This window comes from Sitophilus oryzae, unplaced genomic scaffold (assembly GCF_002938485.1).
Source record: "Sitophilus oryzae breed Bouriz unplaced genomic scaffold, Soryzae_2.0 scaffold_1903_pilon_pilon, whole genome shotgun sequence".
Lineage (NCBI taxonomy): Eukaryota > Metazoa > Arthropoda > Insecta > Coleoptera > Curculionidae > Sitophilus > Sitophilus oryzae.
In genome coordinates, this window is record NW_022146617.1 from 142,241 (window position 1) to 214,329 (window position 72,089).

The 72,089-nt window shown below is 32.5% G+C and overlaps 1 protein-coding gene across 1 annotated transcript; it reads right to left on the reverse strand.

The window, feature by feature from the left end:
• Window positions 1-35,800: 35,800 nt before the first annotated feature.
• On the reverse strand, window positions 35,801-59,501 carry LOC115883462 (homeobox protein zampogna-like). The gene is made up of 3 exons (XM_030901825.1): window positions 59,247-59,501; window positions 41,045-41,307; window positions 35,801-36,199 (listed from the first exon to the last, which is right to left on the reverse strand). The coding sequence occupies exons 1-3, from the start codon at window positions 59,422-59,424 to the stop codon at window positions 35,801-35,803; spliced, it is 840 nt and encodes a 279-aa protein (XP_030757685.1). The 5' UTR covers window positions 59,425-59,501.
• Window positions 59,502-72,089: the final 12,588 nt, after the last annotated feature.

Genomic DNA, 72,089 nt, shown 5'->3' on the forward strand with positions numbered 1-72,089 from the left:
ACATATTTTAAGATTTTTAAAAATGTATACAAGGTATTTCGAAAAATCTGGTAATTGATTAATCACGATCCTGCTTAAAGCGCTTGACGTAAAAAGCTGATTTTTGGAAAACAGATTGACTTTAGGGTGTAGAGGTTCGATAGGAAGGGATTTCTCGAAACTCTCGAAATTCTAAGGATAGTTTCACCCTATCCATCAAATATTAAAATATTTTTTATTTAAAAACCGGTGAGTTTTTCGGAAAAACTCTTAAACACGTGTATTTTATTTTGTTGTTTTACATATTTTAAGATCTTTTATAAATTTATACAGGGTGTTTCATAAAATATGACCATTGAGTAATCACGATTCTGCTTAAACTGCTTGACGTTTAAAGCTGATTTTTGGCAAACGGATTGACTGTGGGGTGTAAAGGTTCGATAAGGAGGGGTTTCTCGAATCTCAATTTCCAAGAGGGCAAAAACGCCTCTCAAATATTACAATATTTGTTATTTAAAAAACGGTTAGTCTTTCGGGAAAACGCTTGGATAAGCATAATTTATTTGTTTTTTTTTTACATATTTTGAAATCTTTTAAAAAATCATACAGGGTGTTCCAAAATGTTGGGTAAATTCTTAACCACGATTCTGCTTAAACTGCTTGACGTAAAAAGCTTATTTTTGGCAAACGGATTTTTCGAAAGTCAAATTCCAACGAGATGATACTACCCCTCAAATATTACCAAGTTATATAATAATATCACCATATCGTTTTTTCTCATGCTGACATAAATGTGAGAAAATTGTAACCAGTTTGTATGTTAATGGAAATTCTTGCTTTGCTTTATCATCGCCATTACAAATGATTAATTCGACGCGAACGAAGTCGCTGGTACACGCTAGTAAACCTATAATTGTGTGACAAAAATTAGCTAGATGAAATCAAATGCTCAAAATGCTTCCTTTCCTGTTAACTGCATAAAATGATTCTCTTTTCAAAAGGATCTTTTTATTTTGAAAGGCATATGTGGTGTTCTGACTCGAAAAGCAACTACAATAATTTTTCTCATGTTGTCGACAATAGTTGGTCGAATTTTGTAAACACTGTCTTTAACATATCCCCATAAAAAAACCAGACTAGATAAAATCAGGAGCATTTAAGTATTATATTAATTGTGAATGCACACTGCATTCACCAACTAATAGAATCATATCAATTCTCTCTGATGTAGGATAAGTTTGCATTTTCGGCAAATTTCTGAGAATTTCTTTTGTTTTAACTGACGCAAAATGATAACTAGTTGTTAAAGTTGGACTAATTAGACAGTTATGTTGAAGTAACGTCAGACATATCACAGCCACCTAGATTATATTAAATAATAAAGATCTACTCAGATCAAATCATGTAAATGAAAATATCTAGGGAAATCTTTGTTTGAGGGGTAGGCACCTTAATAGTATTTTGAAGATACATTAATTCTGCATTGAATATCGGAATAATATACTAAATGTTCCTTTTAAAATAAAAGAGTCACTTGCTTTTAAAGGTGACCAATGTTCAATATTAATTTTGTCTCACCCTGTATAACTTTTTGGATCAAGTTTTAATTTGATTTAAAGTACAATAGTTAATTTAACTACATATTAGGCTATACCGGGTAAATTCCAATTCAGGTAGATTTTCTTGTAATTTAAAAATTGTTCTTTATTTCTAGAAAATGTTAAATATGTCAAAAACCTTACATTTTAGTCATATACTCCTCTTATAAAACTCACATTTATTTTACTTCCCGAATCCGAAAATCAATTAATATATAGGGTGTTTCATTACAAAAAACACAACTTTGATATGTAACTTTTATTGGGGACAGGGGACACCCTGTAGAACTCTCTATATTTTTAAAAAGTGCTCTGAATTAACCTACATATGCTCACAAAATTTCATTTCTATACAAAATGTCGTTCTCCTTGAAGCCTCCGCGGCGTATGAGAGGCGCCACCCTGTACAATACAATATGTTTTGTTATACTTATAAAACAAATTTATATTAATCAAAAGTGTGATAGGAGTAATTAAAGAAACTCTTTATAAAAGCAAAATCACACAAAGTTTTACTCTTAATTAAAGATATAATAAAAAATTGAGATTAGATGAAGAAGAGTAACTAAATCTAATTCCATGTTTAAATTATTGAATTATTTTTGTCAATCTTGATCAAAATTAAAAGATAATATAATAATATTAAATAGATACCAAACTGTCATTTCAATTTAATATGAAATTTATTTTTAGAATTAATTAGAGAATACGATTTTATAAGAAATATAAATTGCCACATTATATAAACAACAAGAAAATTGCCCATATGTATTTCACTTTCAATTTTTGGAAGAACACTTTGCATAGATCTTTTTAAAAAAAAATAATATAAATGAACCAGTAAATTTAAATTTACAATTTTTAAGTATCCTGTAGTTTTGGGAGTCTCTTTTATGCCTACCCAGGAAGGTTTGTCAAATTGCCTTTGTTGACCTCTGACTTTTAGTAGGTATTGAGTGACCCTATGTAATTCGATTCTCGCATCCTTTTTATGCAATTTTACATTGTCCGATATCCACTGACACGTGTCTAGACACATAAATTTTCGGAGCAGATAATACGGTATTGTTTCTGGAATCGTGTATGGAGACAGGATGTAGTGGACACCATAAATTTCTGGAAATAGAAAATTAAAATAGATGCACTGTATCTGAGATGTTGAGTAGGGTAATGGTGTTGTATTTCTTTAATAATTGTAATATTTTTTTTTAAAGAAATTTTTCCTGCACAATATTTAGGATACTAAAGTTGTAAAAAAAGATACTAAACATTGTGCAGCAGTGTGATAGAGTTTGATGTTATTTTTGTGGAGTTTGAGCTTAATAGTAAACTAATCGAATTTAGAGAGACATAAGTCAAATCATTCAATTGATCTTCTTTTTTTTCTAGCCATTTCTTTAACCTAAATGCTTAGCAAGTTCACACAAGTTGATAACGGCAAAATAACGGTCACTGATACTTCTGATCGAAACGTTATGTAAGCAAAATAAATAAAGGCAATGGAAGTACGAAGTTCTTTTAGTTTCAATACTGAATCATTGCCTACCATATTCAAAGTAACTTTATACTGATCATAGTGATCATACCGGGTCATTTTCAAAAATATTAGGTACCTACTCTAGGATTTCCATAATGTAACTGGTATTACATATTTCGAAAGTTAAATTATTTTGGTGCGATATTTATCGATGCTATTTGTTGAAGCAACATTAAGAAAAAAAACTGTATGGTTGTTCATGATAAGAAACTTACCTCCATATTTGTTTCCAGAGCAACAAGTGACTAGCTCCAGGACAGAGTTGCGGAAATCCGGTAGGCAGCGGTCTAAGAGAAAACCGCGAGTTTTGTTTTCCCAAGCCCAAGTATACGAGTTGGAGCAGAAGTTTAAGCAACAGAAATACCTGTCCGCCCCCGAGAGGGAGCATTTGGCGCAAGGGTTAAAGCTGACACCGACGCAAGTGAAAATCTGGTTCCAGAACAGACGGTAAGAGAAAATACATTTTCTGTAATTTTGATTTTGATACGTTCATATGATTTTTTCACTTTCTCTATATTATTCTGACACATGCTCTCTTATTCTTATAAAATCTTAGGACTGCTCACAAAGACAATAGAGTATACTTAAGGGCTCAAACGCACTGACGACCAGGTCGCAACGACCAGCATTTGATTCAGTGTTATTAGGAAACGCAGTTGCGACTGCGACCAGTAATAACAATGAATCAAATGCTGGTCGCTGCGACCTGGTCGTCAGTGCGTTTGAGCCCTAAGACTTTTTCACTGCCTTTAATTTCCCCTTTAAACTTCTGTCGGTTTGTCCAACGAAACAGGGATGAATATACGACGATATCCAACAAATGATAGAAAATACAATTTTCCTGTGAATTAAAATGACAGACAACAAGTTTTACTCTCAGATATTCTCCTATTTATCTAGACTTTACATAACCAAATTCATAATTTATTTTTCTGTCGGATATTGTCCGGATCTCAAAGCTCACTTGACCTTAATTTCCACAAACTTGTATAAAAACCTATAAAAACCTATAAAAACCAGATATCAGGCCTGGACTATCCAACCTGAACTACTATATTTACTTTTTAGTCATTGTTAAGTATGATAAAAGTTTCATAATCAAACTTGCTTGCTGATGACAGAAACAGTTCGTATAGTACAAAAAGTACATTAAAATTTCTTTAACTCTCAAAATCTAGCACCTCTTTATCATAAGAGAGAGTTTAATCGTGAAGTATGTTAATTTTATTTAAATAAACTAATATTTTTTAGATACAAAAACAAACGCCAAAAGTCCGATAAATTGGAACCAGAAAAAAAGTGCCCGGAGCCATCCACATCAGTTTATGGTATGTCACAAACGCAAACTTCGTATACATATCACAGCACATCACCTGTATATGGGACAGACTATTTTTGCCAAGATGGAATTAAATACTCCGATTTCAATAGCTATCCTTCCACGTTGTGATGCAAAAAAACTAGGTAATTATGAAAATTTTTGAATTCAAACAGTACTACATATATGTGGATTATTAGTGTAATTTCTTAGAGAAAACAACTAGGGAACTATTAATAACTTATAGTTAGGGAAGGGAGATACCTCAATTTTTTTTCTATAATTTAATATTTTAGATAGTTGAGTTAAAAATTTTATATTTTTTTTATTCCCATGAGAATTATGCATTTATTCAAGGAAAACTGTAGTCTAAAAACCTAGTGGCTAACCTAATTAACTAAGGAGGTTTAACCAGGTTAGAAATTTGTAAACCGATGTTTAAATTAGTATATTATTCAAAGAGCATATAATGGTTTGGTTTGGTTTCGCCTGCGGCTCGGGTCATAAACTTCATCCGCGTGAATAACAGTCATTATATGCGAGTAGAATACTATACTTTATCCAGGACTATCAAAAATATTTAGATATTAATATAAGTTTTTATTTTTAAAAAACAACTATTGAAACCCCCCATAGATGAATGCAAAAAATAACATGGAAAACTTAAAATTTTTAAATCGAATTTTAGAGTAGAAAATGAGGGAATTTTATTAATTTTAACATTGTTTCTTCGTAATGGTGTTTAATAATTTGTTCACATGACGAGACATAACGTCAGAGACTTATTAAAAAGGAAAAAATATTTTTAAAATCTTATGACAAGAAAATATAAAAAAAACAACTTTTGGAACACCCCATAGATGAATGCAAAATGTGACATTAAAAACTTCAAATTTTTAAATCGGATTTTAGAGTAGAGGGAATTTTAACATTGTTTCTTCATAATGGTGTTTAATAATTTGTTTACATGGCGAGATATAATATAAGAAAATGTTTAAGGAGCAAAAAATATTTTAAAAATCTCGTGACAAGAAAAAACAACTTTTGAAACACCCCATAGATGAATGCAAAAAGTGACATTGAAAACTTCAAATAGTTCTTGTTTGGTGTTTGGATATCCGTGGAAGCGGTGAAACCATTATTCACAAGTGAATAATGAATATTATTATTATTTCATAAACTCATGTATAATAATGAAATTTAGAGCCGTGGATAATAGTAGTTAAGCCCATGTCTTGTTACGCCAATGATAAATTATTTTTTTTTTAAATAAAAGAAACTGTATGTCATACTCAACATTATACTTCAAAGAATATGTTCAATTGTAAGGAACTATGTAAAAGGACAGGTGATTCTGTTCAGCAAAATTCTACAGTTGTTAACAATATTACGAATGCACGTGATTTACCATTAATTTCTCCAATACTGAAAAAACTACTGGTATATTTATATTTATTGGCAAGTTCTTATAGAAATATTGGAGGCAGTATTGGTAAACTAAGTTTATCTTAAAGTGTTTACTTGGCTACTTTATAGACGCTGGATAGTTTACAGACGTGTAGTTATTTTGATAGAAAACAAATTTTTAATTTTGCCTCACTGACAGTTACTTGCATATAGCAAATTTGCAAAGAAGCCTTGGTTGTGACTTCTATGAGAATAGTTTTTGTTTGATAAGTTTTAGATAATTCTTTTCAGGCTAATCTGCCTCCAGCTCGATTGATATTTGAGTATAGGGGTAGGGGGTAGGGGTAGCCGTTGTTTGGTATCGACCTCTATATTCTTTTTCCTTGGACATCACCAGTTATGATAATTTTTTCCATGTTGTCGGCAGGCCTTCGAGTAATGTGTCCAAAGTACTCGAGGATGCGTTTTAGGCAGATAGCTGGCAGTAGGATACTTATGTTAAGCTCATTTATTATAGACATATTGGTTCTTCTAGCTGCCCAAGGTATTCTCAACATACGTCTGTAGCAGTTTTTCCAATGGTTTGATCGTTCAAGATACCACTCCACAAAGAAATATTGAGAAGGCAATTGTATGCAGCAAATTTTTTTTTGTGTGGGTTGTTATTACTCTGCTCTGTTATATTCTTGTAAGATGCGTTGTGGCAGTTTTTGCTAACTGTATTCTGCGTCTAATTTCTATTTTACTTACTTTATTTTTCTTAATTGCTTTCTTCGTTTATGTTTAGGTTTTATCTCTGTCCTCCAATATTAATTTGTTTTTTTGGCTGTTGATAGTTAGTCCCATCTCAGCACTTTCATTTTCTACACACAACAGTAGACTAGTTTGGTTTGGTTTGTTCTTTACAGGTCGCAATTAATGTTGTGTCGTCTGCAAATCCCAAGTTGTTTATTTTAGCTCCTCCTACACTAATGCCTCCATCACAGTCTTCTAGAGCTCCTTGCATAATATATTCCCCATATATGTCAAAGAGTATGGGTGAGAGTATACAACCCTGTCAGCCTTTATGTGTTTGAAAGTGTTCAGAGATCTGTTCATCCACATTTAGCATTGCTGTGTTGGTAGTATATGTATAAGCCTCGATCAATGCTACAAGATGTAAGATGTTCAGGTACCCTCATTTCTCTTAAAATCATCCAGAGTTTGATCCATGTAACGCAATCAAATTCCTTTTTGTAGTCAATAAAGCAAATGATAGCCGGTACGTTAAATTCCCTGCTATCAGTTGTTGAACATTGCTTATTTGTTCACGGGTACCTCTATACATTTGACAAATCCTGATTTTTCTTTTCGATAATCCCTTAATTTAATCGACATATATGAATGTCATATGCTTTTAAGACAAGAGTATACTCTTAATTCAAGACATTATTTTTATTAGTGTATCCTAAACTTTGTACAATTAACGAAATGACCACTAACTTTTCTACTACTGGTTTCGTACATAATTATATTGATATTTATCAACAGAATGTGGAAATCTTTATGGTGTCCCTTTTTATCTTATGAATATTATAGGTCCAGTATAATTATTAATGTAATGTTATCTATGTCTAAGAATTAATTTTATCCCAATATTTTTTAATCATATTTGTTTGCAGGTTCTAGAGGAAATTATCACCGCTTCATGTTATGAAAGATAAAGGAAGTTACCAGTTGATGGATTTTTGAAGAAACAATACAATTAGGAGGAGTTAGGGTGTACCACGTATAACCTGAGAATATTTTCAATAGTTTGAAAGACTTAAAATATAAAACAGGCGTTTATGAAATTTAGCTGTAATCTTCCAAAGTAATCTTCATATTATTATGTCAATGTATATTTTTCACGTCGCCAACAAAAGTTATTTTTCACTTAAAAAGAACTGATATTATTAAGCTTTAACTTCGATGTTTTGTAAAATTATTTTGTAAATGTATTATAATATAATTCTAGTATTAAGCATTTGTAAATAGTATTCTCATAAAAATTAAGTAAAATAAGAGTTAATTGACGTTTATTTCTGCCTGTAAATAGTATTCGTATATAAAGAAAAGTTATTAAAATTAATGTGTTTTTTTTAAACTCTTTGCAATTCCTTATTTCGAACGACTGAAACGTCTCATTGTGTTTTTATTACAGCTTGTATGGAATTGGTGCATTCTCCGCCGGTGCTGCTACCATCGGAGAATATCGTAAACAACTAGTACCCAAATACATAACTGATAATTTTTTATTTCTGCCGTTGAAGCGCTGCAGTCGGAATTTGTTGAAATCAACTGAAATACACCAAGCCTATAGATAGGTATATTAATAACTTTGTTTTCATAACAAATATTTAAAGCAGTAATAAAGTTGCTATACCTCAAATATTATAAAATAAATATAATAATAATATTAAATATATTTATAATAGTCGTGTTTTCTTCTAGGAATATTTGGATTATTCAATTTATTTATTTTGTAATTAACACGAAATGAACTTTGCTTTATTTAACAAAAGTTTTAAATCACTGGTATCCATATACCTACTTAATACCACTGTCCTCTTCGTCACTGATCAATCTGATCATATATTTATAAAAACGATATAAATACCAAATAAAACTTGAGGAATCAACAAATTAAAACAGAAAATAGCCAAAGAAATTAAAAAAGAACAATAATAATCAGCTCACACAGTTGAAATACGCAGCTCAGTTCTTTGATTATTGCTTTTAGGCTGGTATCGAAACTACCGTTCCGAATAAGGTTTAGTAACGAAATTACAAATCTAGTTGGAACGCAGTTGGCAAATGTTATCGGTCACTAAACCATTATCTCTTTGATGGAAGGCTTTTTCTGTACTGCGCTTCTCTACTATGCTGGAACAAACCTATAGTTACCATATTTAAAACCCCATCTTTAAAAAGATTTTGAAAATTAATGCTTGGAGCTGCTAATTTTTCCTATCAATTTTTTTATAAACTTAACTAAATAAATATATACATGTATTTATGGATAAATCAGTTTTAATTTGCAACAAAGCTTACTAAATTATTATACTGCAGTAAGTAAATATTTCAGAGTATTTTTGTTTTTTCTTTTCGGGTGTGTTTTTGTAGTGTGTGTTTTTCTGGCATTTGAAAAATATTAAGATACTTACAGGGGTGCATATAGGGTTAGGGGTACCGTATATGCGCCCCTGCAAATATCTTATCTTAATATTATATAAATAAGATAAAATGTGATATAAATTAAAATTGTCACAAAAAAAGTTCATAATGCCAAAAAAAAAGGGAAATTCAAACCAATCCTAGTATATTTTTTCCACAGTCATAATACCTTTCAGCAAAAATTTAATGTAAATGTAGTACTTTATTTAAATATCGTCACTACCCCTTCCAGATTTAATCTCGAGATGCGCCACTGAATATTTACAATCCCTAGACAATATATATAAGCAAAATCTATTTACTAAATATGACAACCTTCCTCGGATTATTTCTAATAAAAAAGGAGTTACACTATCTTCCAGAATTTCCTTAATTCTTTCTTATCGTGCCCGACGTTGAAAAGCTTTTAAGCTAAAAGGTGATCTGGTGCTAACTACTTGAACTTTTTCTCCCGAAATGCGGGACATAAAGCAGAACCTGCGATAATACTGCTATTAATGTTTCACTAGGCAAATTTTAAAACGGGCGAAAACCACGATGTGAACCTCAAACCAAAATTAACATAGATTTTAACTTACCTAGGTACAGCAAAAATCCGAACCCTAATTCAGATATTTAGGAAAGGTTAAATCAGTATCAATAATTAGTAAATGAAGTAATTATTCAGTTATAAAAAATTAAATATGTTATTAAAAATAAATTAACTCATTTTATCTAAGTGTCTTATTAAATTATATAATGTTTACACTAAAATTGTAAATATTCAAACGGAATGATTTTTTAGCACAGTTAGCTTGCCATGTAGAATGTAGAATGAGTGAAATAAGGATTAATCACGGCGACCTTAAAGATCTATTGCATCCCCCTTTCTTGAATTATAATTCATCATACAGGATATTTCCCATCTTCCCCTAACAACAGCTGGTCATCCTACGAGTAGTGGACATCTACCTCCAACGAAGGTATAACCCTTCCACGGGTGGCCTTTAGACCTCCGGGCCTTTCAGAGTCGAGAAGCTTGTCTCCGGCTGAGGTGCCGTTGAGGTGGAGGCTGGAGTATAAGTCTCCATTCCTTCACCCCTTTTACTTGATCTCTCCTTAGACCTTGTACCGGTATTTGTCCCGGATCTATAATAGAAGATATATCTCTCTTTCTCTATTGCCTTCTTGTCAGGTCAATGCCAATTCCTATTGTGAGGACCTGATGATGACTCTCTTCCCACGAGTTGATGGCTCGCCAACTCGATGTCCCTACATTGGTGTTCTGGCAAAGCTAGTGATTGCAAGGGTTTAGTCGGTCCACTTCCACAGAAACCTGCATTCAGAAGTAAGGGAGACGATAATAAATTGGGGTGACCCCTGGTGCCCAAGGTTGAGACCAGTAGAGTCTAATATGCTATCTAGCCAAGTATTCCTTTGACCTGGTCCTGTTATCGTAGGATTTAGGTTTTTGGTGAGGTTGTCTCATCTTGCTCCGGGAGGGTAAGCCAAGACAGTAGAGGGTGCCTGGTATGACGGACAGGGTAGTCCCATCCGGTATCGTTATACGTCTTGGTGTAATTCTCTGGCTACGACACTACAGCCAGGGACAAGACAGTGAGATGCTTCTTAGACCCAGCTAAAGTGCAAGAGGGGATTCCCCCTAGTCTCGCATCTCCTAGAGGAACAGGCTTGCCATGAAATTGCTGTTCCAAAAATACTATTATGTTGTAATCTATAGAGATGTTCTTGAATTTCGACCATTATTCTAAGTTAAAAAATGGCCAATTTTGAAATAATTTAAAAAAAGAAAAAATTCTCAAGCCATGGCTCCATTCTTGCTTTTTTATCATATTTTTACCACTTTTCGATAATAATGATATTTTTATGGACATGTATTTGAAGAGATAAAAAGACATATTATAGCTGTAAAGAATAATAGAATAATATCCAAAAAAGTATCTACCTTTATTTGGTGCTTCACTACCATTTATACCTTGAGGTTTCTCTCGTGTCAAAAACTTCCTCCTGTCAAAAACTCTCTCGTCTCAAAAACCAGCAGTACTTGGCTCTAAAGAGTAATATATAAAAAAAAATTTGTAACTGAAAATTTGAAACTGAAAATTTGAAATACGCTTGATAAAAGATTAAAGTAAACATTTTAAATTAGAAATATCATTTTTTTATTAATTTATTATTTATTATTATTTTGAGCCTTTTCGGAACACTGAGTCCCGTTGTACTCTGTTTCTGATATTCAACTATCTAAAAATCTGACTAAAAACATGCGGGTTTTTTTTTCTTTGTAAGGTAGGAATTTTTATTTTTTACAATTTTTTTGGTTTTTTTAATTTTCCAATTTTTTTACTTTTATCATAAACTTCTGATATTTTTTGTCATAGCTAGTTTTGATTTTTGATATTTAAATTTTATTTTTTTTCATATTTAATTTATAGTTTATAGGTTTATTAATAAATAAATAAAATTTCTTAAAAATATTCAACTTTTTCTTTTGCTTGCCATCTGTTGGGAGTTGGTCAAACTGAGTCAAAGCCAGGAAATTTTTAACATGGGATACTCTCAATGGCGTTGTTGTAACTTACGCTGACGCTCAAGAGGTGGCGCAGCCTGTGTACGGATAATATAAATATACCCTACGACAAAAAAGCGGGGGCAAGTTAGGGTTCCCAACTTGAGTATCGGCGATTCCGGGACAATTGTTTTTAAGCTTTTAAATAATTCAAATAAATCATTAAATATCAGAAATTACAATGTATTATGTGTAAATGTGATTTTTTAGGTCCCGACCAAGGCAAAACTTTCGCCGGGACAAACTTTCTGATTCCTGGTTAATCCCGGCCAAACCGGGACGGTTGGGAACCCTAGGGCAAGTTAGCTTGGAAATGATGATCCATGACATTCACCATATAATTTCCCATATAAAATGACATCGATCATTTCCAAGTCAACACCGACGCCGTTTTTTTTTATCATATGGTAGTTACCTTGTGTTTAAAAATTAATTAGTTAGAATTATGGACTTATGAGATAAGAGACTATTATTTCTCAGAAATTTATGTTCTCGATAGCTCGAAGCCCAAAAAAGATGAGTGAACTGCTCAAAAAAATAAGGGATTTTTTTCTTGCAACCTTTCAATTTGATTACCTCCTACTAACACTGTGTGTTTAAAATTTATTAATTGTAGAGGTATGGAGATGAGATAAAATGTAATATGTAATGGGGTATTAAAATACCCCACGCGATTAGTGGAGTTTGAGGGTTAAAAACTCCATATGATTGACTAAGGTGATGCTAGTGTTTAAAGTATAGATATACAGGGATTATATTTAAAAAAAAACCTGCTCAGTATTAAAATTGTCTTTCAATCGATAAAGGCAATGTTAACAAATAATAAAAGTCATCGTCCAAATCAATTCCGTATTTATACTGCTCTTTAGCCGATGAGGATCGGATTTCATGTCTCTTAACCCCGTGGATGTTTGAACAGGATAAAAGGCTGTCAGGGTCTCGATAAGGGCCGATAAACCATATCTCTAGCCGAGTTCATTTAATAATTGAGTTGAAAATACATAAAGTGGTTTTGAGGATTTTGTGTTTGCTATTCTGTCACGAAATTACAAGGGTGATTTAGTTTATAAATCATTTCAGTAAAGGAGATTTGGTATAAAAAAATACTGTAGATAAATAATACTGGTTTGCAAAAAATAAATGTTTCACGAACCCTGGTCCAATTTCTTCGAACGTGGTAGACAATGATTCAGTATTGAAACTAAAATAATTTCGGACTTCCCTTGTCTATTTATTTTTTGATTAACAAAGTTTGATACACTTGATGTAATCACACAGTGATTCTTCTGACGGAAACATCGTGTTAATCAAGAAATAAATAAATCCGAAATTACTTTAGTTTCACTACCGGTCTCATTCCTGCTCATTCTTATGTCAAATGATTCCTCAAGTCCTAAATCCAAATATAGCTCCAGTTTTTTTCTATCACCAAAATTTTTAGGGGGAGCCCCCTCTTTATTTTTATCACAATTTTATGGATATGACTTTAATGTGAAGAGGTGAAAATAATTATTTTAGGTGTATAAAACTATAGCTAGTGCTTGCTTGTCATTTATAACTTGGTGTATAACTCTATCGTCCTAAAAACAGTACTCCGCCAACATGCTTGCATTCCACATTATCTTCTTCAGCTTAATCTTGATGAAGTCGTTCCTCGTGTTCGTCCAAGACTGCTCCTAAATTTTCAGAAAAAAAGTCTAGGTGTGGGTGAAGGAAATGCAATTTAAGAGGTATGTTACATTCCATAGCCTGGTTGCCTTTCTTGACAAAAGCCAGTATTTGAAACGGTTTTTCAGAGGTTAGTTTTCTATCTCTGATATCAGTCGTATCAAGGTTTATGGCACGAATGGTTGTCGTCTCGGCGCACACAGTGATGAGGTGTTGTGGTATTTCCTCATTTTCTCCACAGAATCAGCATTCGCGTTGTTTCTTAGCTTCATTCTACTGAGGTATTCATTGAGGTCATTGAGGAGACCATATCTTGTTAAAAACCCCGTGACAATCCGAAGATTGTTCTTACTTAAATCGAGGAAAATCTTTAATTTTTTTCGGTCATAAGTTCTGAGAAATATCTTCGAGTGTCTTAGACCGAAATTCCGATTCCAAGTTACGGATGGAGTCTTCCAGGTTCTTCTGTTCCGCTTTGAGGTGGCTTCCCCCTGGGCTGGAACTCTGTAACTAAATAGCGATTGGTAGCGATGAAGAATTCTGACCTTGGCCGTACAAACTATATGGCAAGCGACAGTATTCTTCATCGCTACAGATCGCTATTTCGTTACAGAGTTCCACCCCTGGAAAGCCGAGCGGTTCTGGTCCAGTTAGTGGAGTCAAGTTGCCGCAGTTAAGTTGCAGTTCACTTTTTTCACTATACATATTTCTGAAATTAAAAATTATTCCCAATGTGATACCAATATGAAGAAAATTTTGACATTAGCAGTGTCCATATATTAATTAAACGGCTACAGGTTGTAAAACGTAATAAAACAATAATATTTAAAAATACTTCGTAAATTTTCACGTAGGTAACTATGCAATTGGTACTAAACTTGCAATAAAAATCGAGCAAAATTGATTTTCTGCATGCCTTCCATAAAAAAATTGCGAAGTGCAGAAACTCTTACCTATTGCAAAATGACTTTAATACAAAATAAATAAAAAAAACTCATTATATTAGAAGAGAATATGTATCAAATACGAGAACCTTGAATCAAATACTGGTCGCTACACAGAGAGAAATAAATTATTCGTGCGTATTAAATCAGTTTATTTAATTTTCTTAAAAATAATTTAATTCAAAACAGAAAATATGAATTCGAATAAGAAAAGCATATTTGCTATAAAATTAATTGATTTTTCTACTTAATTAATGCAACTAAAATATTTAATTGAAAAATGTATTGTAACAGCACTAAAATTATTGTTCATTCAACTAAAACTTTGATAAGTTTATAAAAAACCCAAAGAATTAAACATTTTTACCAAAATTTTATTCCGCGAATTAAATTACATTTTTCATAACAATGAAAAAGAAATATTAATAATTATAATTTTATTGGAAGAATAAAATTAATTATATAATTCTAGAAATTAAAGTTTACTTGTGGCAATTAAATCATGCCTCCTAGAATTAAAATATTACTGGCGTTCATCTATTTCTTGGTAGTCCGTGAATTGTAGAACGAATTGGTCATTTCAAGAGAAGCAGGAGTACTTCCTAAAATGGAATCCAGAGCCGAAATAGATAGTTGCGATGAAATTAGTACTTCAGGAGAAGGTTAGGACTATTCTGTAAAAACTATCACACGTTATATATTCATGTTTTTTTTTAGATCAAATATCTGAAGTAGCTCTAAGTTCCCAAAATTTGACTCGAACATCATTCCGAGCCGTTTGAGGACGTTCTCAAGCACTGCATCGAAACCAATAGTTTCAGACGTACTCAGTTGGCCACTTCGGCCTTTCAGACGGTGTCCAGTATTTTAAACGAATGACCTATTTTGAAGTATATTTTGGATATATCCTAGTAAGCCCTTTTTGTCATTATTATTATTACTTTATTACCACTGTGATTTTCTTTCTAATACCAAACGCCTTAATTTTCAGATTGAAAAAGATTTTGAGATAGAATATCCGAATATCCAGAAACAGAAAATAATAATTTTACGAAATTCTCTGCTCTGTTTGACGCAGCTTTGGAGCTGAAGAAAAATACTTGTGTCAACACGGGCAATGAGTTTTTAGTTGACCTGTTACAAGGCGAATTATCACAAGGTATGTCAAATTTCAAAAGCATATAAATATGCTCTAACCCAGATGGACATAATCTTTTTCCAAATTTCAGATTCACGAACCCTGATTCAGACTTATCTATTATGTTCGTTCATATTATGTAATAAGTTAAGGAAGTTAAAAAAGTGGATACCCAGTGTTGCTGAATCAAGAGAATCGATTATACTTCAAGTCAAGTGCCCTACAGCATATTGAACAAATTTTTACAATAATTAAATCTTAATTCTGCGTATAAAAAATATTGTTTTTAGGCAAATAAAAAATAATTTTAATTACAAAACTAGTATGCTTTTCGTAATTAAAGTTTACTGTTACGGATAAAATATATATGTTTTAAAAATCTTATTAAATTTGGGAATAATATATACCTTTCTAATTCTAAATTATAATTTACTTATCACAATTAAATCAAGATATTCTTGTTGACAATCATTAATTATAGATATGTAATCGGGAGATTAATATATTTAACAGAAATTGATATTTAAAATGTAATTCTAACTAGCTTGACAAACAATGTCTTCTCTCCGGCCGAAATCAACAAACTCTGACATTCAACTGTTTCCAAAGCCTACTACTCCGCTACTCGCAAACATCAGCGGACACGGGGTGCAGGCACGGCGTGAAAATGACTGCCTAACATAAGGATCATAGGCGTCGATAACATTCGGCCATTCCTGACTTATGAGTGTCCTCACTCCTCTGAATCACACTAAAAGGACATAAATAATCAGAACCTTTTAAATGGCATTTTTAAATGCTGAAATAAAAATATTTATTAGCTTGTTTGCTGTTGATCCATATCTTTATCAGCTAATTGCTACCATTGTTTCATCACACTAAAAAGACAAAAATAATCAGAATCGTTTAAAGGACATTTTTAAAAGAGAAAATTTCAAAAGGTAAAATAAACGAATTACTTATTATATATTGGTGTTACACGCAATCTGCAGCTTGCGTGCAACAAAATAAAGTTAAATCTCAACTCTAAAATCTTAAATCTAAATTCTAAAATCTAAATCTAAAATGTAAATTGTAAAATCTAAATCTAACTATGGGCCCACGCCTATTCCAGCCACTGGAAAAGAGAGCAATCCGGGTCGAACTAACCAGACCGAATACCGGGACTCATCCCTATTCGCAAGTCTTGTCCGCCCTACTCACAAAGCGCCCAGGTGGTAAACTCATACCTTAGCAACCACCACACGCCTTTTCCAGCTATCACACTAACGTCTACCTTGAAAAAGAGAGTACCGGGTAGAACTAACCCTACTCCTTTTTCCTATCCTAATACAGGTCTGAATCTACCATAACCAAATCCATAGCTTGCCATACCTAGCTATTCCACAGTACTTGTTCTGTAACCTTGCATGCCATTCTAGGATGTTTCTAACTTCATATCAACCAATCCTCAGCTGCTTAGAAATTCAAATGAACCTGTCTACCTTGGAGATTGATTGGATCCTATTAGCTATGTCGAAGTGATCCTTAGCAGATCTAACGCTGAATATAGTTCGCTACGCATCCAATTTTTCTTTTATTCCGCTTGATATTTCGCATAATTCGCTACTAATTTTCGCCGAAACTCGCTAACGTCGATCATATACGCCCGGAGGGATAAACGCAACTTGTCCAGATACGCTCATTTTGCTCCTAGTGCTTAGATTTCACACAATCCAAAGTGAATGTTTGAAACATTTTCAACCTAGATATCGTCATGCAAGTCGTTACACATGCTAGAGATTATGCCTCTCTACTTGTCCCATTCCACGTGGATGTCAAACAGTATTCAGGTAGTGAGATATATGGCTAGTTTATAGTGAAAGTATTCGTTTTTTTTAGGTAAAAGGGCATCCCTAAATGATTACTTTATTCGGGGTTGTAAAACTCATATATTAACGTCGCATAAAGATTTAAGTACATACCTAGGTAGCTTAGTTTATGTATTTTAAATTAAAATAATATAGTACCGCTTTACTTATTTTTGTTTACGCATAATATGAAAAGTGTATGCATTTTATATAAGATTAAGATAATCGGATTTGCTAGTTGTATATTAACTATTAGACATTTTTGTTAAAAACATTTAAACATGTTTTTACCGAAACAATATTTTATTTCCGAGAATATTTATTTTATGTTGTGCTTTAATAGTTTGTTTTCGAGATATCTACAGCGTGTTGTGAAATCTACTACATAATAGTACTCTGGCGTCTAGAATTTGACCCATCTGGACATTTACATTTATTTCTAATTAAAAGAAATTACGGTTTTATTAAAAAGTAGCCCTGTGTACTTTAATAAACGCTTCGTTCTCATCTTCTACAAAATTTTACCCAATTATTTTAACACTCACAATGTGTTAATTTATTACAACACTATTCGAAGGGTTATTTGCTATTAAATATGGCGTATTATAAAGATAAAGTTCCTGAAATACTGGCGAAATACCTGAATTAAACTGAAAAACTCTGAAATATAATGAGGTGGTTAAAATTATATTATAATAATTGAAAAACTAATGTAATACTTATAAATTATGTGAATTTTTGATATAATTCTCAAGTGAATTTGCAAAACCTGAAGTTCGGAACCTACTTAACTTTTCTACAACCATATATTTATTCAACTACATAAATAGGTAGAAAACAAAATAACTTTCTTAAAGACTACGTTAAAAACAGCATCTTAAAATGAATTTTCAAATATTAGATCGAAACTGCGTGTATACTAGAAGGATTATGAGGTGTCTATAATAAATTAATATTCCTTAATAAACGTTTGATTTCATAAATGTTCAACTTTAAATTTTACATATCTACTATTTCTCTCTTGTATTTCTAATCACTAAAGATAATTACCAAGTACATTCATGTAATACCTAGTATATTACTGATATAGCAATACTAGACTACCTAAAGTTGAAAGTTTCAGTAAAATGTAAGAAAAATTAAAAATATAGCTGAAATATTAATAATATCTATAACTAAACTTAAAGTAATAAAATAAGTAATAAGTAAAATGGGGTATAATTAAAAAAATGTATATATGAAAAATATAAATTATATATTTATGAAACAATCGATAGTAGGTACTTCTGAAAAACTGAAAAACTTTTGAAGACTTTTTTTTATCTTTCCACATAAAATGTCTTGCATATACCTGTATATACTTGATATATTTTTTATTACGCAATAAACAATGAAATTATTAAATTACTGTTCGACTTTTGTTTAATATTTTTAATTAAAAAGCTCAACAAAATATTTCAACGCACAAAAAATAAAAATCATGTTTGAACCACCGTCCCACGTTTCGGCTTGATCAAGAAGTTTAATGAGAATAAAATAACACATACTCAACATAACTAATATACTAAATAACACATAACTCTAGAAATGTTATTCCTCAAGAGGACCATAGATAGATATTTATTTAACTTTTAATTTTAACAATAAAATTTTTACTTTTTACGTGAAAAACTGTCTGTTTGTGCTTCAAGCGAAATCGACCCTTATCAACCGACTACGGTAGCGCCCTCTCTTCGAGACCTCTTGAACCACGAGGCGATTCATATCACCGAAATCGAAAAATCCGAAAATCCGAACAATTTTTTAAAAAAAACTGAAATCTGTCTCCATGACAACAATTTTTACTGTATAAAAATACTACCTTAGAATAATTTATCTTGTAATTACCTTAGTATTTATCTCGATTTTTTTTTCTAGCCATTTTTAAAATACCTTTCAGAAGAGATTTGTTCAGATAATGTGTTGGCTCACTACCTTTTCCTGTTATCTTTCGGAGTCTGTAACTTGTAGGGGTGATATGACGCTTCTTTCCAGCACTCCATTTTTTTCCGCTAATATTTTCGAGCACTAGAGCTAGCAAAATGATCCCTCCGGTTTTCTTTTCGCGCTTCGCCGATCCGACGACAGTATCCGAAATCCGACAGGTACCCGTATCTGAGACGACCGAAAAGATCCTCGAAACCGACGCATTTACGAAACGATATGGTCAAAGGTCAAAGTCAAGTCAATAGTCGTCAGTAAGTCAGAAATACGCCGTTACGGCCTAAGAACGCTGGATTAAACTCATCCCACTTCTGATGTAATCGGGAGATTAATATATTTAACAGAAATTGATATTTAAAATGTAATTCTAACTAGCTTGACAAACAATGTCTTCTCTCCGGCCGAAATCAACAAACTCTGACATTCAACTGTTTCCAAAGCCTACTACTCCGCTACTCGCAAACATCAGCGGACACGGGGTGCAGGCACGGCGTGAAAATGACTGCCTATCATAAGGATCATAGGCGTCGATAACAGATATCATAATATAATACTGAAACAAATAAACTATTATTAAGAGAATTAAATCATGTTTTTTTTCTGTATTGTAAAATATTGCTTATAGCAAATATGATTTTCTTTAACCAATTAAATTTACCAATTAAATAATTGAATTCCTTCAATTACATATTTAATTGCCCGATACGAATTAAATTATTTAATTATCAGAAATATCTCCCACTTATATAAATTAAACCTTTCTCTCTGTGTACGACCTGGTCGTCAGTGCGTTTGAGCCCTAGTAACAGAACTAATATAACCATAATTCATAAAATTGATTCAAACAATACAACATTTTTAAAAAAGTCCTATGGGTATTTCGCCACTGTAAGAAAATCTACAAAATAAAATAGTTATTTTTTTGTAAACACTGCTGCGGTAATCCAACGGAGACTAATTGTCAGAGCAGTTATCAATTGGCAGCAATAAACAAATTTGCCTAACGGACAAAAAAATGCTTAACGTCTTGGGAAATATATCTCTTCCAGTCGTCGGAAGCAAAAAAATACAAAGAACAAAAAAATCTATTTAAAATATCTAAAAGCAACTATTCGAAAACACTTTAGTTTTTTTCAAACAGATACGTCTATATAAGAACTGTTGACTGATATTTCTGTTAAAATGACATTATATCAAGTTAAACTTCAAAATTAACAATTACTACCTGATAACAATAATTACTTAGTAAAACAAAACCAAAAAGCTTCAAACTTTCTGTATGATTATGTTTTAATTTGTTTTTAATTTTTACTTATGTTATGTATATTTATGTTATATCCTTTAAAAATGAAAAGATGCGATTGCCATACATTACGAATCTCTACAGATGAATGAGCAATACATTTATTTTTACTAGATTGTATTAAAAAAAAACTCTTTTATTTTTCTTTTAGAGGCTATCGCTTCTTTCATTATAATTTTTGCGTTGTTAAAATTTACTCTGTGTTCTGTGTCCCATGAATGCTGACAAATCTTAGATTTGTGGAAATCACCCGTTGGAAAAAAGTCTCCGTGGATTAACGGAGCAGTGTTTATAAAAAATAACTATTTTATTATATAGATTTTCTAACAGTGGCGAAATACTCATAGGACTTTTTTGAAGAGATGAATCCGCCACAGAAGTATAGACATTTTTAACACATATTTTGTTTAAAAATAAAACACATGATTTTTTTTCAAAAACCATCATGTAAAACCCTAATCTCTAGCTTAAAACAGTTTCTCTACATACTAATTGCATTATTTCAGTAGCATAAAAGTTTCAAGATCATACTACAGACTATACAAAAATATTCATTGTAGACCCTCACAACGTCATTACAAAATTATATTCTTGGAAAATGTTCATTAACGTAGTATGATGTGCTAAAAAACAAAACTCAGGATTAAATACTGTAGTTTTATATAAACAGTATATTCAATGACTGTTTTACTACTTCACATTTGGCACAAAAAATGCAAACATTATTGAGAGTGTGTATAATAAAATGAAAACACCGCAAACATACTGTTGGATTTAGATCATTTAACTATTTAAATTAACTGTAAATTCAATAGCTATTTTTGATCCGCTTTAACTCCTATTATTTGGATATGTTGTATTTAAAAATAACCGTTGAAAATAGTTTGAATTATAACTATATAAAACTGAAAATATTACAGATCTAATATAATTTGATTAGTGATGATTTTTAAAATACATGTTTTGGTTAAACAAACAAAAATTAAAGGGAGTGGGGGGGGGGTGGTAGTCTTTTTTTCAACCAGAGACTGTTAAAGCAAATAGATAATATGTAATGATCTAATGTATATAATGTATATCAATCCAATTTAAGAAAAAAGAGTATACAGGGTTGCGCACCTCATTCGCCTCGGTTGATTATACGAAAACGGAAAGATGTAGAAGCAAAATATTTTATGGGTATATGCGGGGAGGCAATGTGCACAATTTAAAATTATTTTGAAATATACAGGGTGTTTCAGAACTAAGATCCATACCAAAGTTATATTTTTTCTTATGGAATACCCGGTATTTTATTTCATTTTTGGATTCTTGTGCCTAAAAAAGGCATTATTGTAAGGGTTAAATATGTTTAAAATTTTTGGGTTTTGAGATATTTAAAGATATTTAAATTTGCATGCTACAATAGAATAAATTATTAACACCCTGTACATTACTTTTGAGAATTAAATCTTTTGCTGAGTTTAAAGGTAGAGAAATAAACTTTACAGAAAAATGGTATTGCTTCCTTAAATTTATACAGGGCTACCAAAAGTTGCTGATCTATTTTAAAGATATATTTTATATAAAAACTTCATTATTTCAAATACAACACCCTGTATTTTTTTAAATAAATCGAAGCAGATTCAAATGTTCTTTCAAACTATATTAGGGCTTCCTATGCCTATATAGCTCAGATTTTTGAAAAAGAGCAATTTTTCAATAAAATGGCAACCAAGAGGGCTAGTGTCGTCATGGCAAGTTTCCAGTGACAGTTAGTAGCTATTTTCAAAATCGAAATTAGTTTATGGGATTATTTAAATTTATACCCAGTTTCCTTTTATTTAATTTACCTACAATAGTTTAATAAATAATATTTTTTAAATATGTATTTATTATTCTATCAAAAAAAAACCGAAAAAGTAGTTCTTTGATTTATTTTACGATGACTTGTAGATATATAGATTTTCTATAAAAGAGCCAATTACGGCAAATTCATTTTCTTCACTTCCAACGACAGGTCTAATAGGTTTTTTTATAAACCACACTTCCAGCTCTGCGAAATAGGACAAGTAGTTTTTCAAAGGAACGCTTATCAGGAAGATTCCTATTTGGAAATCTTTGAGCATAAGCCCTTGAGGCTAAGAATCAATTTTGCTCACAAAATAAAATCACAAGGAACATATTTATTGTTCCTCCAGCAGATACTGCTTTATTTTTCTTGATAAAATAATAAATACTTACTTATTAAACTGTTGTAGGTACATTTAGGGTAGGTACATAAACTAATGTCGAGTTTGAAAATAGTTACTAACTGTCAACTGTCACTAGAAAATAGCCTTGGCGACAAGAGCCATCTTGATTGCAATTTTATTAAAAAATCGCTTTTTATTCAAAATCTGAGCTAGATAGGTATAGGAAACTATAATATATTTTGAAAGAGCATTTGAATCTGCTTCGATTTATTTAAAAAATACAGGGTGTTGTATTTGAAATAATGAAGTTTTTATATAAAATATATCTTTAAAATAGATCAGCAACTTTTGATAGCCCTGTATAAATTTAAGGAAGCAATACCATTTTTCAGTAAAGTTTATTTCTCTACCTTTAAACTCAGCAATTAATTCTGAAAAGTAATGTACAGGTTGTTAATAATCGATTCTATTGTAGCATGCAAATTTAAATATCTTTAAATATCTTAAAAACTAAAGATTTTAAACATATTTAACCCTTATAATAAATGCCTTTTTTGGGTCCAAGAATCCAAAAATGAAATAAAATACCGGGTGTTCTATAAGAAAAAATATAACTTTGGTATGGATCTTAGTTCTGAAACAACCTGTATGTTTCAAAATAATTTTAAATTGTGCACATTGTCTGCCTACAAATACCCATAAAATATTTTGTTTCTACATCTTTCCGTTTTCGCATAATCAACCGAGGAGAATGAGGTGCGCCACCCTGTATAAGTTTATTTTCATTATTTTTGTTACTCTACTAAAAAATATGCCCATATCATCTACAATGAAGGTTGAGAAAATAAATTTTGTTACAACAATTACAAGAAATGTTGAACACATATAACTGAGCATATACGAGGCTTTGGGCCTTAAGCTAAACATTGACAAAATCAAAATCATGTGCACTCCTCCGGAAGATCATAACAATGCTATAAAAATCGGAGAAGAACTATTGGTATATGTAGCGGAATTCAATTACCTCGGCAGTTTGATTTCGGGAAAGGCCAATATCGACTCTGAAATTCAGCACAGGATTAGCGGCGCCTCAAGAGCATTGTGGAAATTAAAAGACAGGGTTTTCTACGATCCTGACTTGAGTACAAAAACCAAACTTGCAGTGATAATCCCCACTATGTTATATGGGAGCGAAACCTGGGTGCCGTACCGCCGACACATGATCGCATTAAACAAGTTGCAACAGAGACACCTTAGATAACTCTTAAGAATCCGATGGTTCCATCATGTCCCAAACGTATCGGCCCTTGAAAAAGCTAACTGCGATAGTATTGAAGTCATGGACAAAATCCCTTAAGATGTGCTGGTCACGTATACAGAATGCAAGAAAACCGCATACCAAAATCTCTGCTTTACGGTGAGCTTGTACGGTAAGAGGAGGCCGGGCGGATAACTCAAAAGTTACATCCACGAAAACTTAAAAGGGATTAATATGCAGAGCGAGTGGGAAGAAGCAGTTCATAATAGAACTCAATGGAGAAGAATTGTAAACTCAGTTAATAGCGACAACCAAAAGGTCAAGAGGCAACAAAGCAATGAAATTTTTGAATGTCCGGAGTGCGGTCGGAAGATAACATTACGTATCGGGCTTTTTAGTCACAGAAAAGTTCATGAAAGAAAACGCCTTGCGTGACCATCTTCTGACGCTTGTCAAATACCCGTCAGCGAGTAATGGCAGTATGTATGTATGTATGTATGCCCATATCAAGTAAGTCAATTTTTTTATGAGAAATTCGCATCCTATGAGAAATGATCGAAAATATGCAGGTTATGTTAATGATTTTAGAAAATATCATCCGAGCCGTACATTTGGCGCACTAAATAAAAATAAATAAACGTTACAGATACATTTGTTTCTATATTTTTAAATATGTATCGCACAAAATTTGCATAGAGAATGCTTAGCCGACAATTATTAGCTATGATAGCTAGCTAGCCGCTGCATACTATATTATACACAGTGAACTAAGTGTCACAAATGCTCTCTAGTTGAATATTCAACCGTTTACGTTCTAACTTTTCGCGTTAATTCGGCCAACGTATTGATTGTATTGACTAAGAGTGGGTCCCATGGGGACCCTCCACTGAGGCCGCGAGGGCCTATTGTGGCTCAGTTTCTACACGCTCTAATTTACAAGAGCGTCAAAGTTCACCCTCAAGACCCAGCCTCCTAATATAGGCCGTTATGTCTGAGGGCGATATGTCTCCTAGGTCTGATAGGTCTAGCATGGGTTTGCCAAACATCTCAAACCTGGTCCTGCTCCCAGCGGGGCAGGTACACATAACGTGCTTCATTGTTTCGTCATCTTCCATACAGAGTCGGCATTCGGCGTCTTCCACCAGTCCGTCCTCTGTAGGTGAGATCTCAGCCGGCAGTGGCCCGTGTACACTGCAGTGAGCACACGCGTTCCATTCCTACCGGCCTTTAGGAGTTCTCCTGTTCTATGTTTGGATGGCCCTGCTAGGATTTTCTTGGCATGTTCCATTCCGGAACTGTCATTCCAGTCCCGGAACGTCGCACTCCTAACCCATTCACAGAGCCTGTCTCTTGCGAGATTTTTAGGAACGCTAAGTGTGTTTCTGGGCCCACGAATGGCGAGCCTGCACCAATTTTTGCGAGGGAATCAGCACGTTCATTTCCCTCTAGGCCGACATGTCCCGGTATTCATATTAGCGACACTTTGTTCCTATCTCCCAGTATATTGAGTAGTTTCTTACAATGAAGAATCGTCATAGACGTGCTTTTCGTTGCCTCAAGTGCTTTCAGCGCGGCTTAACTATCCGAAAATATGCATATTGTTTTCCCGGTGTATTGCTGTTCTACCAGCAGTTGCACACAGGTTTCAATAGCATATAGCTCAGCTTGGAAGATCGTGGTGTGTTTTCCAAGACTGTAGTAGATCTCAGTCTTTGGACTGCTGCAGTAAATTCCTGCTCCAGATCCTTTTTCTTTTTTGGATCCGTCCGTGTACCAACACATTTCCGCATGTAGTAAACCGTTTCCCGGCTTATCCCACTCGTCCCTATTCGGAAACAGGACGTTGTAGGTGCGCGTCAAGAGTTGGACTGGTGGTATAAGATCCGAGATCATTCCCAGAATCTCATCTGACTGTAGTTCTTCTACTAGCCGGTTTTGTATGAACATAATTGTTCCTTGGCTTCCTCGTGCTATATTTAGAAACCTATATGTAGCCCATCTCGCCTCTCTTTCCAAAAGAATTTGAAGAGGAGGTAGGTCGAGTAGGGTTTCCATAGCTTTTGACGGCGTGGAATGGAAGGCACCAGTCACCGCTAAGCATGCTTGTCGTTGTAGTTTCGACAATTTATTCTTTGCCGTTGTTTGGTTGGCTTTCTGCCACCAGGCAACTGCACCATACGTGATAATAGGTCTGATGGCCGTCACGTATAGCCATTACATATTTTTGGGGTTTAATCCCCAGTTTCTACCACAAATTTGGCGGCATGACCATAGACCATAGCAACGTATAGATATGGTTGATTAAATAGCCGAGGCGCGCATTAAAATGCATAGCAAACAAACTGGGAAATAAGAGATAATACACTTCCACTTGACTGATTAGTTGGTTAAATTAAAATGGTTGATTTAGCGACCATCAATATATAAAGGGTTAAAATCAAATGACTTAAGTCATTAAAGTTTCAGTCAAAAAAAATCAAAAAAAGACTGAAGAATTTTGCGAGCTTGCAGCTCTGATTAATATAAAATAGCAGTTTGATTTTGCCTTTGTTGGAATTTACCATGACGGGCAAAGTTATATACGAGAAATTATATGAAATTAATTAAACATTTTATGTGTTACTGTTACGGCTGTACTTATCACTTGGCAGAAAAGGCGCAAACATTGTCTGAAGCGTGCAAAATACATTGAAAAAACCGCTCGTCTCTCTCGGCCCGTTCTATTTTCGTTAGCGGTAACTACCTTAATGGAGGACCTATAATAAATATTTACGAAATCATATAGAGTGTTCGAGTCAAGTGTTGAGCACATGGGCCACTCGTACAACGCCAGAATAAACAATGCATGGCGTTAGCGTATAGAGGGAGCAGAGAAGGGTGTAGGGTTACGGACGGTGGCCTTTACCCCGAAATGTCATTGTGTTGTCTGCGCGTAAAAAAGCAGACATATATTTAGCTCTATATTTAAGTTCGGGTCTGGAATGGGAATATTATCTAAAATGTGTTAAGACTATTAAAACTTAACTTCTAGCACTTGTTACTTGTGCCTTATAACTACAAACAGCGTTTTTTTATTTTTCGTATTTCAAAAGTATATCTTAAATAAATATTAATAAAAATAATTATCTTAAAATAAAATAAGTTAGTTTTATTATTTAGTATGTATTATTTAAAATTATTATTACTTTGCAGATTAAAAAATGAAAAAATCTTTACATAAATATACATACATTACATACTGCCATTACTCGCTGACCAGTACTTGACACGCATCAGAAGATGGTCACGTAAATATACATACATTACATACTGCCATTACTCGCTGATGAGTACTTGACACGCATCAGAAGATGGTCACGTAAAAGCGTTTTCTTTCATGAGCTTTTTTTGTGCTTTTTGTGACTGAAAAGCCCGGTACGTGATGTTATCTGTCTACCGCACTCCGGACATTCAAAAATCTTATTGCTTTGTTGCCTCTTTACTTTTTGGTTTTCACTGTTAACTGACTTTACTATTCTTCCCCATTGAGTTCTTATATCGCATATTAAGTTTTGCCCCTTTAAGTTTTCGTAGAAAATGTCCTTGTACCTTTTGAGTTGTCCACCCGGCCTCCTCTTACCGTCTACAATCTCACCGTAAAGCAAATATTTTGGTATGCGGTTTTCTTGCATTCTGCATAAGTGACCAGCCCATCTTAAGCGGGATTTTGTTACCATGACTTCTCTCGATGATGTTCTCACAGTTAGCTTTGTCAAGGACCGATGCGTGTGAGACATGATTGAACCATTTGATTCTTGTGTCGACTGTACGGCACCCAGGTTTCGCTCCCATATAACACATAACATGGTGGGGATTATTAATGCACCGTACCATAGACTTAAAATAAAATATAGACTACACTATTTACATCTCAACGCGGTCAAACAATCTTTTTTGTACACATGTTTACTTCTGGGTACAGTTGACCGAGCCTTCCTCATCCAGTCTATGTTGTCATGTCTTTAATATTATCAATATTTTTTTTCTTGTTATATGCATATATTGAGATATTAATACTACAGTTTAATAAAGTAGGTTTTAATATTCCATAGATGTATTAAATTGTCTTTATACTACTAAATTATAAGTCGGATACTGTTTAAAAAGGATAAGTTCTTTACAATATGACAACACCGATTAGAGGCTAGGGAGCCTATTCATTCATTTATTACCTTGTAGTACGCGTCGCACGTGTGCGGTAAAGCTTTGTTGCCGCTATGTCCCCGGCTGTATTAAGGCATTTTCTTAGCTTGTAGTCCTTAAGTGTTTATTTTATTGACTTTTTCTGTTCAAGAACTATAAAATAAGGTTTGCCATTGCCAAATTTGCAAGAAATTTGACTTAAATAATCCATTTAAGTCTTGAAACCACTTTTGACCGGTAGGCAACTCTCAATTTACCCATTAGGAGTCAGTGGCGTTGTTGTAGAAAGGCGCTTATTTAGATAATATTTTAGTAAAATGTAAAATCTGAATTTTTTCTCTTACATTACATTATTTACTTACTTACATTGTAACAAAATCATAATTATAACCCTGTTAATAATTAATAATGTTTTTATTAAAAATATATTCCGGTTTATTCTAAAATTATCTTCAGAATATAAAATAACATACAAAAATTTTAAAATGATATTACATTATGAAACAATATTTTTTAATATAGCGGGTCGTCTCAAAAGTGGCTCACCCCTATAACTTTTTTATTTTTTCAAATAAAAAAAAACAGATTTGTATGTTAGTAGGTATATGACCTAAATTAGGATTGATTGACGTATTCAATTGTTTTTGGTCTCTTCCTGTTTCACCGAAATGATTACATCTTTTGATTTTTAAAGGCACCCTCGGTATATTGCTACTTTATTCGATAAAAAATGACACTCTGAATAGAATGACATATCATATGTCAACTTTCGACATTTTCGCTTAAAAACAAATCGTATTTTAAATTTCAATCCAGGGTGTCATGGTGTTGTTAAAAACACTAAGTTTTAATCAAGGAGCCTTGGAAAAGATGTACAAATCGTATTTTTAATCATACATATGTCAATTTTTTCAAATGGGACAAGGGTGACTCATTAGCATATTTGGAAAAAGCATTATTTTATGAATATATTGATACCACACACTTGGTATTTCGAGTCAAATTGTCGTTATGAACCGCGTGTTACAATTACAATTAAACCATATGCGAAAATGTCAAAAGTTGACATATGATATGTCATTCTATTGAGAGTGTCATTTTCTATCGAACAAAGTAGAAATATACCGAAGGTGCCGTTTAAAAATTAAAAGTTATCGTCATTTCCGGTGAAACAGGAAGTGACCAAAACAATTGAATGCGTCAATCAATCCTAATTTATGTCATATACTAACATACTAAATCTTGTTTTTTTTATTTGAAAATATAAAAAAATTATGGGGATGAGCCACTTTTGGGACGCACCCGGTATAATAAAGATAGTACCGAGTTAAATAAATGTAGTTTTCATTTTATCCACTTCCTATCGCCTTCCTTGCTTTAATGGAACAGATTTATGTTTTCTCTAATCTACATAATAAGACATGACTTAACCAGAAAAAAAATTACAACAATCATATTTTTTTTTCTCCTGTTTATATTCCTGATCCTGTTTTGATTAATATTAGGGGTTGTAAATGTTTGACTAAAATTAATAATTTATTATCAATTTCAAAAATTATGTAATTTCAATTATAAAATTTCTTCTATAACGTGTATTTTATTATTTTTATCCTTTTGGACTCTAAGACGTTTTTTCTAAACTTTTATTTAAAAAACCTGTCCTAAATCTAATAAAACATAAAAAAGTTTAAATATGATATATTTTTAATTTAATTATAGCTTCATTAAAATAAAAAAAATACCGGGCTATGATACGGAGAGTTCAGGTGTACTTGAGAAACGAAAGACAGTGTTGTGTTTCTCGGCAGAGTCGTCAGGGAACGACCGTTACGACAGAGACAACCTATCTATCGCTCGTGTCGCACTCGTTATAACCTAAAATATTAACACAACAATAACAAGAGATTGTCTGACCGCATGTTCCAGCTATTTATGAATGAGATGCTCAGTCTATATTTTATTTTAAGTCTATGCACCGTACACTGCAAGTTTCGTTTTTGTGCTCAAGTCATGATTGTAGAAAACCTTGTCTTTTAATTTCCAGAATACTCTTGAGGCGCTGCTATTCCTGTGCTAAATTTCAGGGTCGATATTGGCCTTTTCCGAAATCAAAAACTACCGAGGTAAATGAATTCCGCTACATATTCCAATAGTTCTTCTCCGATTTTTATAGCATTGTTGTGAACTTCCGGGGGAGTACACATGATTTTAGTTTTGTCGATGTTTAGCTTAGGGCTCAAAGCCTCGTATGCCCAGGTATACATAATATGTGTTCAACATTTCATGTAATTGCTGTAACGTTTTTGCAACTAGAGCGCAGTCATCAGCGTATTGAAATTCTGTGATGAATTTTGTACTTGTGTTTGCCCTCAGTCTTTTTATGTTGAACAGATAAATATGACATATATTTGTTATTCTTAGGGGTGTCACAGTAGAGCCATCTGGGATATTTACTTAATTTTTTATTAACTATGCTAATTCTTCTATATTAAATCACTTTGATAAACAAATTTGAATGAGTCTGCAAGAAATTCTTCAAGGTCTAAGTTGGAAGGATGATGTACATTTGTCTCTTTTGTAATATTGTACCTTAATATCTACAGGGTTGTTCACCACATACGACACGGAGTATTGTAGCTAAACGATGAGATTTTTACAAATTGTAAGTTTTGGGTTCGATGAAGGACTATTAGAGGTACAATTTAAAAATAATTTTACAATATACAGAGTGTCCCAAATAAGTAAAAAATATCAAAGTTGTATATTTTTAAATGGAACACCCTGTAAATTATTACATTTTTAGTTTCTACGATTAAAATAAAGGTAAATTTGATTAAGATTTATTATACTTAAACCTTACCGTTTTTGAAATATTTTCAATTTTGTGAAATTGCAGTAAAACTTTTAGGCTTCATTTCTCCAAGGGTATCAGTGTTTTTAAAACTAAATATTTACTGAAGTTTATTTTTAGTTTCTACGATTAAAATAAAGGTAAATTTGATTAAGATTTATTATACTTAAACCTTACCGTTTTTGAAATATTTTCAATTTTGTGAAATTGCAGTAAAATTTTTAGGCTTCATTTCTCCAAGGGTATCAGTGTTTTTAATACTAAATATTTACTGAAGTTTATTTACTGATCAGTTATTGTGTTACAATAATAAAAATAATACTACCTTATACAGAGTGTCTAAAAATTTATTTTAAATAATTATTAGCTTCAAACGGCAATAACTTGTTTAATTTAAATGGAACACCCTGTATATTTTACGAGAATCAGATGCACAATTTAATTGTCTATCAAATTATATTATATCATTTTTTACCTATCTATTTAAGTTTCCGTAGAAAATGCATTTTCTTGTAATTTAGAACTTATTTATCAATATACCCATGGACTATTGACATTTTAGATTATTTTTAAAGATGTACCAAATTTTTAAAGAGTACAGATACTAATATTGTCGATATAATTCGTTTATTTCATTAAAAAATAAAAAAAAACTGTTTAAATATTTGTTAAAGAGGATCAATTAATATGATTCCAGTATTCAAATTTCATTAACTGACTGTTTGCGTTGATGAATAATAATTGCTCCAAATACTAAAAAACTGAATTTTGTATGGGCATTAGACAGTGTGATAAAAAGTAACACCTTAAAAATGATATTTCATTTTTTAATAAAAGCTTATTTATAACAACAGAGACTAATTTGATAACTTATTATTATATTGATTTCTGACTCAAAAATCCACATTTATTTATAATAATTTATTAACGAACACAATTAAGTATGCCATTAATTAGAATATGGGCGGAAATAATGGTGTTATATTTAATTAATGGTATACTCTTTTATAAAGATTTAAATAGTTTTCTTTTTGCATACAAATGGGCTAGTAATATTATCGTTTTGCTAAAAACGATAATATTACTAGTCTGTACATTTTGTACATTTGTTGCTTTAAAAACAATCTAAAATACAATTTTGATATTTTTTATTTATTTGGGACACTCTGTATCTTGTAAAAATATTTTTAAATCGTAGCTCTAATAGTCCTTCAACGAACCCCAAACTTACAATTTGTAAAAATCTCATCGTTTAGCTACAATACTCCGTGTCCGTATGTGGTGAACAACCCTGTATATTGGTATTTATAAAAAAAACTTAAAAAAAGGAATTTTAACTTTATTTTTCTAGCAGCTCAAAAGTTTGTGCTTTTTTAATTAATGAAGTATTGCAATTGTTATAAATCAATTATATACCTACACAAGTAAAAAGTTAGACCTAGTGAGTTTTTCCAAAAAAAAAGCAACAGTTTAGAATGTTCTTGATATACTTCATATATACCTCTTAAAACGTTAAGTGCAACCTTGTACTCAAGAGCTGCTGAAAGGCTCGTGTTCCTGTAGATTCTCAACTCAAATGCTTTTTGCATAAAAAAATATTTTATTTATATTTTCTTAAAGCGGTGATATGTCCAGAATAAGAGTATTAATGTGTATAGATCTTGTAAAACAATTAGGTATATAAAAAATATCTATACCTATGTGGCGGATTCATCTCCCCAAAAAAAAACCTTTATGGGTATTTCGCCACTGCACTGCAAGAAAATCTACAAAATAAAATAGTTATTGTAAAATAAAAATAACTATTTTATTTTGCTGATTTTCTTACAGTGCAGTGGCGAAATACCCATAAGGGATTTTTTTTGGTTTTTACTGTTTTTGTACCGTTTGATGATAAAATAAAACAACATAAATTTCTAAACGACTTGTGTTATTCATTGCACAAAAAATAGTAAAACAAACATGATATATACAATATGTTACAAAACCTAAATATAAAAATTTGCGAGATCTAGTTATTAGTAAATAAGTATACAGGCCAAGATGCTAATAAAAATGATTTTTATATTATATATATCTAGAAGGTATTAAATATTAAAATTAAGAACTATAATAAACAAAAGAAATATGAGAGTTTCAGTTGAGAAATAATAAGTATTATATAGTAAAATATCATTTACGTCTGATAATAAAATTTTGAGATTTGATGAACTTAAAATAATTTTTTTAATATTCTTTATATATAAGTACTAAATTATAAATACTGACTTGTTCATTATAAAATATATAGTAATCAACTTATTCAAGGTTATTGTAAATTTATATCAACCACAAAAATATATTAAAAGTAGTTTTTCAATGAGGATGGCGAGAATCTGTAAAAATTGTATTATATAGATACTAGTACATGCGGGGTGTCTCATTTGGGTAAAAAAATGTACATGTACTGCCAAACAGCATTTTACTGCCAAGCGACTGCCAATGACTGCAAAGAAGATTGCCAATGACCAATGACTCCCCTATAATTATAGTCGACTGCCTTAAGGCTGATGCCAAAGACTACCAGCGACGGCCAAGACAATGTACATGTAATTATTCCAACAGTGAGACACTCCTTTCGAGTACCTACACTAAAATAATCACATACATCATAATTTCATTCAGCGTAAATGGAATCCAAAAGGAATATACGGGGTGCGTCTCAAAAGTAGCTCATCCCTATAACTTTTATTTTTTTAGATAAAAACGAGATTTGGTATGTACATAAATTAGGATTGATTGGCGTATTCAAGTGTTTTTGGTCACTTCCCATTTTACCAGAAATTACTACAACTTTTGATTTTTAAATGGCACCTTCGGTATATTTTTAATCTATTTGATAGAAAATGATATTCTGAATAGAATGACATAATATCATATCACTTTTAACATTTTCGGTCGCTTAAAAAAATCGTATTTTAAATTTCAATCTAGAGTGCCATGGATGTGTTAAAAACGCTAATTTTTAATCAAGGAGCATTGGAAAAATAGATTTGATCGTCTAATGATTTTCGTGTCTTGTTCTGGCCGGTTAAAAGATGCCCAAATCATATTTATAATCATATCTCAATTTTTTTCAAATGGAACAAGGGTGGCTCATTAGCATATTTGGAAAAAGTATTTTTTATGAATAATTTGGTACCACACACATGGTATTTCGAGTCAAATTGTCGTTATGAGTCGCATGTTACAATTTCAATTAAACCATATGCGGAAATGTCAAAAATTGACATATAATATGTCATTCTATTCAGAGTGTCATTTTCCATCGAATAATGTAAAAACATACCGAGGGTATCGTTTAAAAATCAAAAATTGTAGTCATTTCCGGTGAAACAGGAAGTGACCAAAAACAATTGAATACGTCAATCAATCCTAATTTCTTTCATATATTACCCTGCCAAATATCTTTTTTTTATCTGAGAAAATAAAAATGTTATAGGGGTGAGCCACTTTTGAGACTCACCCGGTATAGGTATTATAAAAATTGTGTTGAAATGTACAGCTTGTTATACAGAAATGTTGAACAAATATAAAATATACAATAGTATAGTAAAGCAGTATAAGAGTATATCTGTAGTCAGTTCGGATAGTACTGAAGAACGAAAAAAAAAATATTTACAAAAAAATGCAAGACAAAGTTTCCTTAAACAGTGTCAACAAAAGTGTAGTAATTTATTTTGTTTTCCAAAATGTGTACGGTGAAACCTCTATAGATGCATCTACATAAGCATGTTAAATATTATATTTCTATGTGGAGACAATATGCACTTTGTTAATAGGTAAGAATATTGTACAAACACAAAAACTTTTGCAAAATACTCTCATTTATTCTTTTTTAATTGGGTTATATACTTATAATTTCACAAACAATAATATATCTATATTTTATTTTAGTTTCATATACCTTTCAATACAAATGTTCTAATAGAATAATGAAACTCGTGTAATAATTCTAAAATATACTTTTTTTCTTAGTACAAAAATACAAAATGATAAGTAACATGACGAGTAAAAATGTATACGTATTGTTAACATTATTTAGTTTTAACTCATTTCTTTATTTCTGATTTAAAAGGTTTTCAAGAAAAGCATTTTAGCAAGGGGTGTATCACTTGGTTAAAAAATGTAGGTACATGTACTGCCAAAGTATCATTTTACTGCTAAGTGACTGCCAATGACTGCGAAGAAGACTGCCTACGTCTGCCATATAATTATAGTCGACTGATGCCAACGACTGCCAGCCATTTAGTACCAAAAAAAAATGTACAAGTAATTCCAACAGTGAGACGCCCCTCGCATTTAGTAATTTCTGATACATGTACACATGCATATCACAAAACATTGTTTCTCTGATATACTAAATCAAATAGAAAATTACCATTGCGGAAATAGTGAAAAAAAAGAAAATTCTAAATCGGAGAGTTCAATAGAATCAAAATCAATCATTGAGTAATGAATATTTTTATGGATATTTTTCTCAAATCACTTGATATTCCTTCCTATTTCTAATAGTCCCTGTGCTTTTGACCTAATCGTCAGCTGTCACTGAATGTGGAAAACTTTGGTAATTATTTCGGGAATCTATCAAGTAGATTAATATTTTATTTTTGGTTATTTCCGACTGACTACAGAAACATATTTAGTGAGTGTGTATAAAATAGAGTAATATCCGATTAATCTAGTGCAGAAAAAATAGTCGACAAAAGTGAGCATTTTGTTCCTTTGGGTATAGCGTCTTTGGTATCATACTAAATAACAAAAAAAACACCTAATTCTAATATTGCTAATTTTGATATAGTACATCTCAATTCTGTTCCCGACTTTCCGATGCTACGTCATCATCTTGTTGACTTAAACTACCAAAAAGCGACGGATGGTAATAATTAAAGTAAGGAAACAATTGTACTTGACTAGAGTATTGCTGACATAAACTCAACATCGACTCCTGTAACATTTTCGGATATTTCTGTCCCATAGATTTATTGAGCTGATCGTATACAAAGAACTCGTTCTTTCCAGCTTCTGGAAAGTAGCTGGGTTTTTGATATAGAGTTGGTTTTTGTTGAAGGAAGATGGGAATGTCGTCTTTAACTAATACTTTGACTGCGACCTTCCTGGCGTTGGAGTTGAGTAAGTTAGATTCTTGCATTTGGAGCTGTTTCCGCTTGGTCTTGTATCGTCGGTTCTGGTACCATATTTTAACCTGCAAAAAATATAATTTGTTAATTTCCTAAATGTATTTATTTTCATTAATATAGGATAATAATAAAGGAAATGTATAATATTTAATACTCTCTTTATACAAGTCCTTTGGAGTTATTTATCCTAGAAAAAATTATCTTGGTCGAAAGCAATAGAAAAATGAAATGCTATAACCATAAATGCAACTGATACCAAATGAATTTCAAATTTATTTTAATTTAAGTTACATAACCTTTCGGTCAGTCAGACTGACTGCCAAGTTAGACCAATATCAACCGCCAGAGCAAACCGGATTCAGATCAAGTTAAGATTAAATTGTTCAAATGTCATATAATAATGGCGGCAGCTCTCATGGAATTGAGCGATCAGAAAATTATCATAAATCATTTTTTTTCAAATGGAAACTCCCTTTTTTTATTTCACTAGTGAAAAGGTTTTTCGTTACTTTTTAACTATATGTTCGTCTACCTAAAATAAATCGTTTTTAAGTTATTTAAGATTCAGTTTGAAAACGTATATTTTTCTTGATTTTATCTAGCTTCCTTTGACATTAAGTGTCAAACAGTCAGACAATTTATTTCCATCTGTCAGAAAACGAATTATTTGAATTTCCTATATAATAAATACTGCCTGCCTTAAGAGTTTAAAAAGTGTATTTATAAAAATAAATCTCGTATTTTCCCTCTTTAGTGATATCTAATAGTTATTAATAGATATTAATTATTAATAATAACCGTATGATAGAAAAAAAACGGCGCAAAATTGGCTTGGAAATGATTATCGATAACATACTGCTTTTTGAACAAAGTGTCACAATATGACATGGCCAGATCAATTGTTTTCAATATCACTTGACGTTCATGGTCGTAGGCTACTCTTGAAAATGAAGCAAAATATACGCTTTAAAACTGAATCTTAAATAACTTAAAAACGATTTATTTTAGGTATAGGAACATGTATAGTCAAAAAGTTGACGAAACGAATTGAACAGCCTTTTCCCTAGTCAAATAAAAAAGTGGGTTTCGATTTGAAAAAATGATTTACTTATGATTTATTTACATGATCATTTTTTAATCGCTCAATTCCATGACAGCTGCGGCCATGCATTATATGACATTCGAACAATTTAATTTTTGAAATAGATAGCCACATGTCTTGTCCTGTCAACTTGTCACCTGTCTGTGGTAATCACTAAAATTGATGTTTAGACTGTTTAGACTATAAACATATTTTCGCCAGGCAGTTTTTTTCGTCCAAAAATTTTAAATAATTTTTTTTCTCAAAAACGGTTAATGTCAGGTATTGAATGTTTAATATAAAAATTCATAAAAATTTACAGAGAATTTAAGTATGTTATAAAAAATGGTGACACCTATTTAAATTAAAAAAGTTGCTATATTGAAAATATTTTTAATCGATAGATCTCGTTGTAAAACAATGATGTGCAAAAAATCTCCGATCTAGATATTGTAGTTGTCTAGAAACTTCTAATGTACGCTCAGTCTGGGACACCCTGTGTATTAACCAATATCAAATAGAAGAGACAACTGCTTATAAGTAGGTACCTGGGACCGAAATACATGTAAGCCGCGATAACCAAACTTACAAGCTCAACAGACGAATAGGACTGACTTGGGCCGCCTATGGACGATTGAAATACATTTTCAAAGGGGTACTTCCGATATGTTTGAACAGAAAGGTATTCAGTGCGAACTACCTGTTAGAACGTATGGTGCGGAGACCCTAACATTAACCAAGAAAACAGTAAGCAAAATCAGAATAACGCAAAGAGCAATGGAAAGATGTTGGAGCTATCTCTGAGAGACAAAGTACCGAATATCGAAGTACGGGGGGTGGGGGGAGACAGAACAAAAGCCATGGATGCCATGGAAAAAATAAGTACCTACTTTGAAATGGAATTTGGCAGGGCATATTGCATATTGCAAATGGAGACCACGACATGATGCATTCAGGAGTACAGGGGATCCTCCAACCAACTGTAAGTAATAAAACAAAGTAAATGGATGCAAATAGCTTAAGATAGGGAGTTATGGAAGCAAACGAGAGAGGTCTGCGTCCAGCCGTGGACTTTAGTGGCTGGTTAATGATGATGATGATGACGATGAACCTTTTGGTCAGTGTATTACTGATCGTTTTACTGAGCTTATATATTAGAGCATTCTATTCACCCGTGAAAAAGTTGGATGCAGTCAAGCGCGAGACATGGCAGCATCGGCGGTCCATTTGATAAATGGTGGCCAGATTGTGTAAATTTTCATACTTGAATTACTAAAGGTTTTTGTTTGATAGAAAAGAGGCTTTTATAAATTTACATTTTTTCCAAAGTTCCCTGTGGACAACCTGCCTGATCTTTTCTGATGTTCCTTTTACATATGAAATAGCCAAGAAAAAGAGAGCATTTTCCTCAGGGTGGTGCGCCAAACGGTCAGTTTTATAATTTGATATAATTTTGTCCAGGGATGTCTCAGAAAAACCATAATGAAGTAAATCCGTTTTAATGTTATTTATTTCAGTAATTAATGATGATTGCGCATTGCATACTTATGGTGTTAGTTCGATGATATAAAGTTTTAACTATTTCTTAGTTGCCTGAGAATAGTTTGACTAAAAACTTAAATACCGCCTCGTATGTAGTGGCAATAGTTGTCCAATTTCTACTGACAAGAACATCTACTGTTCAATTTGCGAAGTTTGAAACTTTCGTCACATATATTGTCATTCTCTCTCTAATCCATATTTATCGCATGAAATGGAAATTTTGCGTCAAAAACGTAAGTCACCGTCATTGCGTATAACGGATACTACTTCCATGTCTAATGTGCACAAATAGAAAAGGGTAAACATCGTATTTGTATTTGTACTCTGAGTAAAATTCATATAAATTTGATCCACAAAATCAAAAGAGTTGCTTATATTACATTTAGACTTACACGTACATTGCCACTTGCGACCAAATTGAGATTCTTAGCAGCACGATTTTTTATGTGGTAAGAAGTAAGGAAATAAACAAAAATAAAGTTCCAATTAGTAATGTTCATAAATTAGAATATTGAGAAAGTAAGCATATGGGTAGTTTTAGCAAATTTTTACTCTTTGGCTATAATTTGTATATTTTACAGTATACAAATTGTTCAATATGAATTTGTAAGGCATGCAACAGGCCCCTCAAACGTGTTCCGTCGAACACGTTTGAACACCGGTAGTTACTATCAAGTATACCTGTAACCGCAGAGAGTTGTATATTGGAGAGACAAAACGTTCTCTAAATCTACGACTTAACAAACACAACATGTAAAAAGGGGTGACAGTATGAAGTCAGATACCGCAGACCATGTGTGGTCCAAACAGCACAATATAAAGTGGTAGCTCGGGTTGGCCAGAAGGAACCTCGTTGGAAAAAATGTAATTTTAAAGAAGCCGTTTTTATATCTACCAACAATAACATCTTTAGTAATGTAAGTATACCAACTTTCACAATTTGGCCATCACTTATGAAAGTGACCAATGCTGGAAACATCAGCGGAGAACCTCGCGCTTGACTGCACAGCAGCGGCGTGCGGTCCATGGAAGCGGGGAAAGCACCGCTTGCCTAAACTTTTTAAAGATAAAAAATTAAATAGTTAAACGTTAATAATACTGTTATTTTATAACAAAAGATTAATTTAATTTGTTAAAATTATTTATTTGAAGCTTTATATAAACGTAGTAAATTTAATGAGCCTTTTCCTGCATGGATGCGCGCCTGGAAATCGCCGCCGGTCGCCTATCCCTCCTTCATGTAGGTGTTATTGACCTCGAACGCAAACGACAAATTTAAGCCAGAAAATCGCGCACAGTTGCTAGCCACGGCAGCGTTCTTTCGGCCGCCTTCCTCGACTTTCAATTTATCGAGACGGGTTCGCTTGCGATTTTATAGGTAATATTGTATTTTTTTGGATTTAACTTACCTAGTGTTTACTGTTTCGTTTGTAATGGCGGGTCAAAGAGGTCTGCTGCTAGCGTGGACAATAATTTAGACTGTGTTTGTGTTGTATGTGTGTTATTAAAAAAGGGATTTTCTAGTCGGAACTTCCAAGAAAAAAGTGACATTATTAAGTCTGGTAGGCCAACGGTTCCTATCAATTTGGAGACCAGAGTGGAGAATTCGGTAAAAAAATTCACTAGACATTTTCATTTTGGGTTTTACGACAAATATGAGTGGTTAACCGGCTGCAATAAATTATCCAAATTATTTTGTTGGCCCTGTTTACTTTTTAATATAAGTGAGAAGACTACAACTGATATTGGGGATAACTGTATAATAACTGGGGGACAAACTATTGGGAATAACTGTAGCCGGGATTACAGATTTAAATAATTTTCACAAAAATGTAAAAAGGCATGTCAATAGTAAAGGATATTTAATTGCTACTATAAAAGAAAAATCTTTTGGAACAATTCGAATTGAACATAGTTTGGATAATCAATGAAAAATTAGTAGCAAACTGCATAATGAACGGGTCAAAAAAAGTCAAATGCATCGGGTCAAGTGCTTCGGAAAATTAATTTAAAATATCGTATTTTAACTATTATAACTTTATGTGTTTTTGTTTGTTTAACAATTTTCGATAGAATTTTAATCGAACAATGGAATTAGCCTCGGAATTTTCAAAGGTAAGTTTTTTAAGAAAATGTAAAAGTAGAGATACAATATAGTTAATTTCTACACTACCAAGTTCTCAAAAAAATTTATTATTATTAAAAAAACACACCACAATTGCTTCCATATTTCAAAAACGACTATGAATCTCAAAGATAAAACAGTCTCTCATAAATCTCAACTCACCTGCGTCTCCGTCAACTTCAACGCGGCCGCCAAGTCGGCCCGTTCCGGCCCGCTCAGATACCGCTGCTGGCTGAAGCGACGCTCCAGCTCGAACACCTGCGCGTGCGTGAACGCCGCCCGCGATCTCTTCTTTCGTCCGGCGCCTCCGGAGTCGCGCCCGGACTCGTCCGAGGCCGCGGCGGTGCAGCGATTGGTCGAGGCCGCGGGAGGTGGCGAAGAGTAACTAGGCGGCGAAGGCGAGCGGGGGCTGGTAGACGGCGAGTCTGGAATGAAAAGAGGAGGGGGTGAATGAGAGTGTTAAAAGGGCCCTACACGCAACGATATCTGAGAAATTTGAACTGTAGTCTTTCGATTCGGTCCAAATCTTAACGTGTAGTGGCGGCTTCGATAAAGATCTCATCGAAGAGATAAGATCTACGATAAAAAATGTTTATACCTATGTGGGAGATTCATTTCTCCAAAAAATCCTATATGGGTATTTCGCCACTGCAAGAAAATCTACAAAATAAAATAGTTATTTTTTGTAAACACTTCTGCGTTAACCCAAACGGACACCACTTGTCAGAAGTTAGATATACAAACTTGCTTAACGAACAAAAAAATGCTTAACGTTTCGGAAAGTTTATTTCTTTCCGTCGTCGGAAGCAAAAAAAAATACAAAGAATAAAGAAAAAACTATTTAAAATGTTTAAATTCAACTATTCGAGAACACTTTAGTTTTTTAAAACAGATACGTCTACAAAAACCGTTGACGTTCTGTTAAAATGACATTATATCCAGTTAAACTTCAAAATTGAAAATTACTACCTGACATTTTCTTACTAAGGTAAAACCAAAAAGACCCAAACTTTGTTTATGATTATTTTTAAATTGTTACGTTATGTTCTTTAGAATCAAAGAAGCGTCTAACATCTACAGGTGCATGAGCATGAGCAATACATTTATTTTTATTATATTGTATTAAAAAAGCCTCTTTTATTTTTCTTTTAGAGGCTATCGCTTCTTTCATTATAATTTTGGCGTTATTAAAATTTATTCTGTGCCCTGTATCCCATGAATGCTGACAAATCTTAGATTTGTGAAAATCTCACTTTCTTAAATAATCTTTATGTTCTTTAATTAGAACATTTAAGGGCCTAGATGTTTCACCAATGTAAAATTTATCGCATTCACATGCTATTTTGTATATTATATTACATTTTTTGTTTGTTGTTCTGTATTCATTGGTTTAGTATATGATAAAATAGATCTAAGTGTATTTTGTGTTTTTAAAGATGTTCATCAGAATTGTTTACAAAAAATAACTATTTTATTTTGTAGATTTTCTTGCAGTGGCGAAATACCCATATAGGATTTTTTGGAAAGATCTGTGATCTTTCAACATGCTGAATGTTTTTAATTGCAAAGACTAGAGATTTTGCAGCAACTGTACTAGGCTACTATTGACTTGCAATCTAGTATTGACTGACAAAATTATCTTTTATAGAATCTGAACGTATAATGTGAAGAAACCGCTATCGATTTGGTCTTGAGAGTCCATTTCACTAGTCAGAAAAAGTAGCAAAATAAGCGTTCGGCATTTAATGTTTTCTGTAAAACTGGCTAGGTATTTTACAGAAAATAAGAAGGAAATTAAAGATAAAAGATTATACTATATCCGTATTGTAACACATTTTTAGACAACTTCTTTATTTTTAAGATTTTGAAGGTCAAACATCAACAAAATATTCCTTACGTTTGGACTAAATTTTCTCGAAAATAAAGACAATTTAAAATTCCGTTACAATATGGAAATAGATTGAAGTTTTGTGATTATAGTGATATATAATTCATATGGTTTTGTAACAAATTGCTCGCTATTTTATGGCAAATGCTGAAGCTCTGCAAACCTTAAACAAGCCTTAATCAAAGCACGTTTGGAATTTTGGGTGTGGCTTAACACTTAACACGACAGGATCGGGCTAAGCCTTAGGCAGATTTCTGAAATATAATATATATTTTCTTCGGCCACACACTAGCTTTACCCGATCCCTGAGAGCGACCCGAACTGTACAGCGTAATAGACTTTTAAGACCTCAACTATGCGATTTGGTATGCAGATCAAATCATTGCGTGGGCCCTACACATAACGATTTGATCTTTCGTCGAGTCGACCGGTCCGAAGCAGTGCGCGGGGTTTTGCCGAACACTCTGATGATTACATTTATTTTTGTGTATACCAAAATCTGCCGATAACTCTTAGTCAAGTCAACCACTCCGAGTCGATTCAGCGTGCGTCCTTCCTAAGGCTGCTGACAAACCAGCATATGTCTACCTATACATGCCTATACATTTGTAAACTCGTCTAGTAGAGTTTGTCAAACACAAACTAGCAGCCCACAAATCCGTATATACATGTCGCAGTTGTATACACACGTAAGCTGTGAAACAATTCTATGAACATGCAAACTAAGCATGTACATTACATGCTTAGTTGCTTACGAATTCTTGTATTCCCACGAAGTTATAAAACTTGTGCTAGAAACATGTGTAAGTTTATTTGAATACACACTAAAACAAAGCGCAAATCGCAACGTGCTAGTTTGCAGGACATAAATATCTGAACAAATGTATGCTGATCTTTGGGAACTATGTAGTTGATAACAAACCTATTAAATAAAAAAAAACTAAAAAATTTATGCAGTTCTATGGAGAACTTCTTTTAGTTCTGAGAAGTTCATCAGAACTTCATCAGAACAAATTTTAAAAATAAAAATGCTGAAATGGATTAGAGTAACCACTGAGCAAAATTATATGAATCCTTTTTTTGTCGCCGCACATAAGACTAATAGGCCAGTGCAAATAATTTTGAATTTGCAAAAATTTTTAGAAAGCTGCGACCATTGAAAATAGTTAGCATTAGTAACCCTTATTAACATAAGGTGTGTGCGTCATCAAAAAAGATCTGCCGCCATCTTGAATTTTGGTACTTTTTGGGGAAAAATGTTTTGGGAAAAACCGTGCGTTCTAGTGAAGAACTCCAAGAGATAAAAATTAAAGAGAATAAAAAACTCTATTAGCATCAATAAAAAATAGTTTATTATCCTAATGCAGTGACGTACAAAATTTTTTGGAAAATCGAGCAATTTTTAAAAGGAATCACCGAAATGCAAATTACTAATTATTTAAGCTTATTAACAAATAACATGAATATTTAGCATCAATTCAACTAAAATACAATCTTTGTGACATTTTCAAGAAATATTTATTGATTGTTTAATAATATTTCAAAATTAACAAAAATTGTAAAAGCTATCCTTTACTAAATACATGTGTACTAATAATGTACGAAAGCAGCCTCCACCTTGTCCCGGTTGGAGCTATTTGCATTTAAACCAAAGTTTCTTTGTTACCATTTTGTAAACAACTTGTTTTTAAAAATATATACAGTGACAGTTTGAAAAATTAGGCTACAGGTTGGAAGAAAAAAATAAAATGTAAAGTACTCGCGAATGTCTTTTTGACATAAATATCATTTACGATCTTAACACTTTTTCATTATGATAAATACATTATAAATATACCCCTACAAATTGAATAACAATAATTCAAATTATGACCATTTTAATAAAAATGTGTTACCAACTTGTAACCTAACTTTTCAAACTGTCATCTCTAGAAAAAAATTAACTTTACAATTTTATTCGATTTGTTCTTCATCGACCGATATTTGTTTGTTGTAGCAAGAAATACCATTACAGTTACCACACAAGCTTGAACATGACATATTGGATTTTAAACATGTACATAGTTTATTACATCCAGATTTGCAATTACAGTAAATCATTTTCAATACAAATTCTGGTGCCACTGCGTTTGACATTGTTTTTGGAACTAAGGTATCCGTTTTTTTAGTCCATCCCCATTCTGTTGCCTCTTTTCCGTTATTTAGCCAATACTGAATACTGCATTTGTAAATGATATATAATAATGATTTTCAGCTGCGTTAGCTGTTGGAGGTAAGGTAGCTAAATCAAAATTTTTACTAAGTACCTGACGAGATCTAAGGGTTTTATATTTATAATACCTCAACTGATCTAAATCTTTTCTATGTCGACCATATAATGAAAATAAGAATGTATTTCCAGCTTCGACTAGCTCAGATTTTTGTGCTGCAGGATCTAAAAGAACGGATGTAATTTGTCGCAGTTGAGGATCTTTTTGCAACGTTTTGAAAGTCGCCAGTTTACCTTTTTTAAACAAGCACGAGGTTGTATCACATCCTGATATAGCATGTGCAAATAAGATTGAATGCTTCATGTTACCAATCTTGTTCTGCATATTACCGATGTCCGATGTCAGTTACTCTAGGAGGTTTGGACGATTTTCCAGGCCGAAGCATAAAAATAGAATTTTTTGTCCGATAATGCAGTAATAAAACTAACAAATCAGTATCTGTAGCCTAATTTTTCAAACTGTCACTGTATTTTTAAAAACAAGTTGTTTATAAAATGGTAACAAAAAGACCTTGGTTGCAAAGTGCAAATAGCCCCGACCGGGACAAGGTGGAGGCATCTTTCGCACATTATAGTACACATGTATTTAGTAAAGAATACACTTTTACAATTTTTGTTAATTTTGAAATATTATTAAACCACCAATAAATATTTCTTGGAAATGTCACAAGGATTGTACTTTAGTTGAATTGATGCTAAATATCAATGTTATTTGTTAATAAGCTTAAAAAATTAGTAATTTGCATTTCGGTGATTCCTTTTAAAAATTGTTCGATTTTCCAAATTTTTTTTATTGATTCTGATTTTTTTATTCTCTTTAATTTTTACCTCTTGAAATTTTTCGCTATAACGCACCGTTTTCAAGTTATTTACATTTATTCCCAAACAGTACAAAAATTCAAGATGGCGGCCGATTTTTTTTGATGACGCACACATCGGACAAATGGGGACTTTTAGTATGTTAATAAGGGTTACTAATGCTAACTATTTTCAATAGTCGCAGCTTTCTAAAAATGTTTGCAATTTCAACATGGTAAATGTCATAACTGCACTGGGTTATAAGTTATATTAGCACAACAATGTCCTGTTTTGAAGACGATATTAAAAAGTGTGCGTAAAAATCAATATACGTCAATATATTATAAATTGTTAAGAATTTAACGAACGAATAATTTTCCTCCAACAATTATATTTTTTGGGTATATTTTTTCTATTTGTGGGCATACTCCAATTCATGTGGTCAATTCAATGATCAAATTTATTCAAGGCAGTACCGTATCCACCATAAATATAATTTACTGTGTAGGTAAGAGGTTGCACTTTCTAACCCACAATCCTAAACCTTGGACCGTGTAACTAAGAAACCATAAGCCATTCCTTTATAAGTCGTTTAGTCTATTTTTATTATTTCGTTTTTTTCACTTCAATTTTTTTGCTCTCAAATTATGGATTGAGGGGTATCCAGAATATCATCAAATGAGCCATGTTATTGGAGAGATGCTCTGCGAGAAGCCATTTATAATAGACTGCATAAGGTCGGTCTACAAACAAAACACACAAAAAAAGTCCAAAGACTAATAATATTTTAATGTATTTTTCCTGAATAGGTAAGGCTATTATGGAGTTAGGAATAAGTATGGAATAAATATGAAAATAATTTAAAAATTAAACTAATATACTTGTAATTCCCTTAAAGGACATAATGACTTTTTCCAGAAAATAACTTTATATATAACTATTTTTTTTAATTGGGTTAGCACCGAAAAATTATTATTTGCATGGTTTGATATTAATTGTTCTAATTTTTTATGCCTGTTTTAGTCAGTTGCGTTGTCGTTGTTTTCAACCATTATTTCATATTTATTTTTTTTATTGATTTCTACCAAATAAAAAAATGTTGTTTATTTAAAACTAGAGCATTCCCAATGAGAGAAGATGATTTAGATAGACAACATTCAAACAATGACAGAAAACACTATCTTCTATTTTGAATTAAAATGATAGAAGACAACTGCCACTGTCATATATTTTTTCTTTCATCTGATAAATTATAGTTACTCTAAAAAGCTAAAAGAACATCAGCTCCCATAACTGAGCCTAGCTTCAGAATAAAATTTAGTTATTTTCTATTATTATTAAGTTTTGATTAATTATCCATCCACTGATTAGACGAAAACGGATCTAATGAAACGAAGCAAAAAAGTATGATTTCTTGACTACAACCTCTTAGTGACTTTGACAACCTGTAAAGCATTTATATGGTGTCTCTTGATTCTATAGAGGGATATTTCAAGAATACAACCGATATAGTGTATACCATTATGTTTTCTCTACATTTTTATTATTGTAAAGAATAATAAATAAATATCTACCTAAAATTCTAATAATTCTAAATGAAAGTGTTCCACTAGTAAAAGAAATAGCAACTGACTAAAATATATCATCATTAAGTAGAGGAAATTTCCATTTCGTACCACCTGAAGTGGTAAGTACTTGTGACGTTCTTCAGAGCGTTCAAACATTAACGTAATACTTATACTAAAAATAAAACACTAAACGTAACTTAAACTATGTTTTTAATATGATATCGAATAAGCTGTAGAGTGAATTGCCCTCTTCAAGCCAATATATGTACTTCACATGTTAAGAAAAAGTACTACATAAAGTAACGGGAAAGAAAACACATTTGAAGCTTTTTCATTTAATTTATTTGTGCAAAATAACATGTGCGATATTTCATTAAATAAAGTGACTAAGATAAAAAAAATAGTTACCGAAATTTAATAATGTAATAAACGTATCTATTTGCTCAAACGATTTAAAAGATTTTATAAATTTTTACCTCTTTTGCTACATAAATAATAGGTACTATAGATATAGAGCAATAAAATATCAAAAAATGTATCTAACAAACTTACTATTTTGTTAAAGCAAAGTAAATTATTATTGTACCCTGTAGTAGCAACATACTCAATAGTATAGCTCTTGAAATCTGTGAGGTGCTTCAAGATTCATATCAATGAAATTACTACATCTGCCTTAAATACCCTGGGTTTCCTATGTCGAATTAGGAAGAATTTTTCTATCCCCAAGTATTTGGAATCACTGTACTACATTGCTCAGATCTAGATTGGAGTATGCATCCTACCTAAGGGGTTTGTCTGCAACATTGAGAAGTTGAAGACAGTATTCAGCATAAGTTTTTGAAGTTTCCCTCTATTAAAATAGATGGAATTTATTCTCTTCAAGGTGTTGAATGTGAGCATAGTTTTACAGGGGTAGCGAGGCGGGCTATATATATATATATATATATATATATATATATATATATATATATATATATATATATATATATATATATATATATATATATATGTCGAAAAAAGATCACAAAACTTATATATGCCGACCACACCTTAATTCTTGTTTGCTCAGAGGAAGAACTGGTTCAAATAATGAGAAGGCTGAGTAAGATTAGTGCAGAACATGGCCTTATGTTGAACAAAAAAAACGCAAATTATGATAATAGACTGAAATCCTACTAATATCATGGGGATTGATGATTTTGAAAACCTCGGATCCCTCATAATAACCAGAGGTGTTGTGACGGAAAAATCAAACGCGTAAACTGGCAATAGCTAGTAACTCATCAATGAAATTTACTCGAATATGGAAAGAGTCTGCAATATCCCAGCGCAAAGAATTACAACTAAGTATTAACACATTTTTTTCCTATCGCTAATTATGCACCTGGACTACAACTAGAGAAGACATCAAAAGAGAAGAGAAGAAAAATAGATGCTTTTGAAATGTGGACCTACAGAAAGACGCCGTGGTCAAAGAATACCTATAGAAGCTCAAGAAATTAGGCAACTAAAAGAAAATAAAGTCCTGCTACTCTGTGTGCCTGGTCACCAAGGGATAGAATGCAATGAAAAAGCAAATGATCTAGCTAGAAAAGGAGCGAACACTCCACTAACTGGACTAGAACCGTTCTGTTTTCCAAGCGGGAACCAACTGAAAGCGGAAATGAAGAATCTGGAAAACTCCATCCGTAACCTGGAATGGATGTCCTCCAACGGTCTAAGACACTCGAAAAAGTTCCTGAAAACTTACGACCGAGAAAAATCAAACGTTTTCCTTGATTTATGTAAAAACGTTCTTCGGATTGTCACGGGGTTTCTAACAGGACACTGCCTCCTCAACGAATACCTCAGTAGGCTGAAGCTGAGAAACAACGGAGAATGCAGATTCTGTGGGGAAACTTGGGAAACGCCAGAACACCTTATCATTGAGTGCGCCGAGACGACGACCATTCATGCCATGAACTTTGGTACGGCTGATGTCGAAGATGGACGGCTGGCCTCTGTGGAGCCCTCTCAGATACTGGCTTTTGTTAAAGCCCTGAGACTGTATAATGAGTTATAACAAAGCAAATCAAGCAAAATAAACCAGGCTATACCTTAGGTACTTTGGGCGCATTTCGAGAAGAATAGATGGAGTGGAAAAACTCATCATCGAAGAAAATGTTAATGGCAAATGACTAGGAAAGAGATCTCCGACGTGCTGGGTGGACCAAACTAAAAATGTTATTGATCACGGTCTGCAAAAAGCTTCAATAGCAGCACAGAAAGATACACAGGTATGGAGGACAAGGATCTGCGCAACTGAGACATAATTTTCATAAAAGAAATAGGTCTGAATAAACTTTTAGTTTTAGGGAAATTATAGTGAAACCAGTATTTTGTTATTATAGATATGGTCATAGAAGAAATATAAAAATATAATAATAGTGGAGTGCCCAGATACTTTTACCTAGGAATTCAATTACTGTGAATGTATTAATGTGAAACCTTCTGTATTGTGTTTTATAGATAAAATACTAAAATGTTTACCCATTTTTTTTCGTTGCTTTTAATTTTTTATATTAGTAATTTTAATAAATTCTTAGTTATTTCCGTTCTTAAATCTTTGATTTTTTTTATTTATTTTTTCTAAGTAAATTTATTGAAATAAATGAATCTAGTGGATTCAATTCAATTCAATTCAAAATGTCTTTATTAGGTATATATAAACAATTGTATACAAATTAAAATAATAACGATGGCCGACGTGCGACGTTCACATTTGTGCTCTTCCACGCAACCATCAAAAAAAAATATGTAAAAAAAGAGTAGTAAAATGAATAATCAAGTTATTACAGAAATATGATTAAAAGACCTACATTATTCAATAATTAATTACAAAATATATATAAAAAAATAAGGTAATATGAAAGAAGTGAGAAAAAAAATTGAACATAAGTTCAAATAGTCTTTCAACACACGCTCTCCCAACACATAGCCCGTTACTCTCGTTTTAAGACTGAATGCCAGAAGGGTGTCCGAAATGGATAAGCTGTACCAAAGAATATTATAGTTTTAAGAACTCTCGTGTGGAAGCTTTAGTGATTTGTCACACGGTGGCGCTTTTGAACATAATCGAAGCCTGAAAATGCTAATATTTTAAATTTTGAGGACTACGCGCGGCGATATTTCGTACGGTGTTGCCAAAACATATTTTATTTCTCGATATTTAAAGAAATATGTATTGATTATATATTTCGTATTCGTTAGTACATGAGGCATCCTAAGGCTATAAAAACGTAGCTATGAAAATAAAATTTTAGATTTTTAATTTTTTTGTACCTTCTAATAAAAATTACTTCTATTCCAATAAAAAATTAACTAGTATGATTATGTGTTATCTGTGCTAGTATTAGGAAACTGGAGTGTGAATACGGAGAATATTAATTCGTTCTCTAAGATGAGCACTACTAAGTAATTTTTTAAAATTCGACCCATAAGAGGGTGTAATTAGATAAAGGGGTGTAATTATACAAAAAAAATATGTACCTACTAGGAGTATGAACTTTTGCACAGATGTGGCGCATTTGAACATTGATAAGCGATTTTTGGAAATGTATAGCCTAAGGGTAGTGAAACTGGGGGGTGAAATTTTGTACAAAAAATGTTAGTTCTAGGAGTATGAAATTTTGTACAGGGTTTCCTTAAGTGACGAAAGTGAGTACCCAGAAGCTAATTTTTGACATTCATCCCCTAGAAATAAGGGATGAAAATTTGTACAAAAGTTTGTTACAATCGGTTTTAGAAGTATGAAATTCTGCACAGACGTTCCTTATGTAACGTAATTTAGCACTAAGTAGCACTTTTGGAAATTCGCCCTCTAAGGGTGTGAAATGAGGGGTGAACGTTCTGAAACAATTCTGTTGAAGGAATATGAAAATTTGCACAGAGTTTCCTTATGTAGCGTAATTGAATAATTAGAGTGATTTTTGGAATTCATTCCTTAAGGGGGTAAAACTAGGGGTGAAAATTTGTATAATTTTTTATGTAAAATCCGTTCTAGGACTAGGAGACTGAAATTCTGTTCAGAGGTCCCTTAAATGATGAAAGTGAGTACCTAGAAACGAATTTTAGGCATGCGTCCCCTAAAAAATAAGGGATGAAAATTTGTACAAAAATTTGTTAAAATCGGTTTTAGAAGTATGAATTTTGCAGACGTTCCTTATGTAACGTAATTTAGCACTAAGAAGCAATTTTTGGAAATTCGCCCTCTAAGGGTGTGAAATGAGGGGTGACCGTTCTGAAACAATTCTGTTGAAGGAATATGAAAATTTGCACAGAGGTTCCTTATGTAGCGTAATTGAATAATAGAGTGATTTTTGGAATTCATTCCTTAAGGGGGTAAAACTAGGGGTGAAAATTTGTATAATTTTTTATGTAAAATCCGTTCTAGGACTAGGAGTATGAAATTCTGTTCAGAGGTCCCTTAAATGATGAAAGTGAGTACCTAGACGAGAATTTTAGGCATGCATCCCCTAAAAAATAAGGGATGAAAATTTGTACAAAAATTTGTTAAAATCGGTTTTAGAAGTATGAATTTTGCAGACGTTCCTTATGTAACCTAATTTAGCACTAAGAAGCAATTTTTGGAAATTCGCCCTCTAAGGGTGTGAAATGAGGGGTTGAACGTTCTGGAACAATAAATTCTGCTTAAGGAATGTGAGAATTTGCACAGAGGTTTATTATGTAGCGTAATTGAATAATTAGAGCGATTTTTGGAATTCATTCCTTAAGGGGATAAAACTAAGGGTAAAAATTTGTATAATTTTTATAAAATCCGTTCTAGGACTAGGAGTATGCAATTTTGTACAGAGGTCCCATAAGTGATGAAAGTGAGTACCCAGAAGAAAATTTTGGACATGCACCCGCTAAAAAATAAGCACTCCCTATAAAACAATTAAAATAAAAAAAATTGTCTAAAAAATAAAAAAAATGTTGGGGTGGACCACTCTTATCACTTAGGGGTATAAAAAATAGATAACCTGGGAATAGGTTGTGACCAAACCAGACCTACTGAATATACATATAAAATTTTATCAAAATCGGTCTAGCCGTTTCGGGGATGGTAACAAAAAATTTAAAAAAAACAACCCCTATTAAAAAATAGGGGATGATGGTAGAACGGTGAAAATTTTGGGTTCTTTGTATTTTTTAATGCCAAATAAAAAAAATATTTTTTTTTTTCACAAAATAAAAAAATGGGGGTGGACTACCCTTATCACTTAAGGGTATAAAAAATATATAACTACCTATTCTCAGACCTACTGAATATACATATAAAATTTCATCAAAATCGGTTAAGCCGTTCCGGAGGAGTACGGTAACCAAAACGGGAATTATATAGATAATATTATATGAAAACTGCGGAGTGCGGAGAGCGGAGAGCGGAAAGACTGATTATAGCAATAGATGAAATTTAAAACTATAATTTAAAACTATAATTTAAAATTATTCAAGAAAGTACACACAAAACAAGGCCTTTGCTTTTGGTCCTAGTCAGCAGATCTAGTAAGTTCTGATCCCGAAGCAGGCCTTTTTGGCATCAGATTTGCTTCATTTAGTCTTCTTATATATAGTCCGTTAGCTAATATCTACGTTCCTTAGATACAATTCATTATAAAATTGAAAAACTGGCAAACGGCGGTTTCTTAGCGATAAACTTACAAAAAGTCGATCGTCTCGATTAGAATTTCTCAAACGAAGGTTACTGACGTGGTCATAATTCAAAAGCCACTTGGTATACTCTACTATTAACTAATAAATATAAAGCATTTCATTTGAAAAACTAAAACTTAAGTGTAAAAATAGGTATATTTGACTCAACCTGTATATTTATAAAAATATTTTTGAAATGTGAACTATACTTAAAGACATAATTTGTAAAAGGTTCAGAGTGAAAATCTCAAATAGGATTCCTGATACAGAGCTTTTTCGGAACACGGAGCCATCTTGTATGGATGCATTTGTATATGTGTGTTTATTTAAATATAAAGTGAGAGGCAACGAATTTATATGGGTAAACTTTGTAATATATCTTATTAACAATAGAATGCAAAAAGTTTTATAAAAATTCGTTCACAGTAAATTAATTCCGAGGTTTGTATCCCATAAGGGCTTAAAGCACTCCACTATAAATATCAATTAAAATTTCTAAAAATTATTAATAACAAAATAATAACAATGATAACTTTTTTACTATAGATACTCCTGCCAACACAAAACCCGTAAGAATCATTACCTCTAATAGCTTTTTCGATCATGCAGAAAGTCCATTATTATAGTTCCTCATTATAATACGGTCGATGTTGATCCATGTCGCTAATGTGTCCGATCTGAGGAAAAAGTAGCTTTTGTTGGTATAGAAACGGCGGCAATTACGAAAATTGAGTAACAGAAGTGTCAAAAGCTTTTAGCTTAAAAGCAGCTCGCGAGGATCCGGTGGTAGTCGGTGTCGTACACCGATTTTATAATAATAGCGGTCACGCCAAATCGCGGCCTTTGGCGGATGGTGGCGTGAAAAATTTGTCGAAGCACGTCATTTGTGGATTTCTTTAAATTATTTTTCTATATATAGTGTGATATAAGGCGAAAACAATACATGACAAGGAATATAACCTTGAGTTACAATAAAACAGACACATATACTCGTATAAAATAGGGCTAAAAGCTTAAAAGACTCATGGCTTAATTAGTTATATTGTTCCACTTATTTTTGTCCTTCGCTTTTGTTCTCCATCTATTAACTTCTATCCTTGTCAAGTCCTCTTCAACGTCTTTTTTTATCTGGTACTTAACTCTTGTTTTAGCCATACTTCCAATATGTCCTAGCCATATCAGTCTTGGTGCTCTTGCTACTCACGTTATACTCAGTTTAATATAGTTTTCTTTATTTCTTCGTTTGTTCTTCTGGTCCACATGTTGTCTATCTCTTTTTCTCCAAAAATCTTTGTCAGTATTTTCCTTTCCCAGAGCTCGAGTTTCGAATATTCCGTCGCATTGAACGTCTACATTTCATATGCATATACTACTATTGGTCGTACCATTGTTTGTCATACATTCTGCCTGTAATATTATGTCTAAGTATCGTCTTTTCACCAAAAATCTTTGTCAGTATTTTCCTTTCCCAGAGCTGCAGCTTCGGATTTTCCGTTACATTGAACCTCTACGATTCACATGCATATACTACTATTGGTCGTACCATTGTTTGTCATACATTCTGCCTGTAACATGGTGTCTATCTTCTTTTCTCCAAAAATCTTTGCTAGTATTAGTCGTACAATTAGTCTTTACTATTGGTCGTACCACGGTTTGTCATACATTCTGCCTTTTAAACTTCTAGAAATGTTTTTGCTCTTAATAATTTTCTGTAGTAATGTTACTGTCATTATTGTTAAGTGCCTGACAAAGCCCACTATATTGGAGCGAAACGTCGCATAAAAAAAGTTTCCATCTTTCAATTTAATAAAAAAAAACTCATACCCAAGAAAAGGAAAAAAGATATATGGATATAATCTAAAAGTTTAAGAAAAAAGAAAAAAAAAACATGTAGAAAGTGCGTCTAGTAAAAATCTATTAAATAATGCAAGACTTGCAAGAGTCTTAGATCGTACAAGATCAAGTCGATTAAATCAATCAAATAGATATCATATTAATTTAACAAATCCGCTTATTAAGCAGTAATCTATACAACATCTATACAACATTCTATACAATTCTCGAATTGATAATTTATATTATACGGGGTGAGTTTGCAAGTGCAAATATTTTCAGAGCTGGTAGATTGTGACAAAAGAAACATATTTTATCTTTACCGTTTTTCAAATAAATCCAAAATAACCTAGTTATTTTTTTTAAGAAACATCCTGTAACTCTAAATATGTTTATAGGAACTTTTTTCATATTTTTTGATGAGGAACCAATGAGTACTTATTTAAAACTTTCGCAAGTTAATAATTTTACAATTTTTTAAAGGTTACTATTTATTATGGTACGTATACATTGGTGCGCTGCGCCGCGAACGCGCAGCGCGCGCGCAGAGCGTTGGCCGCGCGTTGCTTTTATTGTTTTAACGAACATCCTGCGATCCATAGAAATCCCGCGAACATTCGTTTCATCGTTAATCATGTCTCTATCGTCCGAGAAGAACTACGCAATTTCAGTGATGAGTAGTGCGACTCTTTAAACCCTCCATTAATAAACAATATTCAAAGAAAATACACATACTGATAAATGCGCGCGGTGTCTTCACCGGCCGTCCCAATTGAACAACGAACATAGAAAGCGGAGAGTCGAAAAACCGACTGGAGATGGTTTGCTGCTAGCTGTTTGCGCGCAGAGCTCGCGCAACTTGAAAACATGTACCAATGTAGAGGCGAATCGGTGCGCGCATGCCGCGCGCCAACGTATACGTACCATTAGACTTGGCTCAAGGCAAATTGATATTTTAAAATAAAAAAAAAAAAACAACGCTTTATTGTACAAAAGCCAAAACAGCTTCATCGACAAAGCAAAACAAAAAAAGCACAAAAACAAATATACAAATAATACAAAAAATACAAAAAATGTCATACAATACAAATCAATTCAAAAAAAAATTACGTCATAAAATTACAAATAAAACATATATGGACATTGCAGAACACAGGCGTATCTAGAAAATTTTACAAAAGGAAAACTGTAAATGGATAAAATCATGTTATAATAACATAAAATCAAGAGTTATAAAATATTAAATACTAGACCTTTAACCAGTGTGTGAGATGATCAAAATATTAAAATTAAAATTCTAAATTGTTCATGATTAAACATCAACAAAAAAGTCGTTTACCGCATATAGGGCTCTCTCCAGTAAGTATGATTTCAGAGCTTTGCGAAATGCGGGAAAGAATGAAAGTGACTTGATATTCGAAGGCAAATGATTGTACATTTTCTTGGCATTGTACAGTATTGAGCCCTTAACTAGTTCTGAGCTCGGGGTTGGCAGATAAATATCGTGCTCCGCATTCCTAAGTGGATAGTTGTGAGAAGGCCTTTCCGGAATAGAGAATATGTGCTTGCGGATTAAGCAAACGGATTCAAAAATGAATAAGGAAGGAAGAGTCAGTATTTTGAAATTTTTAAAGAAATTCTGGCAGTGAGTTCTACTGTTTAGTCCCAATAAGTATCGAACTGCTCTCTTTTGAAGTTTGAAAATACGATCAAATTTTGTCGCGCAGCAAGTACCCCAGAATGGAAGGGCATAACGAAGATGCGACTCAAAAAGGGCATAATAGACCATTCTAGAAGTTGATGAGTTAAGTTCCTGTGACACTGATCTTAGCGCGAAACAGGCAGATCTTAGTTTCTTTGATAAGGCTTCGATGTGCAAGTCCCATTTTAAAGAGTTGTCCACAACAAGTCCTAAGAATCTCACAGAGTCCACGACGTCAATAGTGGTGTTATTAAGTACAAAAGGTTGTATAGTACTTTTATATGACAAAACTTTAGTTTTTGGAAGGTTGAGGCATAGGAGATTAGAATCGCACCAAGATTTAATGGTTCGTAAGTCACTGGATATAGTATCATATAGTGGGGAGTATTAATATACTACCCCTAAAATCTTTGCACTTATTTAAGACTCTCCTTGTATATTTTTATATTTATAAACTCAATTTTTTACGTTTTTTACGTTTTACCCCCAAACCTAAAGTTGTTAATTTTTTATATTCTATAGGTATCATTTTATTATGAAAAAAGTGATGAATTTTTGCAGATGAACTAAAAAGTAAACTATCAAGAAAAAACATGCACCTAAATGATAGAATTATTTTCAAATTCCTTGCTTTTTGAATATATTCCACAGAACGCTCCAAATTTTCACCAAAATAACAACATTTTTTGTTTCCTCGTATAATTGACAGATGGGAACTTTCATTTTTAATTTAAAAATATATACTTAAAAGTCAAATAATTTAGCTACAAATTGCTTAAAAGATCATCAAAATCGTTCCACTAGAACACAATATACACTGTGTCAATTTTAAAACTTCCCACCTTTAATATCTTTCTTGTAGTTAAAAATATGAAAAATCGGTAAGACACGTCAATTTTATTTGTAAGGGGGGCACTTTAAATGAATATTTTTAGCCTTTTTCTTTCAACCCCAGAGGAGGGTAGATGTCACCCTTACAATCTTCAATGGGAATGGGGGTCAAGTGGCACATCATTTTAAAGGGCGTTTAATTCTCTTTGCAGTGGTATCCTACTTTGTTGCTTTTTTGTCCAGAGGTTTCCGAATAATCGCGTTTCAAAGTTGCAGAAACAATTATACCTCATCTCAATACCTGCATTGAGATCTTGGTTTTCAGGCTAGTGTTTACACAAAAATCATTGCAGTGGGTCTCCTTGTAGTGCAAATAATTGGAAGATTAGATGGCAACATGGACGTAACCATTACATTTTTCTAGGGGGGTCGAAATACTAATATACAGAAAACATCATAAACATTAACGTTTCTTTCCACAAATTCGATTATTGGAGTGGCCCTTTTTACTCCTATTATTGAAGGAAACTTGACAGGTAATCTGTATCTTAGTATGCTTCAAGAGACTATTGATCCCCTTATTACACAAGAGCTAGAAACTAAAATTGATGCCGCTGGAAATCCAGTTTTACAGGAGGATTTGTTAATATTCCAGAAGAACAGTGCTCCACCTCATTATTTTTTTCCGGGGTACATGGATTGGCAGATGGGGACGAATTGAATAGTCTCCAAGATCACCGGATTTAACACCCTTAGATTTCTTTCTTCGAGGATATCTTAAATCCATTGTTTATAAAATACAACCTACAGATATTGATGATCTTAAAAAGACGAATTACAGTTGAATACCGGTCAACTCCCGGTGAAGTTTTCCGAAATGTTAGGGAGGAGTTTGAAAACAGATTTTATTATTGTTTACAGGAAAATGGACAACATTTTGAACAACTTATAAGATAGGACGTAAGTGGTGTAACCTAATCTTCTAATTATTTGCACTACAAGGAGATCCATTGCAATAATTTTTGTGTAAACACTAGCCTGAAACCCAAAATCTCAATGCAGGCATATGTAATTGTTTCTGCAACTTTGAAACGCGATTATTCGGAAACGTCTGGACAAAAAGCAACAAAGTAGGATACCACTGAAAAGAGAATTAAACGCCCTTTAAAACGATGTGCCACTTGACTCCCATTCCCGTTGAAGATTGTAAGGGTGACATCTAACCCTCCTAGGGGCTAAATATATTCATTTCTGCAAGAAAAATATTAAGGTCGGGAAGTTTTAAAATTGACACAGTGTATAAAATTTTAAAATACATCAAAATTTTAATGTGTCGGTGAGTGAAGATGTTTAGCAATTAAATCACATAGATGATAAGGTTACTAAAATCATGTTTCTAATAAACAACATGGTTCATGTAAAGAATTGTCTTTTTATTATAGTTAACTGTATCCAATATTATTGAATTTATTTGGAAAGATCGTCTTACCCAGAAATGGTAACTATTTTAACCTTATTCGTTATTAAAATATGTGAAATGAATATCAATATAATACTAAAAAGAAGAAATTCTCCATTAAATACGAGGACACGGATTCGTTCGAACATTTTTTGTCGAACAATCTGTGATAAGGCAAATTAAAAATAAAAACAAATAGAAAAATATATAAACAAACCAACCCTCTAAAAATTTATTATTGCTATTTTGAGTTTACAAAATAATCATATCATCAATATTATTGTTAATTGTTAAAAAACAATGCAATTAAAATATAATTTACCTAGATTTGTTCGATGAACTTTGGACATGTCCAGTGCAGACTCTTGCAGTTCCTCGTCGTCTTCAACTTTCTGTCCACATTTCTGATTCAAAATATCGTTTATAGAAAACGGCGTCACCGACACGGCAGAACATCGTTCACCTTTAGAAGTAAATTGACACACACCATCTTCTTCCATTATTAATTTCCCTAATTTTATAAAAGTCTCTAACGCGACGTAAGAGCTCTAAAACTATTAGAACTCTTTTGCTTTTCTTTGAGCGACGTCTGTAATAGAACTAGTGGACCGGCCTCAATGAAACGACTCGACACACCAGTCGCGTGGGCTAAGTAAATCACGGTCTGACAGCTCTCGCTCTAAGCCACGCGTTTCAGCATTTTTCCTCTTTGTCTGTCAACATATTTTAAGCCGGCCGGGGGGTGGAGCTTAAGGAATCGAAGAAAATCTGTCGTATCGTCAAGAAAAGTTTTGATTATTTCCCTAATGACTTCCATTTAGTAGATTATTTTTAGTGATTTTGTAAGGATAGGAGAGTCTCGGCCCACAATCGGCACCGTTTCGTTGATTGGTTTGGGTCGAATGAGGCGAAATTGTTTATTGGCCAGTCGTTTTCGATTTCTTGCGAATTATGTTTTTATTGCCGGATCGTTACGGTTCTTTGGATATACGGAGTGAGTCAAAATATCTAGAACGATAATTTTAAGCGTTTTTTTTATACAGGATACATAATATGTAGATGTGTGTGTGAGTACCGCTATTATAGATCTATTGAGTCCTCTTTTCTTGAGTTATAACTCAACACACAGTCTCAGTACTTTGACAAAAGCCAGTATGTGAGACGGTTTTATAGAGGTTAGTTCTCCATCTGCGATATCACTAGTACCAAAGTTTATGGCACGAATGGTTGTCATCTCGGTGCATTCATTGAAGAGATATTTTAGTATTTCTCCATTTAACCCACAGAATCTGCATTGGCCGTTATTGTTTAGCTTCAATGTATTGAAGTGTTCATTGAGTAGGCAATCTCCTGGTAAAAGCCCAGTGACAATCCAAAAATTGTTCTTATTTAAATCAAGGAAACTTTTTCAAAAAACTTCGTCATAAGTCTAAGAAATTTCTTCGAGTGCCTTAGCACGTTGGAGGATCTCCATTCCAGGTTACGAATGAAGTCTTCCAGGTTCTTGAGTTCTGCTTTAAGTTGGTTTCCACATGGAAAGCAAAAGGGTTCTAGTCTTTTTAATGGAGAGTTCGCTCTATTTCTAGCTAGACAATTTACTTTCTCATAACCTTCTATAACTTGGTGGACTGGCATCCAGAGTGAGATAACTTTATTTTCTTTGCCAAATTTGTTCATCTTCCCGAGGTATTCTTTGACCAAGTTCGAATTGATAATTACTAAGTTGATCGCTCTTAAGGTTGCTTGACTATCGGATAAGATCGCTATTAGAACCACTTACTGACGTTCGATTGGGCTCAAATTTGGTATTACTGTGTATGTTTGGTGATAATGCAATGTTATGGTACCATGGAGCTGGTCTGAAGATGGAGTCGGAAGGCCATATGAACTTCTAGCCTAGCCCTAAGTCGAATAAAATATTTAGGACTCCTTATAGAAGATATTTCTTAAATACCAAAAAAAATGCCTTGCAACTATGATGCATAAATTGAAATGTACTGATTAAGAAAAAGTAAAAAGTTAAAATAAAATTATTTATTAACCCTCGAGCGGGCGCGCCCGGTATTCTGTACGGCAATTTTACAAATTCTGTTAAAACAAAATATCCATTGGACGTAATTTGGTGGTGCCATTAAATATTCTTATTTAGGGATATTTGACATCTTGGGCCGTACTAGTTGCATATCTAACGTTTTTGATTCAGTAGCAATTCTGTCGTAAACTTGCCAACTACAAAATTTGCGGTACTCCGCGCTCCGTGCCGCTACGCGTCCGATTATGTAAGTAAAATAGTTATCATATGTTATTTAATTATTTTGCTTTATTTAGTAATAATATATAATAACATATGGAAACACAGCAAGAACTCCGAAGCCTTAATTTGTAAATTTGTGTCAGCATATTCTACAGATAAAGTTTGTATAAATTAATGTCCTAAAACGCTTCGTTTCGGAGATACAGAGCGTAGAAATTAGGTTAGGTTAGGTTCTCATTTTTATTTTGATTTTTTCCAAATAATTTATAATTTATGAACTAAGAATATTTGGATGAAAATTGGTGTCTGGGTGTTTTTTGACATGAGAAATTTTATTTCGATGTCAGTGTCATCCTACTTGTAGGGGGCGCCATCTACCTGGATCTTAATCGTTTAAACTTAAACTAATTGTAAAAGAATATACATTTTCGTCAATTTTTACTTAAAAAATGGCTCTTGGTAAAAATCGCTACGAGAAACTATTCTCAAGATATTTAGAATGGAAATAGTCAATACGTGCCATTAATAAATAATAATTTTAAATTGTTAATTAATTTTTTTTGATTTCTTTTATAATAATCTGTTAAATATATGTTATATAACCTGTAGTAACGACGAAAAGGGCCAGTATAGAAATATTTCCCAGAGATTTAAAAGTTTTCCTCGCTAAATATGCTCCAGAGGTAAGCTAGAGATAATAAGAAGCGAGTTGGTCCCTGCCATGTATGTGAAACCCATAAAACTACTAGTCTTTGCAACTAATGTAATAACTCTAAGACAAAAAATATTTCGTGAGATACATACAATTTTTATGATATATATTATATTTGTATGATACAAAAGAACAAATTTTTTGAATGTTTCTATTTTTTGTAATTTTTCCGATTTTTCTTCTGCATGCTTCTAATCTGATTGCTCAAAGGAGAGTTATCCGAAAGGATTACAGAACACAGCCTTAATAGAGCTATTTGTACATCCTCCCCAGTAAAACGGACATAAGTGAAAAAGCTGTGATTTGCGTTCATACATCGCCTATGGTGCTAACTGCTATATGGTGTTACATGGTGGCGAGTCAATATGTTATTTGCATGATGGAATTCATTGATCCTCAGTCCTAATCCTTTCTAGCCTCCTAATATTATCTTCATCTTAAATTCGCCTGGAGATTTTTTGGTTTTATAATACAAGAGATTAAAATACGCAGTGAACTCTCATATTTCGTGTCTTCAAGGTGTTTATATAGTTTAATATTATAGTCCCTGATGCCAAAAAAAGTAAGCCTAATTGTCTTTGACCACATAATGAAGTAGGCAAAATGTTTTTTGTTTTTAAATCATAACTATTTCAATAATTTCACTAATCATAATCAAAACTATTTCTTGAATTTACTAGTAATATTAAAACTATATGTAAATTGCTTTAAAAGAAAAACAACAACTATAATAAGAACATCTAAGAACCTAAGAGTTAATGTTAAATCATCATGCTTTTCATGATGAAAAAATAGGTACTAAAGAATAAATATCAATTAAAAATGATAGGACGTGATACTACTATTTGATTTTGTTAACAGAAGCAGCTAGATGAAGAAAAATATTTAAAGACAATAAAGTATAATCCTTTTAAAATAAAAAAAATATAATGTAGTTTAATGAAATTTTCTGATGCATATACAGGGTGTCCCAGGCTGAGCGTGCATTAAAAGTTTCTAGAGAACTACAACATCTAGCTCCGAGATTTTTTGCACATCATAGTTTCACAACGAGATCTATCGATTAAAAATATTTTCAATATGACGGCACTTCCGGAAATACCGGAAGGTGACAGTAACTTTCTTATTTTAAAAGGGTGCCCCCATTTTTCATTACATACTTAAATTCTCTGTAAAATTTTATGAATTTTCATATTAAACACTCTATATCTAACATTGACCGTTTTTGAGAAAAAAAATATTTAAAATTTTTGAACGAAAAAAACTGCCTGTCAAAAATATGTGTATATATGTACCCTCAAACGTCAAATTCAGTAATTACCACAGCTACTGTGCCATAAAGAGAAAACATGTGGCTATCTATTTCAAAAATTGATTGCTCGAATGTCATATAATAATGGCCGCAGCTGTCATAGAATTGAGCGATTAAAAAATTATCGTAAATCATTTTTTTCAAATGGAAACCCACTTTTTTATTTCACCAGTAAAAAGGCTTTTCAATTCGTTACTTTTTGATTATACATGTTCCTATACCTAAAATAAATCGCTTTTAAGTTATTTAAGATTTAGTTTTAAAGCCTCTATTTTTCTTGATTTTAACCAGTAGCTTATGACTTTAAACGTCAAGTAATGTAAAACAATAAATCTGGCCATGTCATATTGTGACACTTTGTTCAAAAAGGAGCATGATTTCCGAGCCAACTTTGCGCTGTTTTTTTTTTCGATCATACGGAATATTATTAATATTATCAACTTTAGATATCACTAAGAGCGAAAATACGAGATATTTTTTTAATAAATACACTTTTTAAACTCTTAAGGTAATTGGTAACTAACTCTTAAGATAATCCGAATAATTCGGTTTCTGACATGATGGAAATAAATTGTCTGACCGTTTGACACTTAATGTCAAAGGAAGCTAGATAAAATCAAGAAAAATATACGTTTTCAAATTAAATCTTAAATCACTTAAAAACGATTTATTTTAGCTATAGGAACATGTACAGGGTGGGTCAAATTCGACGCTTTTAAATGGAAACACCCTTTTCTATAGGAGATAGACAAATAACTAATATTGGTGTCTGGAGCTCAATTTTCATCAAAAACATGATGGTGAAAACCGCACATCAATATCTGTTACCGTTTCGGAGTTACGGGGTGTTTTTCAAAAATGTGTATTTTTAACAAATCGCTGTAACTTTTTTGCTATAGAAAATTTCTCACTCATTAACTCAGTGGGGGTGAAAGATACCCTCTCATAACTGCTAAGTATTTCTAATTCTTGTCTCGATTATACGGAAGAATAAGGAACCTTTATTCTTCCGCAAATATATCCATAGGATTAGATCCATGAGCACTAAGTCAGGCGGCCTCGACGGCCAACGGCTGGGATCTTGGTTAGCTATTGAATTATTCTTGAAATTGGATGCAAAAATTTGCTGACAACTTCAGCGTTAAGAGGCGGTGCGTCGTCTTGCTGGAAAAATATATTTTCGAGTTTCATTAAGAACTTTTAATAATTCTGTATTTCGAAGGGGATTATAACAAAACATCAAGTGTTCTATATTTTTGGAAAGGTAATTTTAAATTCTTTTCAGTTAATGAAAAATATACAGGGTGTCCCAAATAAAAAATCAATTTTTCTGTTGTTAACTCTTAAATTATTAATTTTAAAAAAAATATGGTTAAACCATTAAATTCTACGTAAAAAGATGCTTTGGAAATGTTTTCATAGAAATACAAAATTTTCTATAGCAAAAAAGTTACAGCGATTTGTTAAAAATGCACATTTTTGAAAAACACCCCGTAACTCCGAAACGGTAACAGATATTGATGTGCGGTTTTCACCATCATGTTTTTGATGAAAATTGAGCTCCAGACACCGATATTAGTTTTCGTCTATCTCCTATAGAAAAGGGTGTTTCCATTTAAAAGCGTCGAATTTGACCCACCCTATACAATTAAAAAATAACGAATTGAAAAACCTTTTCATTAGTGAAATAAAAAAGTGGGTTTCCATTTGAAAAAAATTATTTATGATAAATTTTTAATCGCTCAGTTCCATGACAGCTGCCGCCATTATTATATGACATTTGAACAATTTAATTTTTGAAATATATAGCCACATGTCCAAACTAAGTATAAGTCATAGTGTGGTAATCACTAAATTTGACTTTTAAGCTATACAATTTTATTTGACAGGTAGTTTTTTTCGTCCACAAATTTTAAATATTTTAACGGTTAATGTTAGGTATATAGTGTTTAACATCAATATTCATAGAATTTTACAGATAATTTAAATATGTAATAAAAAATGGGAGCACCCATTTAAAATAAGAAAGTTGCTGCCAACTTCCGGTATTTTCGGAAGTGCCGCCATATTGAAAATATTTTTAATCGATAGATCTCGTTGTAAAACAATGTTGTGCAAAAAATCTCCGATCTAGATACTGTTGTTCTCTAGAAACTTCTAATGCACGCTCAGCCTGGGACACCCTGGATATCAATGCTAGAGTTTTAATTTTTAATTAGATAAATAGATATTCTTAAAAATTACCAAATGTTCATTTGGTGGATTATTTCGGATATAAAAATGCCCCATGGTATAATTTCGCTAAGTAAGAGGCGTGACATTTTTAGCACACCTCTTATGAAAACTAATAATAAATTAATCAGTGGAATAATACCCATTTGCATTAAAAATATTTACTCACTCTATATTTTGAGAATCGGAGCCCTGTATAAACATTATCGTAACTGTCGAATTTATTGCTTTCATCAAAATTTAGGATTTCTCAAAATAAACATTTGTGGAAATGTTGGTTTTACTTCGAAACTGTTTATCCAACATTAACTTTATTTTATTATTAAGTAGTCTTTTATAAATATAATCTATAAATGATTGAATTCAAGTCTTCTTTCTTTTTTTCTATTTTATTAGAACATGGCTCTTTTTGAGCTTACTCCTGGGATGCTAACGTCCAGCTTTTAAACAGTCTCTTCGATTGTTTTTCTGATAGCCTAATATTATGGCTATCCGATCGAAGGCTATTTTGTCTAAATGATCGCTGACCCATTTTACTACATCTTGATTTCGCATGTTTGTATATTATATTTATGTCTCTTATAATGTTTTTTTTTCTTTTGCATGCGTAAAGTATGGCCTGTTATTACCTACAGTATCCTCATTTCAGTTGTTTGGTAGAAGTGCTTTGTGGTTATTTCGGATCTACTGGTCTCCTGAATCCGAATATCTTTAAATATCTTATTATAGATATTGTCCGACCACCTGTCGTAAACAAAGCCTTTTTTGTGTTATTTTATGTCAGTTAATTTTTTAAAACCCCTTAAGGCTTTTTTGTTTAAGACTAACCAAAAACCTTAAGGAGTAATTGTGCATCGTATACAACAACATTATGAAAACTTATATTGAGCATATTATAAATAGAAAAAGAATAAACCTTCTCATCAATAGGCTACAAAATAAATAGAGACGTATTATTTAAAATTTACGTACGTAATAGAGAGGTACTACAAATTTACTGCCTGAAATGCGCTAGAGCATTGATGTGGATCATGTGGTTACATTTAGTTGATCTGATACTTGTAAGAGAAAGCTTTGGTATTCATATGAAACCTAAAATGTATGTTGTTAAAGTAAGTAGTAAGTAAGTTTTGTTTACTTCCTAAGCAGAAAATCATGATTTACATAATAAACTTAGTAGAAAGTATATTTTAATTACTTTCGTAAGTATATTTTATCATAAAATATGTCGCCAAATCAAGTAAACGCTCTAAATCTAATGATTTTAATACATAAAAAAATTCTAAATCTAACTCTGTGTAGATTTCTGTGTGACTGGGCTCACACTTGTTAAAAATATGTTTTTTTTATTGTAGTGTTTTTATTTGCGTCATTTAACAGGTTTAAGACAAGGAAATTAAAAACCCTTTATTTAAAAAATGTTCGATGTTTCAACCTTTACTCTAGTCTCGTTAAATTCTCTTAGCCTTGAAAAAGACTTGAACGAATAAACTATCCGCAATTTTTCAAACATAAAAAATGTCGGCAAATTTTTAAATAAAATGTTTTTCGTTTCCTTTTCCTAAACTTGCTAACGCTATTTCACGTTTTTGTTATTATGTTGGACTAATACTATCAAAACCCAGATATTAAAAATTTGTGTGAAAATAATGATCTTCCTTCGAGAAATAATCTGGATTTTTCGGCAGTCGAAGAGAACCACACCAATGCGTAGAATCCACAAGTAAACAAGCTTGTCTGTGGCTTTTTGCTAGTGTAACAAATTTGCTAAACCGACACAGAATGCTTAATGTTTTAGTAGTTAGATCTCCTCCCGCCATAAGAAGCCCAAACAAAACAAAAAGTGAAAACAGAAAAATGTAATACAATGGTGTTATCAGAACACCAACGGTTTACAATAGACGTATTAGTAAAAACTAAAGTGTACGCTGAATTGTTATATTTAGATATTTTTTTATCATGGAGTACTTAGGGAACTCAATCATATTCAAACCTGCCACTCTATCCAAAGAAGAAAACATTCGACCCATGTGTACTACCTGTCATAGCCTATGCATGCGAAACCTAGACACTTAAAACGAACATCATAAGAAAACTGCAGGTCGTACAATGCTCAATGGAACGAAATATGCTGGGAATAATCAGGAGAGACCGTAAGAGAATAGAGTGGATACGACAAAAGACCCAGGTAATAGAGGTCATCCAGAGAGTCAAATCCCTCAAATGGAAATGGGAAGGTCACCTCTCAAGAAGAACGGACAAAAGATGGACCATAAAAATTATAGCATGGTATCCAAGAGGAATTAAGAGACCTAGAGTAAGATTATTACTTAATAGGGGTAACTTGGGCTCGCATAGCCTACAATAGACAACAATGAGCACAACTGCAAAGAGAGTAGAGAGTATATACATATTTGGGGGAGGCTATACCATAATTGGAAATGGTTGTATAAGCTGGAAATGATGATGATAATGAGTTTTTTAGCTTCTAACGACGGGAGGTGATATACCTCCTAAAACGTTAAGAATTTTTTGTCAGTTAAGTAAATTTGTTTCCCTAGTAAAAGAACACTGACTAGCTGGTTTCCGTATGGTTTCTAGGACACTTAAAAACGATTAGTAGAACACTTAGTGATATTTTGAACATTTACAAGAAGGCAGAACATATACGATTAGTACTTAGTTAAAAAAAATATTTTTTCTAGATATGTATTGGAAACTGATCCTTAAAAAGGGTCAAGTCAGAAATAATATTTCGCTTAATTTCCATAAGAACTGTTTAACAAAGCGAAGCGTGCGTACTTACAGCCAAGTTTGCCGCTTCGTTAGTTCGGTGTGTGTAATCAGGGATCGGCAACAATACCGTTCTTTAAGCCGGGTCCACACGTCCATACAAAAGGACGACGTAAGGACCGCGCGCACATACTAATGCTGATTTCTCGGGCCTTACGAATCCTATTAACGACAGTTCTTCGGTGTGGAAAATGGATAATGTGACGTATTTGAAATATGGTAAGGGATGTGAGGAATAAAGATCTTGTCCAAGGATACGACCTACTAATTTAACAAAATGATTGAAAATAAAGCATGTTTGATTAAATAGCATGTGATACTTAAACGTGAAATTGTGACCAATTTTATGTTTATAGACATGTTCAAATTAATGTCTATTAATGCTCTCCGAAATAAAAAAAAGGTTCTGGGTCAATTTTTGCTAAAATAGATGATTAAGATAATCCAGACGTCCCATTTTAATGGCATTTTTATTTTACACAAAGAAATTTCCTTTATAAAATACTGAAATACATATACGTCTGACGACGTTCTTCTTTACAAAAATTATAGTAATTAGTAATTACTAGTAATTATTAGTAACTAGTAATTATTAGTAATGTGACGTCTTTATAACAGTTATTTTCAAAACTATACTATTAAATCTATTCATAATTCTCTATCTCTTAGAGTTAAAAACACAGTCTTTGCATAGATAACTGGGCCAAGAATGTCTCAGACAATCAATGAATATGCTTATTGCAACAGTGATATTAGATGATGAAAGTGGACTCTTGAATCTAAGATATCTGACTGGTTATTTGTAATTTAAGTTTTTTTCTAAAAACGACCTGTTAAAATGTTTGTTTTAAAACGATTTTGTATTAAAGATAATTTAACTGCAAAATAAAACACTAATTCACCACAATACATCAAAACACTTTAGTTTTGCAGTGCACGCGCGTTTCGGTAACCATGTTAGCATCATTAGCAGATTATTAAAACTGAGTTTTAATAATCTGCTAATAAAACTGAGTTTTAATAATCAGTCAACTAAGTTTTAATCATCTGCTGATGATACTAACGTGGTTAGCGAAATGGGCGTCCAGTGCAAAAGTAAAGTGTTTTGGTGTATTGTGATGAATTGGTGTTTTATTTTGCTGTTGTAACACCAAGGATTCCAACCCTCAACTGTAATAATTAATAACTATCAGCCATGTTATTATAATACATCTTGACAAACGTCAAGAATGTTGGAGAAATTCACCACGACAGAGACAGGTGAAAAGTTTCATAGTAGAACAGTCTCTAAAACAGGTAGACCTGATAAGCAGACATGAAGGATGTCAAAGCTCTAGTAAAAGTAAAGTAAAGATTTCAGTTAACGTCTTCTTTTTGCTGCCAGGGCTAATCTGGACGGGGCCTACTTTGTTTACGCGGAATCCGAACAGCGGTCCTCGGCCATATCATGGTCAATGGCCTACCGACTTGGCAAGTGTCTAAATCGACTCTTACTCACGAGATATCCGATCTCATCCGGCCTCGAACCGGCGTGAATGAGCAGTGTGTGTCAATAGAGTTTACACTTTTGCCTTTTCTTGGACAACAGCACGATACACAGTTTCGAACCGGTCACCCGTCCATCCACCAGTATCGCCTTACGTCGCTTAACTTCGGTGTTCTAATGGGAACCGGTGTTTCGACGTTGCTGTAGTAGCTCTACTAACAGAGCATTTATTAATTATCTACTTAATAATTATCTAAAGCTGTTAGTATTAATGGACAACAACACGTGCAGATTTTGTCAATCAGAAGAAGAAAAAACAGAACATATTTTATGTCATAATTTATGACTTTATGCCGTTGTATGGTAAATGTTGTATGTATATATTTGTATAGCAAATGTTCTTCGAATAATCGAAGGTATTGATAAAGAGTTATATGGAGGGTTCACTCTCCAAGTTCTTAGATCTTTTGAAATAAATAGGACTGAAAAATGTACCCTAAAGATCAGAAGAGGAACACCATTGATCAAAAAAGGTCGCAGTGCAGCAGACGACAAATTAATAAAAAAAAATAGATGTTTTGAACCGCCTCAAAAAATCTAATTAAATCTAATCTAATAATATATTCATTTATTATTAGATGATGTTGAGAGGGGGCTTTGTAGGATATACTTCTTCCTTTAAAACAAAGGCCATAAAAACTAGAATTTCTTGCTCTGAGAGGATTTAAACAAAGAATAATATTTTATGGGATTTTCGACAAATTTTTCGTAATTTAGTCAATAAAATAATAAAAATATATACGTTGAAGGTATATGTACTTATCACGTTTACGAACTAAAGCCGAATATTATTTATAGAACAGGAAATTCGGTTGTCACTTAAACCGATGGAAAATTTGAATGCGGAACGGCGAGATGGTTCGGGCACGTGACCGCTTCCTTTGCCACCGGAAATTGCCGTTTCCATTGATTTCGATTGTCGAGGTAATATTTCAATGGAAAAGACAAATTGACAAAAAAGTGAATCAAAACTTTGTAAAATAAAGCTGGCAGGGCCTACTCGTGACGCGATTTTATTCGCACTTTGCGCTTAAGATGATTTAATGAGCTTAAATGCATTTTACAATACAGAAATATGAATATTGAATAGTAAAAATAAAATATAAAAGAAAAAAAGCGTTGAAAATTGTTAATTTTTTAAAGTAAAGTAAAGTTTATTTATCAAAAAAAAGTACAATGTAAGTAAAAAAAATAAAACTAAAGATCCTGAAAAATAAGAAAATAAAATTAATTAAAGCTATTCCTTAGTTATAGATTTTCTAATTTGATAAATAAACTAAGTTGCTCACCAAAGAAATAAATCTTGTCGAAATAAATCTTATCCATACTTTTTATTCGTAAGGGCATTAATTTTATTTCTTCCCTGATTTAGTAGCCATATTTTTAATCTTGATTTGAATAGATTAATAGAATTTAGAGTTTTTATACTAGGTGGTAGCTCATTGTGTATGTTTTGACTAATATATGTAAAATATCTTTGTGCTAATGAGGTGATGATCTTCGGGAGAGTACCGGTTAGAGTTTTTTGTCTGGTGTAATGCTCATGTTGGATGGATTCAAGGGTGTCTTTTTTCTTGTATTGCCTTAGGGCTATACTTTGCACGTATAGTTGTCTTATGTCAAAAATTTTGGATTCTTCAAACAATAAATCAGTTGGATATAATCGGATTTTGTAATATATAACTTTTAGTATCCATTTTTGAATATTCTCTAATACTTTAAGGTGAACATCAAGTACAACACCCCAAACTATTATGCCATATATTAAATGTGGCTGCACAAGCGCTAGATAAAGTGTCTTTAAATAGGGAATGTCAAAATAATATTTTAATTCTTTGAACTTGCGTATTAGACCTCTTAGTCTATTGCTAATATAGTTGGTATGCTCATTCCACTTTAGATGAGAGTCTAACATGACGCCTAAGTACTTTATTTTAGACTTGGATTTTATTGAGATAGTATCTCAATAAAATCCAAGTCTAAACTTGAAACCCCAATTGATTTTCAGATAAAACATTATGTTTTTTTAAAAAATTCAAAAGCCTATTTTTTATTATTTTTTCTACAATTTTGCTGGTAGTGTTAAGTAATGAAATTGGCCTATAGTTTGAAGGTAAAGTCTTATTTCCAGCTTTGTATATAGGTTTAATAATTGCTTTTTTTTGAGTTTTGGGAAAAGTTCCGGTTTCAAAACATGTGTTAATTATGTGGGCAAGTGGTGGTGATATAAAATCTTTTTTGTCATACGCTCCCAAAAACAGCTATTTTACGGACTCATTTCAGTCCGTAAAATGTTTCTTTTTCGGCCTAGGCCGT

Bases quoted from the DNA above. Each gene is read 5' to 3' on its own strand.
- LOC115883462 (XM_030901825.1), bottom strand. From the start codon at position 59,424: ATGGAAGAAGATGGTGTGTGTCAATTTACTTCTAAAGGTGAACGATGT. The intron at 41,308-59,246 runs GTAAATTATATT...TTTTCATTCCAG, and splicing joins AGTTCATCGAACAAATCTAG to ACTCGCCGTCTACCAGCCCC. The intron at 36,200-41,044 runs GTGAGTTGAGAT...TATTTTTTGCAG, and splicing joins TGAAGTTGACGGAGACGCAG to GTTAAAATATGGTACCAGAA.